At 43.9% G+C, this 72089-nt stretch overlaps 1 long non-coding RNA gene across 1 annotated transcript; it reads right to left on the bottom strand.

Annotated features, from left to right (window-relative positions):
- Window positions 1-1590: 1590 nt before the first annotated feature.
- LOC115088824 lies at window positions 1591-26557 on the bottom strand. The gene is made up of 7 exons (XR_003855914.1): window positions 26414-26557; window positions 9981-10156; window positions 9720-9823; window positions 8442-9513; window positions 3449-3592; window positions 2492-2623; window positions 1591-1653 (listed from the first exon to the last, which is right to left on the bottom strand). It is a non-coding gene; the product is annotated as an uncharacterized LOC115088824 (long non-coding RNA).
- Window positions 26558-72089: the final 45532 nt, after the last annotated feature.

Raw genomic sequence — 72089 nt, forward strand, 5'->3', positions numbered from 1 at the left:
CCATGCTTTGTTCACAGAATTAGAATGTGTATTTTAATAATTTGCAAGCATAATCAAAGTTAGTCTTTTTGAACTACTTTAATAGATGGTTATATAAAACATGTCTTGACTGATAATATTACAGTGATTTTAGCATTTTATATTTAACAATTATTTTACATGAGCACATTTAAAGTTTTCCCATGAATAGCATCAAAAGAATCCACTGAATAAACATTTGGTGCAGTGCTGTATAAATTATAATTACTCCTCAAATAAAGTTCTGTCCTGTGGTATTATGAAGTCGCAAAAGTAGCATATACTGCTGTATTATCATGTGAATTTGGGGGTTACAAGACTTTTACAGAATTTAGTAGTAAAGTAAAGCATGATGCTTTTTCCTCCTCTCACTTTGGAAATTGTCTTGGATCACAATGAACTGTATAAATAATGAAAGAGATAGAATAAAACACTAGAAGAATGGTTAAGCATTTTGACGCGTGTTTCAATGCACAAACATGTAAAAATGACATTTTTGTTGTTTTTGCTATATTCATGTACTTCGTTTGCAGTTACTTTTGTATTTTATTTAGTAATCAGTTTTACAAAATAATTTAGGATATGAAATCCCACTAACCAAGTATCAGTTTGCTAAATATGAGGCAGGAAGAGACCGAGGAGTAAACTTCTCTGAAGACTTGAAGATTGCCATCCATTGTGATGATAAAGCAGAAGGGAACGTTCTGGTGAGCAAGAAGAGGTATGATCCATAGGAAAATCAAAGTAATAATGCACATCTACAACACACTGGTGAGACTTCACCTCATGTATGCTATTTACCTCTGGAGGCCACATCTTTGCTGTCCTGGATGGAAGTTGACCAGAGACATTTTACAAGAGTTCTGCACCAGATAAGCTTAAGAATACATAATTAATTTAACTTTCTCCTAATTCATTTCTCCTAATTGCTTTTCTCATTGTAAGGTTGGGACTGTTCTTGTTGGTGGCAAGTTTGGTGTTTTTCAGTAAGAGGTTTTAGTTTTCTACTGTGCTGTAAGCTGTATGGCTGGTTGAATTAAACTAAACAAGCAAACAAAAACAAAAAAAGCTTTTATTTAGATACTATTTTTCCTGCTGCCTTTTCTCTGGGTTACTGCTTGAATTGTTGTGCTTGGAGGTGGACCCTTGTCCTGGAGCAGTGGAGAACGGCTCCCTGGTAGGGACCAGGAAGCACCTGCCCCCAGGGGGCAGAGCACAGAAGGATGAGCTTCACCACTGGAAGCCTGCGGTCCCCCCGGGTGGAACCCGTAGGGACCCGGGCCGCTTGGACAGGTGGGCCTCGCAGGGTCTCCCAGAGAAGTAGTAGAGAGGCGTGCCCATGAACAGCAAGGGAGCGCAGTCGGACACTAGGTTGTAGGTCTGGAGGAGAAAGGAAGGCCAGAACAGCATAGGCGATGACAAGGCAAGGGACAGAGCCAGAATCAGGAGACGAGGTCAATGGCAGCCGGGGTCAGAATCTGAGGATCAGTCCGAGGAGTAGTCAACGAAGCAGGGGTCAGGTTCCAGAGGTCAGACGAGGTCACAAGGCAGGCAGAGGTTAGGATCCAGGCAGCGAACAGAATGGTCAAGGAGCAGGCCAAGGTCAGTCCCAGAGAGACAGTCCAAGGGTACTACCTGGGGAAACAGGACAGACAGACGCTGGAACAGTAGGACGCTAGAACAGTAGGATGCTGGAACAAGGCTGGAACAAGACTGGAAAAGGCTGTGAACGTGGAGGCAAACTAGTACACTTACAGTACCGACCCGATTACCAAGACAAGGAAGTGCAGGCAGGGACTTCCTTATATCCTACGTTCAATCAGGGCGTGCCGCGGAGCTAGGACCTGCCCCTGGCCGCAGGACGCCGAGGCCTGGAGGAGCTTGCGGCTGCCACTGGGGAGGCTGACCCGTGACTTGCAGAGGAGCTAGCAAGGTGAGCAGGCCCGTGCTCGGGCCGGGCGTGGACGGGGCGCGCCACATGAATTTAGTGTTTGCTGGCTAGGTGAAAATATATTTGCCATTTAATATTTTAAAATCCAAATCTGTGATTCACTGGGTACCCAGAAAACTGGTTTCAACTAGATATTGGGGGAGGTCTGAGTTAGAGCTACTTGGTCGGGGACAGAATTCCTATGCACATGTTGTCCTGGATGGAAGGTTGACCAGAGGCATTTTACAAGAGTTCTGCATCAGATAAGTTTAAGAATACATAATCTAACTGTTTACTAATCGCAACTGTTTAATCCCCTCCCTCTCTACCCACCCACCCCTAAGTTTACTTTTCTTAGTCTTCCTTCTACTCCTAGTTGATTAGCTTCAATTACTCCTTCTACCATTACATAATAGTTCCTTACAACTCAGATAATAAAACTTAAACTGTATTCCTATTATTCTTTACTAGCTAACATAAATACTTTGTTTTCACTTCAAATTCCTAATAAAAATCCATGCTAGAGCCTAAATCTTAACTTACCTTATTTAGTTGATTTAAGGAATTAGTGATAAATTAATAAAATGTCTTTCATTCAGTGCAACAATTGTGGACCTTATGTCCCAAGACCCATCATCTGGAGAATCAAAGGTTGTCCCTTTTGCCTTCAGCTGTCTGCAATTAAAATAGAGCTCATTTATCTATGGGAAGAATTGTCTAGGTTTCAATTAAACTCCTCTTCCTTGAACCATTCAGTATTTCACACCCATCTCCCACAGAGATTGCAGAAATCCAAGAAAAAATGGCTTACAGTGGGCTCTGGTAGAACAAGATACCCTCCTTCCCCAACTTTACTGAATCCTGTGCATCATCCTCTATTCCCACAGAGATGTCAGACATCCAGGATTCAAAAACCAGGAACAACTGGATAACAGTGGGTTCTGGCATAATAAGGCCTGTGATGAAAAGACACCCACACGCCCCACTGTTACCCCTACATAATGCTTTTTCTGCACAGAGACTTCAGCCATAGATATAGAAGTGATTTCTAAAAGTGAAGTCATCCAGTGCACCCAGAAGCCCTGCAACAGAATCAGATGTCATAAAAGAAAGCTACTTCTGCTGGGAGACTCAATCATTAGAGGAACCAATTTGGGAGCACATTTTGATGATGACACAAGAGTTAAATGCATTGCAGGATCCTCAGCTAGTAGAAATGCAAACCAGATAGTCCAAGTCATTGAAGAAGAAAGTAGGAATTTTGATATCAGTGTTATCCATCTGGGGACCAATGACCTCAATAGAAATGGTATCCATGAAGTATAAAAAGATTTCCAAAATCTAGGCACGATGAAAAGACACACTGCAAAGACTATTGCCTTTTCAAAGTATTACCAGTTCATGGAAAGGGAAATGAGAAACTATGCCATATAAATAATTTCAATTCCTGGCTCAAAACCTGGTGTACAGAAAATGGTTTTGGATACTGTGATGGCTCACCGTCCGTGAGGCCTCGAGCGCCGCTCTTCCGTCTCCAGTCCTGAGTCGCCACCAGTCGCCCCGGTCCCTGGAGTTCGATGGGTTCACGTAACTCCCTGAGTCCGTGCCTCTGCTGGCCCTGGTTTTGCTGGGCTTCTGAGTTCCCTTCAGGCAGGGTTGGGGGTAAGCAGTCCCCCCAATCCCCAGAGACAACACAGAGAGAGGGATAGTTCCTTCAAAGCAGTTTAATAAGTAACAACTGGCTGCATTACATGGGGTTTGTCCCCTCCCCCTCCAGCCCTCTGGTTCCCTTACAAGCAGTGCTAGTTCAGAGCAATCATTTACCCCCTCTGCTCAGCACTATTACAAGCCCCACCACCACAGGCCCCTTTAGAGTAAAGATTATACTTCACCCCTCCACCTGGATTACTCAGTATCCATGCATGAACTGGAGGACTCCTCTATCCCTGAACCTACCTCCATCTCCTCCCCCTCTGACTCCGAAGAGCTGGCTTTTTGTGGCCAGTTCCACCAAGGGGGCACGCCCTCTTCCTCCACCTCCATGGACTCATCGGTGTCTGCCTCATTAACATCTATGCCTGCCACCTGTTCGCCTTCAGGCTTTCCTCCCCTGTCTGGTGGTGTTTCAGGGAAGCTGGGATTCGTAGTTCTTCTCCTCTTCCCCTGCGCCCCCTGCTGTCTGGCACAGTTGTTTGTCTCTATCTTGCATTGGGAGAGTGGGTTGGTGCCTCTCTCCCGGGCACTTTCGTACGGTCTGAAATAGGCCCCCTGCTGTCTGGCACAGTTGTTTGTCTCTATCTTTCATTGGGAGAGTGGGTTGGTGCCTCTCTCCCGGGCACTTTCGTACGGTCTGAAATAGGCCCCCTGCTGTCTGGCACAGTTGTTTGTCTCTATCTTTCATTGGGAGAGTGGGTTGGTGCCCCTCTCCCGGGCAACTTTCGTACGGTCTGAAATAGGCCCCCTGCTGTCTGGCACAGTTGTTTGTCTCTATCTTTCATTGGGAGAGTGGGTTGGTGCCCCTCTCCCGGGCAACTTTCGTACGGTCTGAAATAGGCCCCCTGCTGTCTGGCACAGTTGTTTGTCTCTATCTTTCATTGGGAGAGTGGGTTGGTGCCCCTCTCCCGGGCAACTTTCGTACGGTCTGAAATAGGCCCCCTGCTGTCTGGCACAGTTGTTTGTCTCTATCTTTCATTGGGAGAGTGGGTTGGTGCCCCTCTCCCGGGCAACTTTCGTACGGTCTGAAATAGGCCCCCTGCTGTCTGGCACAGTTGTTTGTCTCTATCTTTCATTGGGAGAGTGGGTTGGTGCCCCTCTCCCGGGCAACTTTCGTACGGTCTGAAATAGGCCCCCTGCTGTCTGGCTCTGGTACTCTTGTTGCTTTTATGGTAGCTTGTCAGCTCCTGCCTGCGGCCGGGCTGCGCTACATCACAATACATTGGAGGCTAGTGTCGTGTATGGAGTAGTAAAACACTATATGGTAAGTGTTACAGCTATGGCTGCTGTGCAACCGCCTCACCAACAGGGGTCCTTCAAGAGCAGGCTCTCCTGGCTGGCCCAATCCATCTGCTCTATGTCTTGGATGTGCCATTATAACCCTGCCTACCCAAGACTCCAGTGCTTTGGCATCGAGCTTGTTGGGCTCCCTGCTCTAGCCTTGCCTTGCTGTGTGTGGCCTTCGGGCCTTCTGCCTTGTCTTGCCTTGCTGCATGTGTGTGGCCTTCGGGCCTTCTGCCTTGCCTTGCCTTGCTGTGTGTGTGTGGCCTTCGGGTCTCCTGCCTTGCTGTGTATGTGTGGCCTTCGGGGCCTCTGCCCTGCCTAGCCTTGCTGTGTGTGTGTGGCCTTTGGGCTTTCTGCCTTGCCTTGCCTTACTGTGTGTGTGTGGCCTTAGGGTCTCCTGCCTTGCTGTGTATGTGTGGCCTTCGGGCCCTCTGCCCTGCCTAGCCTTGCTGTGTGTGTGAGACCTTCGGGCCTTCTGCCTTGCCTTGCTGTGTGTGTGTGGCCTTCGGGTCTTCTGCCTTGCCTTGCCTTGCTGTGTGTGTGTGTGGCCTTTGGGTCTTCTGCCTTGCTGTGTGTGTGTGGCCTTCGGGTCTCTTGCCTTGCTGTGTGTGCGTGGCCTTCGGGCCCTCTGCTTTGCCATGTGTGTATGGTCTTCGGGCCCTCTGCCTTGTCGTGTGTGTGTGTGTGTGTGTGTGTGTGTGTGTGTGTGTGGCCTTTGGGCTCTCTGTCTTGCTATAAGGTTCTTGTGACCCTGCCTGGACTTTGACTCTGTTGCCTGCCGCCTGCATTGACCCTGCCTGAACTTTGACTCTGCCTGCCGCCTGTCTTGACCTGCCTGGACTTTGACTTTGTTTGCCAGCCAGTACTCTGCTCCACTTATCACCGCCATCACCCAGTTCCATACTCTCCTGCCTGCATTGCATTCCTTCCCAGCCATCATCAGAGACTTTCCAGCAATCCCTGTCTCTCTCCACCTGGAGTCACTCCTGAAGGTGGTGTTCACTACACCGGATCACTGCCCTAACGTAACAGTATGCTGAAGCCATCCTCCAGAGAGAGAGATAGAACCCCGTGTCAACCCGGTGAGTCAACTTTTTTTTCCCACAGACCACAGCATGCCTCAATCTCAAAGATTTTATACCTGCAATTCCTGTCAGACCTTGAATTACCCAAGCTACTAGAACTGTCTAGCCTGTCAGCTTGCAGATCAGGAACATTGGGTCTGCAGTAACTGCTACAAGAGAAATGTTTCTGTCTACCAGGAATGTTTGAACTGTTCTACTCCTAAGCCTGGATGGTGGAAGTGTGTGTGTATCCCAAGCCTATTACCTCCAGGCAAACCTTGCCCCTGTTGCTTAGCTATAGGACCAGCTGTTTCATTAGGAAAAACAGTCAGCTCGACTACCCTGCATACTGCTTCTGGTCCAACTAAGAAGGTTAGGACTATTGACAGCTCAATATTTCATGAAACCCTACAGGAAACTGCTCCTAAAAGCACAAGCTATCTTCTAGAAAGCCCACAAACTCACCTGGACAAGAAGGCTCCCGTGACTGCCATACGGGGCTTTTAGAAACAAGTTCTCCTAAAGCAGAGAAAGCTAGAGCTCTGCTTCCCTCAGCTGCAGCCTGGTCATAACTAACGAACTGTGCCTCAAGACGTTCCAGAGCTGCCTGTTCTTTTAACAAGCTGCCTGTCCACCCTTCAGAACCAGGGGATCATGATCTAGGCTCCAAGGATCCATCTCTGCTTACCAAGTCCTTAGCCATCCAGTCTTTATCCTCCCTTTGTTCCATCACAAGTACTCCCACTATTGGTGAACCATCCATAACAGATTCCATTACCCTGCTGTCTGAAGAGGGGTCCGAACCGGCCCAGCTGCCGCCCCTGGAGGGATCCAAACCGGCCCTGCTGCCGCCCCAGGAGGGTTCGGAGACTGCTTGGTCGCCCCAGGAGGGGTCTGAGACCGTTTCACCGCCCCAGGAAGGGGTAGAATTCATCACATCACCCTGGAGGGGTTAGAGACTGCCTGGTTGCCCCCGGAGGGGTTTGAGGTTGTTTTGCCACCCCAGGACGGGGTAGAATTCTTCACTTCTCCCCAGGAGGGGAGTGAAGTCGCTACATCAGCTCTGGAAGAGATTGAGCCCACCTCGCTACCTCAGGAGGGGAATAAACCTGCCACTGCAACTCAGGAGGGGTTGAAAATTACCATGCCAACCCAGGAGGGGTCTAACTTTATTATTACTCAGTACCCCCTGCAGAGTTGGGACCCAGGAGGAGGGGGAGGCCTTAGAGGGGGGGAGGGGGGTACTGTTACGGCTATGGCTGCTGTGCAACCACCTCACCACAAGAGGTCCTTCAAGAGCAGGCTCTCCTGGCTGGCCCAATCCATCTGTTCTATGTCTTGGATGTGCCATTATAACCCTGCCTACCCAAGACTCCAGTGCTTCGGCATCGAGCTTGTTGGGCTCCCTGCTCTAGCCTTGCTTTGCTGTGTGTGGCCTTCGGGCCTTCTGCCTTGCCTTGCTGTGTGTGGCCTTTGGACCTTCTGCCTTGTCATGCCTTGCTGCATGTGTGTGGCCTTCGGGCCTTCTGCCTTGCCTTGCCTTGCTATGTGTGTGTGGCCTTCGGGTTTCCTGCCTTGCTGTGTGTGTGTGACCTTTGGGTCTCCTGCCTTGCTGTGTGTGTGTGGCCTTCGGGCCCTCTGCCCTGCCTAGCCTTGCTGTGTGTGTGTGTGGCCTTCGGGCCTTCTGCCTTGCCTTGCCTTGCTGTGTGTGTGTGTGGCCTTCGGGTCTTCTGCCTTGCCTTGCCTTGCTGTGTGTGTGTGTGGCCTTCGGGTCTTCTGCCTTGCCTTGCCTTGCTGTGTTTGTGTGTGGCCTTTGGGTCTCCTGCCTTGCTGTGTGTGTGTGGCCTTCGGGTCTCTTGCCTTGCTGTGTGTGCGTGGCCTTCGGGCCCTCTGCTTTGCCATGTGTGTATGGTCTTCGGGCCCTCTGCCTTGTCGTGTGTGTGTGTATGGCCTTCAGGTTCTCAGTCTTGCTATAAGGTTCTTGTGACCCTGCCTGGACTTTGGCTCTGTTACCTGCCACCTGCCTTGACCCTGCCTGGACTTTGACTCTGTTGCCTGCCACCTGTCTTGACCCTGCCTGGACTTTGACTTTGTTTGCCAGCCAGTACTCTGCTCCACTTATCACAGCCATCACCCAGTTCCATACTCTCCTGCCTGCATCGCATTCCTTCCCAGCCATCATCAGAGACTTTCCAGCAATCCCTGTCTCTCTCCACCTGGAGTCACTCCTGAAGGTGGTGTTCACTACACCGGATCACTGCCCAAAGGGGCAAAATTATCTACCTTTCCTTTCATTTTAATCAGGCACACACACTTAAAAATCACCTAGCTTTCCTTTTAATTAAGCACACAAACCAAAGATTAAATTACCCACAATTTTACCTCTCCCCCAAACTTTAAGTCCCAAAATTACCCAGCAAAGCAATACTCACAGATCCTCTTCAGCCACCAGCAAAATCTTCTTCAGCTCTCTTCCATATGGACACTGAAGAACATAAATCACTGAAGAACATAAATCACATTATTTGAATTGCAATTAGATAAATGCTTTAAAAAATATTGCCTACTTGTGACAGGATGTCAAAAACAATTTGTTTTCATAGCCTGGGGGTATAAGCAGCAATTGCCACATGCATAATATCCTTCAGTGTTATAAAACACGCTTTCTGTTCTTCTAAATTGGATGGTACTAATCTATCTCTCAGAATTTGTTCCCTGGTGAAAGCCACAATGAGGTTTTTATCCTCAAAACACCTCAAATCTTGGATAACGTACCAGCACTTTTTAAAAATCTTTTTAATATCTGTCCCTAAATGAAAAAACTGCAAAGGGCAGACACATTTTTATTTCCTTTCTTTTCTGAGTCTTTTAGTACTTGGTTTTTGTCTGGTTTTTGTACTCTTAGATACACCTGTGCTATATATATATATATATAGCAAGCAAAAAAATTTTTGGCAATATTGTCTCTACCAGGGCTAGAGCTAATATACAAAAACCCCCGACGTGAAACCGTGGGAGACCATAAGCACTATTATTGTATTTAATAAATCAATTCAAATATATGACATCTCTTAAAGGTATTAATCTTTTATTGAAAACTTAACAATGAACTAATAATTTAAGTGAAAAGATTTTTTTACAAAACATTAAATATTTCATATGTACTAAAATCAACTTTTAGTCCAATTAGTTATGACCCTCAGTCCTCTCCTGTTTCTATCCTCAATCTTACCCTAATCGAACTAAGTATACCCTAACCACATTGATGTTATGATAGGTCTATTTTAAGGAATACACCACTTATTTCTTTAACAATCTTATCTATGTAACTTAAATTACATTCCTTTATCCATTCAGTTAACATGTATTCGTGGTATATATCATTTAGCTGGTTCTTTCTTCCATCCCGACAAGGTCCTCGTTTCGCCAATGTTGGCTTCTTCAGGGGAATACTCTTATTAAGACCAAACATCAACAGAAATCAATGACTTCCATCACTTGTATCTGAAAGCATAAAGCTCATATTATATCAAACTAATCACCTCATCTACTACTTCAATACATACTAATCTAACAAGTATATCCAAATATACAACCAAAAATGTCCTCTGAGTCATTATATTTATATTGAAATATTCATTAATGATTGAGAAATGGTAATAAATAAATTATGAATTTATAAAGACTTTTATCCTGATACCCACTCCTACCTGTACTTTTAAAGGAGTGGATTCAGAAAAGACACATTCAATTCACTCCGGCTCAATGGCTCCTAATATTTAATGTATGAGGTCTCCCGAATGTGAATGTGAACCTATAAAATAATTCAAAAAAGAAATTTATCCCCATTTTAATATTCTATTTCAAAATCAATTTAAATGTTAATATTTCAAAATATAAGTCAACCCAATGTTCTTTATAGTCTGGTACAGTCTTAAGATGTTCCCACAGAGAAACGAATGTGATATTACCTCTCTACCTCGTCAAACTTCCGTCTCCACAAACTTTTATATATAACCTCTGGCAAGGAGCTTTTCCTTCATTTCAACTGCTTGTTTCTCATATTCATTAGTTATTGCATATAATCTTCCAATCTTAAAAACTGGCTGACTGGGGGATTTTCTGAAAGGCTCCTAGTGTGTTGACTCTGAAAGTGTAATAATTCACAACAGTATGTGAGTTTTGGTATAATATAGTAGTAAAAATCAATTTTTATCTTTTTTTTTAATCAGAATGTCTAGGACTGAAATCTCATTTAAACTACAGTTGCTTTGAAATTTCAAGTTACTGTCTTTCAAATTCAGCAGTTATGGAATGTTGCCAAACGATCAGAGTTCCCATTCCATAAAATGAGGATATCATCAATGTATCTTTTCCAAAAGAAAATCTGATCTTGAAATGGATGGTTGGTTAAAAAAATTCCTCAAAGTCTGAAATATAAAGATAAGCTATATCCAGGGCCACAGAGGCACCCATGGCCATGCCCTTTACATAAGAACATAAGAATTGTCAAACGGCATCAGACCAAGGGTCCATCAAGGCCAGTATCCTGTTTCCAACAACATTAGTTAATATAGGTCACAAATACCTGGCAAGATCCCAAGCAGTATATATAGATCCCATGCTGTTAATGGTCAGGGATAAGTAGTGGCTTTTCCCAAGTCTATCTGGTTAATAAGTCTGTGGACTTCTCCAAGTACTTGTCCAAACCTTTTCAAACCCAGCAACACTAACTTCTTTTATCACATTCTTCAGCAATAATTTCCAGAGCTTAATTGTGTGTTGAGTAAAAAATAATTTTCTCTGATTTGTTTTAAATGTGCTATTTACTAACTTCATGGAGTGTCCCCTAGTTTTTGTATTATTTAAAAGAGTAAATAACCAATTCACATTTGCCCATTGTATTCCACTCATGAGTCTTTTATAGATCTCTATCAGATCCTCCCTCAGCTTTCTCTTCTCCAAGCTGAACAGCCCTGACCTCTTTAGCCTTTCCTCAAAGGGAAGCTATTCCAACCCTTGTATATTTTGGTCATCCTTTATTTGCTGATATAATGTATTTAAAAATGTGAAATAATTTTTGTGAGTACAATCTCTGCTAGAGCATATATGAATTCCATTCAACCTTTTAAATCTATCTTTTGTTTAACATTTTCTTAGAAACTGCAATTCCTTCTTTTTGTGGGTTGTTTGTATATAGGGGATTCTATATCTATCATGGCTAGTATTAATTTTGATGTATCATACTTAATGGATTCCAAAATAATAAAAATTTGGAATGAGTTCCTAACATACAGGGTCATTTTTCAAATCATGTTACGGCCTCAATGCATGATAATAGGCTCTAATGCAATTTATATTGCGTATATTGCACGATATACACAATATTTTGCATGTCTCCACCCAGATACCCTCCCCTATTACTATGACCTTCTTTGCTTGCAATTTGCATGCATGAATAATGCAAATGCATGCAAAGGAGGTCATTACTAGGCAATTCTATACTAATATTTTATCATGGCCAACCAAGAAGGTGGTCAGCTGTGCTAAAATAACTACACTTCCTTGGCATGCTTTAGATATGTGGCAAGAGGCCCGGGACCCTAACATAGGTCCCGATGTTCCCACCGCACATTTAAAGCGGCAAGGGAAAAAAAAACATGGCCAAACGGGGAGTTTGAGCGGGGGTCATTGCTGACCCCCATTTCAACCTGGGGCCAGAAGTTGAGGTGGCCCCGACTCCCTCAAAATAAAAATAAAATGTACAGTAAGCATGTGGCAGCAGTTCCCCCTTCCCCCGATTCACAATAACAGTCCCTCCTCTCCCTCCCCCGACTGCATCATCCAACATCCCCCCTCCCTCCTGCCCCCTGATTGCATCACCCAAGATCCCTCCTCCCCTCTGACCACCTCGATTGCATCACAAAACATCCCCCTCCCTTCTGACCCTGATTGCATCACTCAAGATCCCCCCCTCCTCTGATGGTGAGGTTGGAGAGGGGAATGGGCAAAGAGGCCAAAGAGAATGAGGAAGTGTAGGGATAAGAGGGAGGCAGTGGGAAGGGAGAATAAGGGCAACAAATGTAAAAACGTTTAATAAATCAAAGCATGAAAAAATAAAAAGTTGGCACCTAAGGTTTTTGAAAAATTTCCCAGCCCTTACTATTGTGGTGTGTGGCCTGTGTGTTTGGGTGTGGTGTGCAATTTGGTTTGCTTTGGTCTGTGTGTGTCATCTCTGCCATTGTGTGTGTGATGTGATCTGTCTGCTTGTCTGTGTCTCTCTCTGTGTCTGGGTGCGGTATGTCTGCTTGTTTGTCTGTCTGGGTGTGTTGTGCTATGCCTCTCTGTGCTTTGTCTGTGTGTCTTTCTGGGGTTTTTTTCTCTAGATGTGGTATGTCGGTGTCTCTGTCCGGGTGTTAGGTTTCTGTCTTTCTATGGGGTGTCTGTATCTGAGTATAACCCTTAGTGAGGTGTTTAGCCCCAAGGGTACACAAACTAATTTATTTATCTTCAGGGGCTGCTCAGGCTAGCAAATTTCTCCCACACTTGACTCTTAGTCCCCGGGGCGGGTTTCTTTTTATGGGGGAAAGCTTTTGCTTAGGGCCTAGATGATGATGTGCTGCTCGCAGTGTGTGCATAGATTGTAGATGCTTCCCATGAGGTGAGAGGTTGTAATAAATAGACAGGACCAGGCTCTGGGTGTTAAATAAAAGTTTACTAATTGGTAATCATTAAATTAAGACCATTAAGTCCCAGCGGCTATCCAAGAATCCTTTTGGAGGGGTCCCCAACTTCACAGCAAATAGTCCTACCTTGCTCCATCTCCGTTCTGGACACTCAGCCCGTCCTGGTCACTTGGGTGGAGATCTGGATGGGGTCTCCTGATCTTGTTCTTCCTTCCTTAGTTGCTATTTCATGGAGACTTCTTGTGGGGAAAAGTCAGGTGCGATCAGGATAGATCTCAGCACTGCAATCCCATTGGGGAAAGGGGATGCAAAAGCCTCTCTGCTCTGTTCAAGTCCAAAAAATACTTCAAAACTTAAACTTAAAAAATACTTGAGGCGAGATCCATCACTGGTGCTTGCTCACCTAAGGTTTAGAGTGAGCTCACAAGCCTTTGGTCTCCTGGTAAGAGCTCTTTCACCCCAAAAGGATATCAGGCTCAAAAATCTCTCTGTAAATTAGTAGGAGAAGGAGTGCATGATGAGGTATCACTTCTAAAAGAAACTCCTTTTGGGTGAAGCTGGGAGGCCTCACCAGTGTGTGAAACTGAAACATCCTTACTGTTCAAAGGCTTCCTCAAAGTGATCCCAATGTGTTCTATAATGGCTGGGCTAAATAGTGTTGAGGGATCCAATCCAGACACTCCAGGTAGGAGGGACTGAGGGATATGGATGGCTCCTAGATATTGTGCTCTAAACAGTGACAGTGACATCTGGTGGCCAAACTGGAGGCTTTGCCACTGAATGTGGGGTGTCTTGTTTCCCTGTGTCTGTCTGGGTATGGGGTAACTGTGTCTGTCTGTAGGTATGATCTTTGTGTCAGTTTGTGTACAGGGTCTCTATGTCTGATTCACTCTCTGTCAGACTAGGTGTGGAGTATCTCTGTTTATCTGGGTATGAGATACCTGTTTCTCTCTGTTTTTGTGCGGGTACAGGTGTGTCTTCATCTCTGTACCTATATGTGAGTGTATGTGTGAGCTTACTCCTTTCAGCAACTTGAAGAGAAACAAAATTAGTTCTTTGAGCTACTGGTTGGCAATGTGGTTTCCTGGTGAATACTCTTCACACACACACACACACACACACACATACACATACACATATTTATTTATTTATGTATATCTTTTTACTATACCGACATTCAAGACAAAGATTCTTATCACACCGGTTTACATCGAACCAAACCTTGGAAAAGTTACAAATAAATATATATATATATATATATTACACACACACACGTGTATGTGTATATGTGTATATGTGTGTGTGAAGAGAATTGGGGCACCAACCAATTGCATGACTGGAAGGGGGGGACCGCAGCCTGCCTCCATTCCCTCCGAGGCCGCTCCGAAATCGGAGCGGCCTCGGAGGGAACTTTCTTTCGCCCTCCCCTCACCTTCCCCTCCCTTCCCCTACCTAACCCACCCCCCCGGCCCTATCTAACCCCCCCCCCCACCTTTATCCATGGATTTACGCCTACCGGAGGCAGACGTAAATCCGCGCGCACCAGCGGGCTGCTGGCGCGCCAAGACCCGACCCGGGGGCTGTTCCAGAGGGCGTGGCCATGCCCCCGGAACACCCCTGGGCCGGCGCCACGCCCCCGGGCCCGCCCCCAAATGCCACGTCACGCCCCCGAAACGCCGCGTCATTTGGCGATGCCCCCGACACGCCCCTTTTTAAAAGCCCAGGGACTTACGCGCGTCCCGGGGCTCTGCGCGCGCCGGCGGCCTATACAAAATAGGCGTGCCGGCGCGCGAGGGCCCTGCTCGCGTAAATCCGGCCGGATTTACAAGGGCAGGGCATTTAAAATCCGCCCGTAATTGTTCGCATAGGGCTGCAAAAAAAGTTAGCACTGGCCTTGCGCCCTGTGGTGAATCACTTGCGGGGTTCCTACCTCTTCCCAGTGAAAAGAGACCTCATGCGGTGGTGCCATGTGGTAATGCACTGGCGGGTAAGGGGCTTAAAGGAGACAACACAAATGCATTGGTCCCTGGGTACAAGAAACTCTCACTACACCTCTGTCTGTATTTTATAAGACTGCAGTTTCCAAAATAGAGCAGAGATGGTAGGTAAGACATGGACCATTTTAATGAAACATAAATATTGAGCAAAAGAATATGAACACGCTGAACCCCTGCTATATTTACAGGTCATGCTTAACTGAATTTTATGGATTGTGCTAAATTAAAAAGAATGAAGAAAAGAGGAAAAGGGGGACACAAATATTAGTTTTTGCAGACCTGGGAATAGCATTAGCAGCGTCCAGGCTATAATCATACAAGCTGGGAATACTCTGCTCCCTCGCTTCTAAAAAATTATAATGCGTCAGTACTGCGCAAAATAAAAAGAGCAGATTATTATATTACTATAAAAAGCTATCTAGCTTGGAAATCTTTTATTAGGCGGATGTGCCAAACTTTGCTAACTTTCTAAGCTCTGCCTCACAGTGTGGTGGCTTACTCACTTTGCAAAACAAACATACCAGCAGCATTCAAAAAATAAAGAGCTGATTATCTCTTTCTATAATTAGCAGTCCAACTCCATGGTCTCTCATTAAATGCATGTGCTATGCTTTTGAGCCCAGATTCACATTACAGTGTCTTTATCTCGTTTCACAAAAATGAACAAGAAAGAAGTTGGGGCTGCTTTATCATCATCTAATGCACAATATGGATGAAAGCCCTAGTTATGCTATAGCTCAAACTGAACTTAAAGTCATAAAGAAGAGTCAGGAGCCTGTTTGATCTGTTCCCTTGAAGCAATCAGATGATGCTTTGCTGCCTGTTGAGAGTCCTAATCTTGATAGCCCAGTAACTAAGGGAGACTTTGTCGCCTTAATACATGAACTGCAATTCCTGTGCACTGAAATCTCAGGGTCTATTACATGGCTGCAAAAGGATGTCCCAGAAAGGATAGCGATTTCGCAAATCCATATAGGAGAGCAAATAGATTTTTCAGTTCATTCCAACATGCATATTAAAACAGTGGAAAATAAACTGAAAAGGCTGGAGGATCAACATGAAGATCTTTAAAATAGACAGAGGAGATCTAATGTGCACATTTATGGAGTTCCAGAAAAGGAAGGAGTGGAGAACTTACAGGAAACAGTAAAAATACATTTTTGCACTGGTCATTGGTCCCTTAATCTTGTCCAAACATAAGAATAGACAGAGTGCATCAGGTCATAGTTAAGAGAACCTTAGGAAATGCTAGCCTTAGGTCTATTGTTGTGTGTTTACACAATTTCTGTGACAAACAGAATCTAATGGGCAAAGCAAGATTTAAAGATACTTTCAAGTCCTTGATACCATCCTGGCTAGTAAGAAGAAGAGATCTAAAGTTTATAATCCCACTGTATAGGCTGTGGGGAGGGGAGGGATTTGGGGATGGGAAGTATGGGGGGGGGGGGCAGGTGGTATATTATTTTGCTCTGTTAACAGCTGAATGTTCTGTTCATTTGTGAAAAATTTTCTAAATAAAGGATTAAAAAAAATACTTTCAAGTTTAAGGGAGCTCATATAAAAATGTTTGCAGATTTGGCACCCTCTGTTCTATTGAAAAGGAAGCAAGTGAAGACCCTCACCACCTGGTTGAGATCTAAATCTTTACATTTTACTTTCTGTTACAGGAGCGCTAGGGATCAATCCCGATTCCGGGGAGAGTCGTGTGCCCTTGGACCACGACATGACTGCAGAGAGGAGCTCCGTGGAAGCGCCGAGGCAGGTGAGACATGTCCAAGCACAGGCGGACTGGCTGAAGACCAGGGACCCGGATCTCTGCCGAACCTGACGCATCAGTAGAGACCCAACAACACAACGCAGGTCTCTGGGGTAGCCCTCCAGCCACTCGATAGCCCTTTCGGACCTGCCATACAGGAACGGCAAATGTGCCAGGATAGACAGAGGTCGAGGGCAGATGATGGAACTGGAACAAGAATTGAAGACTAAAGACACAATCAGATGAGGACTCTTGAAGACATGATCAGACGATACTCGAAGACAAGGTCAGATGAAGATACTCGATAAGGCTGAGGCAAAGCTGAAGAGAAGAACATCAGGGACACTGATGAAGATACTTGATGAGTGGATAGAAGACAGAAGAATTAAAACTCAGTATGAAGGAATCCGGCCAAGATTCGTATCAGCAACCGTCCTGGACTGAGCTTCGGGAACCTGGCGTGATCAGCACAGGCAAACCTGAAGAAGCGATGGCTTCAGACCCAGCGTGGAAGATGCATCTGAAGGTCATCCCGAGGTTGGACAGAGGACAGCAGCTGACTAGGAGGTAAGATCCGTAACCAAGACATCCGAGAAGAAGGCTACCCTGACGAGGGAGCCAAAGCGTCTGAAGGCTTCTTGACGAAGGAGCCAAAAAAGGGTCTGCTTAGCAGCAAAAGAACTGAAGACAAAGACGTCAAAAGGATCTGAAGATGAAGACAACTTGACACGAAGACTTCTGGAATGTCAGGACATCTGGACTTCATCCCCCAGGGCACTCAGTCAAGAGCATCATGGAGGTGTCGAGAGAACTGGTGAACGAGACATCAAAGACATCTGGACATCTGGACCTTGGACCCCCAGGTCACTCAACCAAGAGCATTGAGGAGGCTTCGAGAGGCAGAATGACTGGATAACAGACTTCAGGAAAGATAGGACATTAGAAGGCGAGGACTTCAGGAAAATCTGAAGGTGAAGACATCAGGAGGGTCGGACGATGAAGACATATGAAGACAAAGACTTAGGATCCGGCAAGAGACTAAACATGGAACGAAGATGCAGATGAAGGATCAGGAACCACAAAGGAAGACAAGGGAATTCCCATGAAGAATAGTGTGCCTTGAAGAAGCGGAGGAGGACAACATCGGAAACTACTTGACCAAAGAGCTGGAACAGAGGATCCAGGAGCAGTCCAACTCCATGACTGATTCCTTGTGAAGGCAACGAGGAACTGAAGACTGGGCCCTTTTGTAGGGCTGCAGAGGAACACCCAGGATGACATCACGAGGAGGAGCCAGGAGGACTGGCCCTTTAAATCCAGGGATGAGGCGCGGCCCTGTGCCTAAGGAGCAGGACCCAGGGACAGCAGCCATACTATGAAGCAGGAGAAGCAGGCCCGAGGCATCTGAGGCAGCTCCTGCCGCAGAAGAAAAGCTGGGGAAAGCTCCAGCCGCTGAAGAAAGCAGAGAATGTCGGCGGCTTCCGAGTCACATAGAAGACAGAGAACAGTGGCCTCCTGGCTGCAAGGTGGAGAGGTGATGGTGGCTGGCCTGCCGCGGAACACAGCAGTGACTCCTGCCTCATGAAGACAGAGACAACAGCCTCCAGGCCGCATAGAAGCACGGCGGCACAGCCCGCCGTGTGGAGGGATGGCTAGGGCGATCTCCGGACTGTGGGGAACACCAGCGGCGGCTTCCTGGCCGTGAAGACAGAAGGACAGCGGCTCTGAGTGCTGCGGAGAGACAGGCCGGGGAGGAGGACCTACAGCCCTTTAAAGCAGCACACGCTACTGCAGCTTACCCTTTAATGCTCCGACCCGAGGCCTTCCACACTGTACCGAGGCCTCCAACGACCCGGGACCCGACCGTCTCCCCTGAATCGAGGCCTCCCCCATACGCCATCTGCTGCCGTCCCGAGAGAGAGAAAGAGAGAGGCGGACTGACCGAGAGTGAGACGGAGGGATCCTAGCTGTAGTGAGACACGCCGGGAGAGAGTGAATATAAAAAGACTGCATTGAGAAAAATAAAGAAAAAACAGAGAAAACTTGAAAGAGGTGCCGCTCTTCACCACCGCTGAATACAAGAAATATTGAGAAGTAAGCTTCGCGCTGATGATCCATGCCGCCCACCTACCCTCCCCGGGCTCTCCAGCCTCCAATCAGGAGTCGGGAGCCGCGCCGACGTAGGCACCGTGGAGGAGGCCCTACAACCCTTTAAAGCAGCACACGCTACTGCGGCGTCGTGCACCGGGCGTTGCGTGCACGAAGGAGTGCGACCTAAGGGGCCTGCCCCTTAGTGCGCCCCTTCATGTGTCCTCTTCTTGCCCTCTTTAATTTACCTCTGGCAGTGGCTACTCACCTGATCTACCTGCCTTAAGACACCGGACTCAAATAAATGATGTAATCTTCAGATCAAAGAGTACTAGTCAATCTCAGCATTTGGACCATAAGGAACAACTGAATTTACTGAGAAAATCCAAAATTGTTCTCTAAAATTAAGTTTAAACTCCAGATTTAAAAAATGACCAGTAGATGTTACTTGTTCAATAATCCACCATTGTAAATCCAAAAAAGCGTGTGATTTTTCAATGCAATGAGCAACTATTGGAGCCTGCAGTTTGTTTTGTAGAGAGACAACTTTTATGTTCCAAAAGGTGAGTTTTTATCATCCATTTTGTGCATCCAATATATAAAAGATTACAAGGATAACAAATAGCATACACAACATTTTTAGATGTACAGTTAGTTTGTCCCTTTAACTGAAAGACACGGCCTGAAGCAAGATCATGCCATGAAGATAATGAAATTGTAGAAGGACACATCAAGCAATTATCACAAGGAGCATGTCCAGAAGATTATGAAGTTGTCATGTTTTTTGGCATAGTGTACATCGATTTCACCAACACATCCTTTAAGATTCTTCCCCTCAAGTATGCAATCAAAGGTTGTTCATGAAAGATGGAATATAATTGTAACACATGCCAATGTCTCTATAATACTGATATTAATTGGTGAGATTTACTAGAGTAATGGATAACAAAAACCAAGTGATCTGAAGATTGTTTTTATCTTGTTTCAGCAAAAGCCATTGTCTATGGGCATTTAAAGCTCTCTTATATGCTGGTTTTGTGACCCACATAGGATAACCTCATGGTAAGGGTCTTCAGCACAGATCTTTTGTCTGTATGATATAGTCTTCTTTGCTTGAGCAAATTCTGCATAAATGCAAATATCAAATCGTAAAAGGTTATTACAGTCAGTTAGTTTCCTAAATATATTAGTTGCAACTTGCCATCTTAAAAAATGGCATGGGCCATCCATTGCTCCTACCATGTGACAGAGGCCAGGCAATGGCACTAATAGCCCCTGTCACACGGTAAGGGCTAAAGGGCCATTGGTGCCATTTTGATTAGTGGCAGCCAACGGCCCAAGAGGGGGAGATTGCTCCTGGGACCCTGCTGGACCACCAGGGACCTTTGGTAAGTCTTGGGGGAGGGGTCGAACAAGTCTTGGGGGGTCGGGAGGATGGGGGTTGCAATTAATTAAATTTGAAGGGTTGGGATGGGTTTGGTTTTTTTTCTTTTTTTTTTTTACAAACCCCCCCCCCCTCCCCCGTTGTAATTCATTATATTTGAAGGGTTGGGGCGGGTTTCAGGCTTCATTTCGGGGGCAGATGAAATAAAATTGGCCCGAACCGCGGGAAAACGAAATTTCCCACGGTGGGTTGATAACGAAGGCCGAACCGAATGTTTCAGCTGAATCACATCGCTAGTAAACACTATGGAGCAGATTTTAAAAGGGTTATGAGCGTATATTACTCGCGTAACCACGAAAACCCGCTCCTGAGCTCGCCGAGCCTATTTTGCATAGGCCCGGTGATGTGCGCAAGCCCTGGGATGTGCGTATGTCCCGGGGCTTGAAAAAAGGGGCAGGGAGTGGGCAGGGTGGGGTGGTCTGGGGGTAGGGCAGGGCGGGACCGAGGCCTCCAGCACAGCGGCCGTGCCTGGGGATCGCGCCACGTGCGCAACCTACACCTTCCCAGAGGCAGGCACAACTTATTCAACAAAGGTCGGGGGGAGGTTTAGATAGGGCTGGGGGGGTGGGTTAGGTAAGGGAAGGGAAGGTGGGGGGGGACGGGGACGGAAGGAAAGTTTCCTCTGAGGCCGCTCTGATTTCATTTCGAAGCGGCCTCGGAGGGAACGGGGAAAGCCATTGGGGCTCCCCTAGGGCTCTGCGCGTGCAAGGTGCAAAAGTGTGCACCCCCTTGTGCATGCCGACCCCAGATTTTATAACATGCGTGTGGCTGCCCTCGCATGTTATAAAATCAGGCATAGATTTGTGCGTGCCGGGTTCCGTGCACAAATCTATGCCCGCGCGTAGCTACTAAAATCTGGCCCTATGTTTGATATGACATAGTAAAATGTAGATGAGGATCAAGAGAGTTAAATCAATGTAAAAACAACTTTAAATCCTCCACAGTAGCTTGCCACAGAAAAAAGATATCGTCTGTGTATCTTGTCGAGCCTTTGATGTTTTATTTAAAAAAAGAAGATGGATACAAAAATAATTCTTCAAAATTCGAAACAGCAGATTGCACAACTTCATGTAAAAAGGAATCAACAAAAATAGATAAAGGTTCCAAAAGAGACTGAACAGACAAAAACAATTTGATATCCAGGTGGATTCATTAGATTCTTATGTATTTTAGGTATTGTATAGAAAATGGGAATTTTATGATGGTTTTGTAAAAGAAAAATCCTTTCATGACTAGTCAAGAAATCAAGTTATTTTCCTTCATTCAAGGTAGAAACAATCAATTGCATTATCTCATGTGAAGGGTCTGCTTCTAATTTTCATAAAACATTTGGTCTGATAATTGTCGATTAGCCTCAGTTTCATATTGAAGACTGCTTTGTATGACTATGCCACTGCCTTTGTCTGTGGGTTTTATTACCAGGGTATCATCTTTAGACAATTGCTGAACAGCTTCCCATTCGATTTTAGGATTGCTCTGCCTAAAAATTATTTTCTTTTCAATGAAACCTTTTATTTGCAAAAACATGGTATAGATATGGAGGCAACAATAGTCCCCAGTGTTGCTAATCTTTATGTTTCGAAGTTTGTATCCATCTTTTTTTAAACAAAACATTGTAGGTTGGTCAAGGTACATAGATGATATCTTTTTTCTGTGGCTAAAAGCAATTTGTGCCTCTAGTCTTATCTTCCAGTGAAGACCAACTCCAAGCCCGAAGATTTAGCTCCTTCACCTAATGATGCCATATGGAAATGACATCAGGCCTCCTCCAGGGATTTCCTCTGACTTCTCCCTGCCTAGCTTCTCAATTGGAGTTTCATGTTTGGTGCCCTTTACACTTCATTTAGAGCTTTAGGGTATTCTTGTCACTCTGGGTGGCTGCTTTGCACCTCTTATGATGATTTGAGGTCTTCATGCCACTCTTTCAGTTCCTTTGATCCTCTATCACTGCCTTGGGTTGTTTTCTGCCTCTTTTGGTGCTTGCTTAGTTCCCTCTTTATGGTGCCTTGTTTGGTGCTTTGTTCCCCCTTCATGGTGCCACACTTGGTACTGCTTTGCTCCTCTCATATTGCCTTGGGGGGTTCATGCTACTGATGTTGCTGTCCTTTGTCCTACTTTTGCAGCCTTGAGGTGTTTTGATTCTTGATGCTGCTTTGCTCATCTGACAGTGCATTGAAGAACTCCTGCCACTGTGAGGACTGATTTGTCCTATTGCGGGTCCTTGGTCTCTTCATAGTCTTGATGGGTTGGCATGCTTTCACCCTTTCTAATGATGTTACCTCACCAGTTTCATTAGAAATGATTATTCCTTTCCCCCTTGTATATATATATACTTGTATATAGCCCTGTAAATAGCCCGTTACAGTTTTAATGCTTTAATTTCAATGTCTCCTGCTCTATGTATAATCCTCCTTGTTTCCCCTCCCTGTTGAATGTAATTTCAGCCTTAAGTTACAATGTGAACCGGCATGATGTATGCTTACTAATACCGGTATATAAAAAGTTTCAAATAAATAAATAAATAAATAAATTATTGTATTACTTCCTTCATTGACTATAATGGTAAACAAATAAATGAATAAAATCAAACAACATTTGCTTTTGTATGAGCCAAAGCAAATGAATGATAGCAAAACAAATGAACCAAAACATTTATTTTGATTTTGCACATATCTACTCTACTATTTTTAAGTACTTATTTCTTTTTTTTACATACTGACATTTCACATCAGTTTATATTCAGGTACTGTAGGTATTTCCCTATCCCCAGAAGGCTTACAATCTAAGTTTGTATTTGAGGTAATGGAAAGAAAAGTGACTTGCCCAAGGTGCAACAGCAGGACTCAAACCCTGGTCTCCCCCAGCTCATAAGCCCACTGCTCTAACCACTAGACTATTCCTTCTCCTTATAATTTATTGGGTTGTGCAACAGATTCAACCTCAGCATAAGACAGTAAACCTATGAGGGAATATTCCTGGCCAATTTTCTTGCAGCAAAGAGGCACAATTCCCAACTGAAAATGAAGTTTCACATTTGCTCTGCAACTTAATATTCTGACAATGAAAGTTGAAGTGTAGAGCATAATCTGCCACTAACTTTGAATGCTGGAGCGTGGTAGTCTATGCCAGTGCTTCCCAACTCTCTCCAGGAGCATACCTAACTGGTCTGGTTTTCAGGATATCTGTAATGATTATGCATGAGAAAGATTTGCATACACTGGATCTGCAATGCAAATCTATTTCTTGGTCATTCATTTTGGCAATACTGTGCTTCCAAGAAAGGATTGAAAGACACTATTCTATGCAAGTATAACCCTACTCTTAACTCTAGGATCCTAAATCTCTTAGTGTTAGATATCCAACTCTGGATTCCAGACCTGATTTAGGGGGTTATTTTCTAAGGACTTATCGCACGCGAAAAGGCCCTAATTGCATGTGAAAAGGGCCTTATCGCGGTGGTAACATTAAAATTAGGGGAAAGGAACATTATCGCCAGCAGTAGCGCGGGGATAGCACCTCCTTTTACGGTGGTGCTATGCCCGCGATAGCCTGCAGCCGGCCGTACCGCGGCAGGCAAAATCGCCTCGCCATGGTGCGATTGGCTAGGGGCTATCACTCGCCCGCCCCCTCCTTCGCCCCCCTGCCCCCTTAGCGCAGGCTTCATCATTCCGCACGGAATGATGAATCCTGGCCTTAGTTATGTAACAAACAAAGGCTTCCTTGGACATATTGTAAATGTCATTAATTTAGGAGGTTTTTAAAAAAATATCGTATATAGATCATGTTTTTCAGTAGTAGCTCAACGTGAGTTACATTCAGGTAAAGTAGATATTTTCTCATCCCCAGAGGGCTTACAGTCTAGAACAGAGATTCTCAACCTAGTCCTTGGGACATACCTAGCCAGTCAGATTTTCAGGATATCTGCTGTTACGATCCCCCTTGTTGCTGCGCTACAGGTGGTCTCTCACCTTCCACCGGAGGCCGCTCCGAAGCCAGGGCCTCGCCTGTGTTCCATCCGGGACTTGCTCCAGGGCCTGAGAGGCCTAGCTGTTCCTGTGGCTTGCTTGGCTGTTTGGACTTCCTGGTTTCCAGCCACGCCCGTTTCCCTAGGGGCTGGCCCGCAGCTCTCCACCTTACTTATAGGACCAGTGAGGGGCGGTCCTGGCAAACTCCTCCCAGGGAGTTGCCTACAACCTCCAGTATATAAGGACTTTCTTGTCACTTGCAACTTGCCTTTGGATTGAGTGCTACAGTTGCCTGTATCTCCTTCTCGATCCAGGTCCTCCGTGGTCTGCCTTGTATTGATGGCTCCTTGTCCTGATGTCGGCCTTCGGATCGGGCTCTACAGTTGCCTGTACCTCCTTCTCGATCCAGGTCCTCCGTGGTCTGCGTTGTATTGATGGCTCCTTGTCCTGTCTCTGTCCTGATGTCGGCCTTCGGATCGGGCTCTACAGTTGCCTGTAACCTTCTCCTCGATCCAGGTCATCCGTGGTCTTGCCTGTATTGATGGTGCCTTGTCCTGTCTCTGTCCGGATGTCTGCTTCCTGATGTTACTGACGTCTGCCTTGATGTGTTCCTGATGTCCTGATCCAGTTCCGCTTGTTCTGCCCTACGTCTTGTCTGGCTCCTGAGCCTTCTGGCCTGTTGGGCCCTGGAGTGGCCAACAGGTGGGATTCTTCCCTGCGCTCTGGAGCTTCCCTGCCTGCCAGTCGAAGGGGCTTCGGATGTCAGTATCCCAGCATCGGAGTTCCTGCTCGCCTGGATCTTCCCTGCGCTCTCCTGTTCTCAACGTGGTCCGCAACCAGCCTTCCTGGGCTGTGTAGGGTGCGTATGGGACGGGGTGGTCCGCGACTCAGTCCCGTGGGTGGGCTGAGTAGGGCGCCCTCAGGGACAGTGCCCGTGTCTCCTTCCAGCCCTCATCTTCGATGTCTGCACTAGCCTTTGTCTACGATGTCTGCACCTGCCTTGTCTACGATGTCTTCAGTGTAAAGGACTCTGTCTGCCCTCGCCTCTGTCCGGCCTGCTGCCCATTGCCGTTCCCAGCAGCAGGTCCGAAAGGGCCGGGAACAGTCGGAGGACCGTTCATCAGTCAACTTCCCAGTGTTGGCTACCATGGGCGTGCAGGTCCGGCTGAGGGTCGGACTCCCTGCTTTTGTACCCGCCTGGCTCCCCATGCCTGCTCAGCTCACCTCCCACGGTGTGGCTTTGGGCTCCTCCTTGAGTCCTGCCGTGGCCCAAGGGCTCACCACCCGCTGGAGAGGACCGCGCCCGCGTGCGCTCGTAACATCTGCAATGAATATGTATGAGAAAGATTTATATACAATGAAGGCAGTGCATGCAAATCTATTTCATGCATACTATAATCATTGTGGATATCCTAAAAACCAGACTGCTTAAGTGTGTCTTGAATACTGGGTTGAGAGCCACTGATCTAGAAATATAACTGTAGAAAAATATCATGTGGCCTATCTAGTCTACATCTGCCCATCCACACTAACTATATGTCTACCTGAAGCAATGGACAGAGAAGTGACTTGCCCAAGGCCACAAGGAGTGTCCGTGGGATTTGAACCCTGGCTTCCCTGGTTCTTAACCTGCTACTGTGAGGGCTTTGGATGTGATTTAGATAAAATGTATAAACTCTGGCATACCTCTAGAAGATGCCTATCATGTCCCTTTTTTTATATGTATAACCCCTGTGCAGGATGGATCCTTTCAATGATACCCAGGGGCACACAGGAAGAGAGAGATGGACCCTTTCTGTGCACAACTTTTCAATCACTCAGTCTCTCCATGGAAAGCATTGAAAATCTGAGTTCCAGGGCTCCCTGTGGGGGAGAGGAGGTGGGGGGGAACAATAGTTCCTAGGCCTTTTTGCAATAAACCTGCACAAGCATCCTTTCCATCCTCTGTATGCAGCGCTGATAATTTCCCACATCTCTAGCAGCAAAAATCACACTGACAGTAAAGTGGTTTCCAACTTCTTTTACTGATATTTGATCTTGATTACTGAAGAATATTTACAGCTTCATTTCCACAGTTAAATAAAGTCAATAAATAATAGAACAGCAGAAAGACTAATAAACTTGTCACTTCACTCTTGTAGCAAAGTTTCTTAATTGCTTTGGAAGCACACTTCTTAACACTTGATATCTTTCTTTTTCCCTCTTACTCCAATTTCTCTGTTCACTCAGATTTATCAGATTGAAAATAGTTCAATCCTCTTCCAACTCCCAATTAAATCCCAGTTCCTTCCTATTGTAGAGTGGTTAACAATATAGTCCCAATACTTTATCAAAATATAGTCCTAAATCTCATACTTTTCCTGAGTCTTCTTAATTCCTTTAGATCTCCTTATGAAGTACCAAATGGGCACCTCCCTTCTAAAGTACCTCTCACTTGAGTCAGCAGCATACACAGTCCTTAGAAATACCTTCACTCCTGTTGTTGTTTGCAATAGATAGGACTCCTTCGTTGAATGATTTCTCCAATCTTCAGGTTCCTCCAGACTGAAAGACACCTCTTTCCATTTGTAATGGATACTGATTCCCTGGTACCAAGGGCACTCATCTCCAAAAACAGTCTCTAATCCCAATAAAAAAGGAAAAAAACTCAAAACAAGAGACAGGAAGGGTGGAAAAATTTCCTAGCTTCTCAAATGAGGATATAACCCTAAAAACAGTAAAGTTAAAATTGAAACTCCTCTGCATTGGGTCACTGTCAGGTCCACACCCTGGAGGAGTAGTAGCAGTTTGCAGGTCTTCCCTGCCTCTTGATAATGCCTCACAAAGGTCGCCATAATCCTCTTTGAAAAGGGTACGGCTCTCACAAGGAGAACTCTAAAAATTGATTTAAAAGAGTAAAACAAGTAGAAACAGGTCAGACGGGAGGCTCATTATACAGGGGAAATTCCCAACTCCTTTCCAATAAATAAGGAAAAATTATACAGCAGGAGACAGAGAGCTCCTGCCTGCATGAAAATCTAACATAAAATCCATGAGGATTGATGGTGCTTGAGGATGATAAAGAGCTAGCATACACCATCTGCAACTCCCACATGAGGGAGTAAAACCCAAGCCTCTCTTTCCTACTGTTGCGCTGGACCTCCTCAGCAATTTAGAACATTCTTTTTAGTAGGGGGAAACTATGTCCCTATGTCACTATATATAGTCCTGGAAGAAAGTATGGGTTGGGGGAGTCCCTTGATTTCTTTTCCGGGGTTTTGCAAATGATTGATGATGTTTCTGAAAGTCTAGTTGAAACATTGAACTTCATGGGAAAGGATTGATGCAGACAGTTACATCTGAAGAGCCACCAGGTGGCAGTATATGACAGAAGAACATGGTGCATGATAACTAACAAGAAGTTTATGAATGGAATTTCTGTTTGGTGTTCTATTGGTGTCTTCGTTAAGTATCTATGGGAGGAGGTTACACTATAGGGAGCATATAAACTTGAATTCAAAGTTTGACAGGAGATTGACGGGAACCTTGAGAAGGCTGGGTTGCCTGGACTGCCTTAAGGAGAGGATTTTTCAGGGGCTTTCCCCATCAAGGGGAGCGACCCGAGAGTGAAGGAGTATTTCTCCCCAAGGGGAAACAACTAAGGGATCAGGAGTTGGTCCAAAAGACTGAGGAATAATCTGATATCCCACTGTCTAGGGAAGACCAAAGAGTGCAGTGGTTCTCTATTGGTATAAAATTGGTATACTGGGGAATCTTTTGCAAATGACTTGAGAAGGAATCTGACTGGGAAGGATACTGGGTTGCAGTATGTGTTAATATAATTGATATATCTTTTGAGTGGGCCCATATGTGAAAGGAGTATTGAGAGAAATGTGAGTAAACTCTTCTGCTGAAGGGGGAGAGTTCGTGAGTACTTATTTTCCTATAGAGGATAAGAGGTAATATAGTTGATAAGATACAATTTGTTCATGTTTACAAATTTATTTATTTATTACTAAACACCATAAGAAGCTAAGGCAATGTTCCAAAAAATAAAGTCACAATACAAAATGGAACAGTAATGTGATACTCTGATCACCCCAGAGTATCACATATGCTGGCATCATAAAAAAGCGTATTTCTCATTAGTTTGGCATATTAGCCACAGATTGTAATCATCTACCAGCTAACATAAGAACATAAGATATGCCATACTGGGTCAGACCAAAGGTCCATCAAGCCCAGTATCCTGTTTCCAACAGTGACCATTCTCAGTCACAAGTACCTGGCAAGTTGTTGCAAAGGAAGTGGACCCTTGGGCCGAGGTGGGGTTGACGCTACCCACAGGGCAAGCCCTATGGGTCCCCATCATTGGCAGGCGGAGTTGGCTGACTGATGGAGGCCGGCTGGAGCTTCGCCAATACCAGCCCTCGTTCCCCGCAGGTTGAACCCTTGGGTACTGGGGCCGGCTGGAACGTGGGCCGCCATCCGCGGTCTTCACGGCCGCAGATGGAGGCCGTGGGGCCAGCAGCGGTGGTAGAAACTGATAGTCTGATCTGGATGAGGCATAGTCCCGGAGACCCGGGCGCCAAGGAGTACTGAAGGAAGGCAGGGGGCACCCGAGCAAGAACAGGCCAAAGCCTGAAGAGCCAAGTCCAAGATAGAGACAAGTGGAGCGTTGAAGAACAAACTGAAGTCAGGGCAGGCGGCAGGCAAGGAGAGTGATAGACAAGCATGGGTCAATACCAGAAGACAGCCGAGGGATGATCAGGCAAGGCTAAGGTCAAGGCAGGAGATGGGCAGCAAAGTAGTCAAACAATGCAGAGGTCAGTACCAGGAGACAAGCGGAAGCGTGGTCAGGTGTAGCGAAGGTCAGTACCAGGAGACAAGTGGAAGCGTGGTTAGGTGTAGTGAAGGTCAGTACCAGGAGACAAGCGGAAGCGTGGTCAGGCTTAGCGAAGGTCAGTTCCAGGAGACAAGCAGAAGCGTGGTGAGGCATAGCAGTAGTCAAAGCCGGGAGGTCAATCAAAGGAACAAGCGAGGTGAAGACAAAAACAGGAATAGGAACGGGTACCGAGGTCAGGATCAGGAACAGACGAGTCAGGGACCAGGAACACGGAGAGTACGCAGGAACCAGCAACTTAGGACACAACCAGCGTGGAGACCTGTTGCCAAGGCAAGAAAACGTTGACTGGGCCTAGCCTTATATACCGGGACCCAGTGATGTCATCATCTGGAGCCGCGGGTGAAGTTCCTGCTGCGGCCCCTTTAAAATGAAAACAGATGCGTGTGCGCTTAGGGAGGGGTGTGGCGCGAGACAGCGGCATCCCCCCGCGGAGCAGGATCGTCTGCTGTGGAATTGGGAGCACGAGGAGCAACCTGGGGTCTGAGGCAGCGGCCATCGGCCATGAGAGCAGCAAAGCCAGGCGCTGGAGTAGGCGAATGGGGATAAGAGGGCCTGGCCGTGGGCCTGCTGTGGCCGGCACATGCAACACAAGTACCCAAACATTAGATAAATCACAAGCTACTATTGCTTATTAATTACCGTAATAGCAGTTTATGGATTTTTCCTCTAGAAACTTATCCAAACCTTTTTTAAACCCAGTTACATTAACTGCTGTAACCACATCCTCTGGCAATGAATTAAAGAGCTTAACTATGCGCTGAGTGAAAAAGAATTTTCTTCGATTTGTTTTAAGTGAGCTACTAGCTAACTTCATGTAGTGCCCCCTGGTACTTCTATTATCGGAGAGAGTAAATAACCGATTTACATTAACTTGTTCAAGTCCTTTCATGATTTTGAAGATTTCTATCATATCCCCCATCATTCGTCTCTTCTCCAAACTGAACAGCCCTAACTTCTTTAGCCTTTCCTCACAGGGCAGCCGTTCCATGCCCCATATCATTTTGGTCGCCTTTCTCTGCACTTTCTCCAGTGCAGCTATATCCTTTTGGAGATGCGGTGACCGGTATTCAAGGTGCGGTCTCATCATGAAGCGATACAGAGGCATTATGACATCCTCAATTTTATTTGCCATTTCCTTCTTAATAATTCCTATCATTCTGTTTGCTTTTTTGATCGCCACAGCACACTGGGCTGACGATTTCAATGTATTATCCACTATGACACCTAGATCTCTTTCCTAGGTGGTAACTCCTAACATTGTGTAACTACAGCAAGAGTATATGCATCACTTTGCACTTGTCCACAATTAAATTTTATCTGCAATTTGGAAGCCCAATCTTCCAGTCTCACATGGTCCTCCTGCAATTCATCACAATCTGCTTGTGATTTAACTACTCTGAATAATTTTGTATAATCCACAAATTTGATCACCTCACTATTAGAACTGGCAACAGCTCAAATCATGTGAGTTTTCATACTATTTTCGTTTAGTATTTTTTGTGCAATTAAAATTCCTTAAATTTATATAGGTCAGCAAACACTTACTTATCTTACTTTCTTCATAGTGTAAAAACCCATTCAATCAATCAAACTGCCTTTTGTCCTTTTGTTGTAAAACATTACAGTGTTTGGGCACAGTAATTACCTATGTCGGGGGCTTCTTAACAGTTTGATTTGGATATGATCTTACATCTTATTTATTAACAGGTATTTCTATACCATCATTTCATGTGTATTTTGTTTTGGAAGAACTACCGGTACTTCAGCCTTGCTGTAAAACCCGGTGATCAAATCAGTATCTTTTAAATGTTTTGTAATCTCTGCTAGAAATCTCAGAAAGAAAAGTTTGCTTTATTAAAGAGACCTTTGTGTGTGAGACTCTCCTTTATCCCAAGTTGTAGATTTGGCAGAGGCTGGTAACAAGGCTGAAGGAAGGTGAGGGACAATCAGAGGGGTTCACAGAGAGAAATCAAGTGCCATTGAGTTTTCCTTTCCAGCTTGGTGAATATTACCCTTGCCTTTGTACCAGGTCCAATACATCATGTTATCGACCAATTTTTTTAGTGGGAACTCATGGAGAGGCTGGTGCTCAGCTCACAAACAGTCACCAAACACCTCTCTTATTTTATGTGCCCTGTCAGGGGAGCTACATGAACCTGTTCAAGTTATTGCTTTCTCCCTCCAGAGTTAATTTTGCTAAGCCAATGGTAAGTATAGTGCCTGTAAACAATTATCACATTTCACCAGTAACCACAAGTGGATTTGGCGTTTAAAACCCAATGATCTTGCTTTCTGTGCATCGCTTCTCGGGGGGCTTTAACCAGGCAGGACACAGGCCTGGTGCAACTGGGTATGCATACCATGCATTTGCGCAGAGTGGCACACCAGGGGATGCGGTGCAGCAGGAGAGGCTGCAGTGCCGCCGGTGGAGCCCAACCCGCTGATTGCTGAAGAAGGGAGAGGCTGTGCGGCTGCAAACAGAGCCCAACCTGTCAGTGGCTGAAGTAGGGAAAAGACCAAATGGCCATCGGTAGAGCCCAACCTGCCGGTGTCCAGAAAGGAGGATAGGCAGAGGTGCCAGGGAAACAGCTTGCCTGTGAGTATTTGTATGTGTAAAAGAGCAAGCCTGCCAGGGTGTGTGTGTGTGTGTGTGAATAGGAGAATGTTTGGGTTGCGTGTGTGTGTGTGTGTGTGTGTGTGTGAGAGAGAGAGAGCCTTCTCTGCCTCTCCCCCATTAATCCATTACAATCTCAGGGAATCTGTAAATAAAAAGTTCCGAGTTATGGAGAGAGTTTAATTATTGCTTAGTTTTTGATGTGTATGCTATTTTGAAATATTTTATTGCTGTTTGGGAAAGTTTGGATATTATATTCGTTAACTGGTTTGAAATATTTATTCTTTTTATGAATATGGTTTTACTGTTAGGATTGATTTTTTATGCTACTTGATTTTATTGATAATGTTTTATGAAGGATGGTACTATTTCGGTTTTTCCATTGTTACTCTGCATATAGAGGCTGGCTTCTTGTGGGTTCCAGTTCAGTTCTTCTCTGCAATTTTCTATTTATATTTTGCAGTCTCTTTATTCTGTATTTGCTCAGAGTCTGTCTGTGTTCTGCATGTGTGACCGAGGTGAGTTATTTTGCTGGCATGTAGTTTCTGTCTAGGGATCTATAGCAGTCTGATTTGTTCTGTTTTACTAATAGAAGGTGTATTGGTGTTCTAGGGCCTGGTGTACTATATACAATGTTGCCTTTTCATAGGTAAAACTGTTACTATTTGAGTTCTGGCAGTTAGGGTCGCTTTGGTATGGGAGGTTTACTATTGTAACGGTAATTCCATTTATTCATGGCTTTCTGCGGACTAAGCCCACAACCAGCACAGGTTACAAAAAGCCTAATTTCATTTGAGTTCCAAGTGTCTTTTTTGCAGTGTTTTCTGGTTGGCACCCCAGCAGTGCATGTAAATATAATATGAATGTTGTAATTGATATTTATTTAAAATATTTCTATACCGTCTTTTCAAACTAGTTTGATCAAGACGGTTTACAGATTTCGATTATATAGAGCCATTAACCAAAGAAAAAAAAACAAAAATAAAAAGTAAAATAAAATAAAACATCAAATTTAAAAAAGTATAGATAAGAAATAGAAAGAATAAAAATACATTATATTGTCATAATCCCTACTCATAAAATAGATATACTAATTTTTTAACAAAAATAGTCAAAGATAGAAAGGAAATAATAAATCTAAAAATATAACTCATATAAACCATATTCCTTCAAAATGTGTAATTGAATAGTAGATTGCTACAAAAAATGTGGCTTAAAAAAGTGAATTAGTCAATTTTCAAGATGAGCATATGCAATCTTAAATAAATAAGTTTTAACTGCCTTCTTAAATTCACTATGACTAATAATTTGCCTTAAGGTGTTAGGGAGAGAATTCCACAACAGCGGTCCTGCCACTGAAAAGGCCCTCTCCCTGGTCATATTGAGTCTTGCTATTCTAACTGTGGGAACATCGAGCAAATACTGAGATGTTGATCGAAGGTGTCTCATTGGTTTATACAACCGTAAAGATGTACAGAGCCATGTGGAATCATGGTCATGAATTAGTGAATGAATTATAGAGAGAACCTTATATTTTACTCGATATTTAATTGGGAGCCAATGAAGTTTATATAAGATAGGGGAAATATGATATCTCATAGGTAGTCCTACTAAGAGACGAGCGGCTGAATTCTGTATTTGCTGCAATGGTTTTATCGCAGAATCTGGAAGACCCAGAAACAAACTGTTACAATAGTCTAAACCTGAGAACAGGAGAGACTGAAGTACAGTTTGAAAATCATTTTTGAAAAGTAAAGGTTTTAGTCGTTTCAAAGTGTGCAATTTAAAGAATGATGCCTCTGAAGACTGTACTTTGAAATATTCTTTTTCATGTAAAATCTGTTAGAAATGCATAATTTAATCGTGTGTGTATGTCTGTAGAAGGTGTGTGTGTGTGTGTGCAAGGCTGTATGATTTGCCTAGGGCACATAAGAACATAAGAACATGCCATACTTGGTCAGACCATCAAGCCCAGCATCCTGGTACCAACAGTGGCCAATCCAGGCCATAAGAACCTGGCAAGTACCCAAAAACTAAGTCTATGCCATGCTACTGATGCTAGCAATAGCAGTGGCTATTTTCTAAGACAACTTAATTAATAGCAGGTAATGGACTTCTCCAAGAACTTATCCAAACCTTTTTTAAACCCAGCTACACTAACTGCACTGACCACAACCTCTGGAAACAAATTCCAGAGTTTGAAAAAGAACTTTCTCCGATTAGTTTTAAATGTGCTACATGCTAACTTCATGGCTTGCCCCTAGTTCTTCTATTATCCGAAAGAGTAAATAACCGATTCACATCTACCCGTTCTAGACATCTCATGATTTTAAACACCTCTATCAGATCCCCCCTCAGCCGTCTCTTCTCCAAGCTGAACAGCCCTAACCTCTTCAGCCTTTCCTCATGGGGGAGCTGTTCCATCCCCTTTATCATTTTGGTTGCCCTTCTCTGTACCTGTTACCTTTCCACTGACCATAGGTTCCCTGTGGCAAGTGTCAGTTATTAAAAATATAGATTGCTGGGGCAGCTGGGCTCTTTTTGATGGGCCTGGGACAGAGACTGAATGAATCGGGGCAGGGGGAGTGGGGGGGAGCAGCACAGTAATTGTTTGTACAGGGCTACAAAAAAGCTAGCGCCGGACCTGGCAGGACCCAAGTGCTGGAGGGCCTCGCATGCCTTCTCATTAAGTGTGTGTGGGGGAGGGGATGGTGGGAGGAGGATGTCCTCCCTTGCTCAGATTATTGATTTACCCTGTTCAATGGACAACAGGGCCTTGCTATGAAATAATACATTGGAATATTAGATCAGGAGGGTTCAGCTCACCCCATGTTCTCCATCAAAGCATTTGAACTTGAACATTTTTGAGATATTTTCCACGTGATGGGTTACTTTGAAAATCTTTAGATGTCTAATCTCGCACTTAAAATCTCAATGGCTCTGGTTTGCTTAAAGTTTCATTTTTGGATCTCCTCGCCATCTGAAAAACTGGATGCACACTACTATGACCTCCAGATTTGCCTCTTTATAGTAACTTTCTATAATGGTCAATTGATCAAAAGCCATGTTGACAATTCATTTACTGTGGAACATCTTTGATGCTTGGACTTGGCTAGTAATTTAGAATTCAGACTAAGGACTTTGGTGATTTTATATATTTGATCCTACTCTCTTCAATCTTTACTTTTATTTGTTTGAGGCTTATTTACACATGTAAATTGAATAAAATTGTGCTTCCAAACCGTTAAAGGTTTGGGTAGTCTATGTAACTTATTTATTTAAAGTGTTCCTTCTCCTAAATGCCAAACTGAGTTCAATTTTCAAAGAGTTAAGGCTGCACATCTAAGTATAATGCTAGCAGTTAGCAGATGGAGTAGAGAGAAGGAAACTGCCTTTTGAGCCAATAACTCAAGAGACTTGCATTTCTGAGAGTTTGGATTACCGTTGAAGTGTTTGACTTTTTGAACCCAGTTTAGTATTTTTGCTTGAGGATGTTTTTCTTCTTTCAACTCAGTTCATGCCTGAACTGGAACTACACTCTAGCAATCCCACTCTCACTGATGAGGATATTTTCAATCAGGATGAAAGTGAAAGTGTAAGAAGGGAAGTGAACAGAATAAGGATGGACAGAGAAACCATTTGCTTTTTATTTATCATTGGATGTATGCTGATTCTTATTTTGTAATCTTATCTTGGATCCTATTCTTTAAGTTACAGTAAAAACTGAGTGAACCCTCAAATGGACGTAATAGGGGGGTGGATGGACCCTTTTGTGATTCCTGGTTTCTCCCTGGTTTGCTAAATTTGGCTTCCCTTCTCTTATTTTTCCTTAACTGGCACCTCCTGGAACTATTTCATCTGGAGTGTGACGTGGTCATGGAGACTGTGATTGACAGTTCCAGGGGCCCCAGAAGAGAAATCTTCTTCTCTGTCTGGACTTGAACCTGGAATCGTGGCACCCCTAATCTAGGCTAAAGCACCCTCACACATGCTCTCTCTCACACCCCTCCAAGCACCCTCACACATGCTTTCTTTGACACCCCTCCAAGCACCCTCACACATGCTTTCTTTGACACCCCTCCAAGCACCCTCACACATGCTCTCTCTCACACCCCTCCAAGCACCCTCACACATGCTTTCTTTGACACCCCTCCAAGCACCCTCACGCATGCTCTCTCTCACACCCCTCCAAGCACCCTCACACTTGCTCTCTCTCACACCCCTTCAAGCACCCTCACACATGCTCTCTCTCACACCCCTCCAAGCACCTTTACACATGCTCTCTCTCACTCCCCTCCAAGCACCCTCACACATGCTCTCTCTCACACCCCTCCAAGCACCCTCACACATGCTCTCTTTGATAACCCTCCAAGCACCCTCACACATGCTCTCTCTCACACCACTCCAAGCACCCTCACACATGCTCTCTTTGACATCCCTTCAAGCACCCTTACACATGCTCTCTCTCACACCACTCCAAGCACCCTCACACATGCTCTCTCTCACACCCCTCCAAGCACCCTCACAAATGCTCTCTTTGACACCCCTTCAAGCACTCTTACACATGCTTTCTCTCACACCCTTCCAAGATCCCTCACACATGCTCTCTTTCACACCCCTCCAAGTACCCTTACACATGATCTCTCTCACACCCCCAGGCTCGCAATCTCTCACACATACACATACACACACCCCTCTACACACACACATTCTCATAGGAGTCTTGATCTTCGCCACACAGCATGCCGGGGCCTTGAGCTTCACCGCGTGCCACTCCAGGAGATCTTCCATGCCACGCGGCAAGCCGGGGCCTTGATCTTCACCGTGAGTGGTGTCTCCTCTATCGTTGCCATTTTCTGCACAGAATTCTGTGCAGAAACTGGCAAAGATGGAAGAGACCCCAGCTGTGTGGGGTGTGTGTGTGTGTGTGTGTGGAGATTCTGCACCAATTCTTTGTTTTTGGTGGCAGGGTGAGGTGGCCACTAGAGGAGTTTGGGGGAGCAGTTTTTGCTGCTTCCAAAGTTTGCCACCTGAAGCGGCCGCCTCACCCTGCCTCATTATAGAACCGCCTCTGGCCACCTGTTTGGATTTAGATATGATCACCGTGGCCTGTGTGGAGTGTTGCAGAGTAGATGGTGCAGAGATGGAGCCATTATGTGGGCCATCTGAGACTACATTTTCCACAGTCCCTGTGGTGACATAGTCATTGCTGTTGTGAGTTGTTAGAGCATCAAAACAGTGCAAGGATTTGCCTTGTTAAATGGGCTGAGTAAGGGGAAGGTATTTTTCAGCACTTGAGGTGTCAGTGGTGTACCTTGATAGGCATGACAGTTGTCATTTTATGAATGAGAAAATGGAATTCATAGATGGGAAAAGGTATTTTATTTTCATATATGCTGACCTTCCAGGCTAGCAGTTCATCATACTTTTTAACTTGCTAAACCATTACAATTTTTCTTTTCACTCTAAAACAGCATTTACTATATGGGTCATGCTGCTGTTCCACCCACGCCCCACTCAATGCGCAGTAACATGCCAGTAGCCCAGTCACTGTAGAGGAGGCCTTTGATCACTTTATTTTAAATAGCATCAAAGGAAAACACTCAGTTACAAATGTGAAAAGAAACTGTGCTGTTCAAAATGCATATTATAAACAAACGCACTCAGACCTGCAACCCCTATGTGTACAGAATGATTAAGTGCAAGGTTCAATCAACTGGCAAGGCACTAGAGATGAAAGGAAATATATAAATGTGTGTTAAAAAAGCTTCATGGATTCCATTTACTGGTACTATATTATAATAAGTATATAAACATTGAGGCCAATGTTCAGTAAGCTGCTGAGAACACAAGTTATCCCACTGAATACACTTGCCAAAAGTTAATTAGCCCCATATATCCAGATAACTTTAAAACCTAACCAACTATGTATGAATATAGCTGGTTATGTGTTAAAGTTATCTTGCCTTGTGTGGCCGTATATGTTGCCATTTACCTGTTATCTTCAAAAGATATATGGCTGAGTGGCACTGTTTGGAAAAAGAAAATGTGTAGTGTGCGCTTACGGCTCGTTTCTGCTCCCCATCCCTCCACATTTCACAAATGGTCCTGCTAGGCTGAGCACTCTGGGGGTTTGCGAGATCTACAGAGGTGGCTCTGGGGGGTGGGGGAGAGCAGGAGAGTCCCAAAGAGGTGAAGGGTGGGGAGGAGGCAAGAGGGTTCAACATTAAGGTAAATAAAAACTTGGGAAGGGGGTCCCAACCTGCGGACCCTGAAATATTGTAACACTTCAGAGGTCTTTGTGGACTGGGGGGTGGATGGGTAGGGGTTGCTTAGTCCAGCAAGGCCATTTGTGAAATTTGGAGGGGGGGGGGGGAGGCGCACAGAATTGGGCCACAGGCCTGTACTAAAACTTTTTCCCCAAACAGTGCCACTTAACCAGATATCTTTTGGAGATATCTGGTTAAGTGGCAAATTATCCAGTCATACCAGGCTGGAAAACTTCAAACCTTCTCTGAGGTAGGCCTAAAGTTATCCGGCTAATTTAGTCAGATAGAACTGAAAATTGGCTAAGTTAACTGGCTAATTTAGGTCTGCCCTGAAATTCCTAATCTGGCTAGATTTTAGCTGAATAATGTCATACCTGGTTAAAATCTAGCCAGATAATTTATTTATTATTTATTTATTAGTTTCATAGCATTTATATTCCGCACATTCCAAATGATCACAGAGGATTCCATGAGTAACATTCATAAAAATTAAACAATAGAAAGAACTGAACTGAGTCCAAGTTAAAGCAATAAAAACATAATAAAAAACTAGGGATGTGCATTCGTCTAGGACGAATTAGACAATTTCAATGCAATTGTCTAATTCGTCCTGGTTCGGCCACCCCAAAAAATGAAGGGAATTTCCCAGAAATTTTGGGGAATTTCGTTTTTCTGGATTAGTGCGCGCTAACATTGAAATGTTAGCATGCACTAACAGGGAGTTCGTGTGCACTAACCCCGAAATTCTCGATGGCCGAAAAAAATAGGACTGAACTGCGGGAAACCGAAATTTCCCGGGCGGGCCAATAACGAAGGTTGAACCAAAAGGTTCAGCCGAAGCACAATTCTGTAAAAACACAGTATTGGTGAATAAAAACAACAACAATAAATATATACATAGATAATACATAACAACAAAATGCTGCTTCTGCACAATCACAACTGCCATATAAGTGGCTCAATATTAAATAAAACCTCACCATTTAATTGGAAAACTTGTGAGTTATCTGGCTAAATGCCTTTGATTAATTGACCCCAGTGTGTTTCAGGAATGTACTCCACTCCTCAGGGATAAATCTAGATTATATCAATCAGATTTAAGGATTGGGAAAAAGTAGAGCAAAATAAATACAAAACGTCGTCAAGTCCATTTCATTGCATCATTTCATACTAACACATATTTTTTCCACAGCTTTAATTTAGTGTTCACTGTTACCGATATGTCAAACCTACTGCAGTTGGGGGAGACTTTAGAAAAAGGTGTGAAATCTAAGTGTCATTTTCATATCAGATCTGAGAACTGTTCTGCCTTCTATAAGCTGAGACTTGTCAAGAGACTAAAATATCTTCTTCAGCCTTCTAATCTGACATTGGTTTGTAGAGGCCTCTTGGGACCTCCATTAGGTGACCCTAGTCTAGGACATGGATAGTGGAGTTAGGGGAGGAGTATACCACTTATTATAGCACTCCTGTGAGACTGCTGGATTGGTGAGGGAGGCAGAGTGGGGTTCAGTGTGGCATTTTGATTTATCAGTCTAAGGATAAGGAGCTGTTAATTCGGTTGGATTCTCTATTCCTTGTGGGCTAGGCCTCATGCCTTGACTCTACCAGATAGAAAGGAGGCAGGTAACTCTCTAGTCCTTAACCTGGCTAGCGAGGATGTCTCAGTTAGTTTAAGCATTTTTGGACTTTACTTTTTTGGTGTTTTTTGATCCCCTTGTCCTTGCTCGGGCAGAGAAAAATGCCCTTGTCTATGAGAAGGATTAGGATGAGAGAAGACCCTCTGATGCCATCTCACTAGGTGGATGGGCAGTAGTGACTCTATGCTGAATAAAGTTTTCTGACAGGTTTTTGTTTTTTTTTTTGGTGAAAATTTTGCCTTTTTGTTTGAGAGGAAGTTTTGCTGTCATCCTTCCTGCCCAAAATTCTAGGAAAGGAGAAGAGTTTCTTTTCCTGCTGAGGTCTTGGGGCTTTTACCTGAAAGATCCCATATTACCATCTGAAATAGAGAATTAACAGTAAGAGGGATTTTTTTTTTATCTAGATGAGGAGAAGAATGGAGAATCTGAAGTAGAGCTGGACATTAGGTATTCGTGGGATGGGAAATTTTACTACATCTAGGAGATCCTGCTCACCTGGGATGCTTATGATTCCATGCCCTGGAGGGTGAGATAAGTTTAGGACACTAATGCTGGGGGGACACTTTCACAGCTAGAGACAGAATTGAAGAATAAGTTGAGACATGGGAATAACCAGAACCAAATGTGTATAGAGCCAGTTAATTACCTTGAAAGATCTATTACAACCAAGTTGTGTCTAGACTATTTATTTGACAATTACATCCATCTACATTACACTGCTGAGACCATCACCCACTAAAAAGCTTCCCCTCTGCATTTTGGCCCTGAAGGTGTAGCGCCCCCCCCCCCCCCCTCCGCCTTGCCCCTCCGCCTTTTGAGAATCCATCCCCAGGGATGTGGGGTTGTCAGGACTTAGCCTTGGAACTAAGTGTGACTCTTGTCTTCTCAGGACAATCAAGAAGGGCTACAAGTTAAACAATTGCTGATAGTAATCGGGCTAGATTATTGCAATTCCATCTTTTTAGGGCTTCCAAATTTCCTGACCAGGGTCCTCCAGTTTGTCTAGAATACAGCTGCCTGCATCATTACAGAGCAACATTGTCATGATCATATCACCACTGCACTGAAAAGCCCTGTTTGGCTACCTAGCACTATTCACATTAAATGTACACTCTTGTGTTAATGTTTACGGCCATACATGGTGATGCCTTACAATATTTGAAGTCCATTTTAGTTTAGAAAAATACATCTTTTCTTACCAACTTCATTAATCAGGGAAAGCCTTCCTTTTTCTTCCAGGGTCAAAGATGTGGAATGCTATGCTCTTATAGGTAGATTTTAAAAGCGCTGCTCAGGTAAAAATGGTCCCCTATACGTGTATGTGGTCCGCGTGCAAGTAACATGAATTTTAAGAAGTCGCAATGTACACACATACATACCTGTGTGCAGAGCCGGCGGAAGTACTAGGGAAACTAGACCTGGGTTTAGGGTGCTGACCATTAGGGGGTGTGAGCAGTGGCGTACAGAAGGGTGGGGGGCAGAGGGGGGCAGTGCCCTCGGGCATAGGGCTATAGAGGGGTGCTGATGGCCAACATGGAGGCCCATGTGGCCGCCATGGACCTCATCCCACTGGTGGCTGAGCAGGGAACTACTGCTGTGCTGTGTACCAGAAGCACACAGAAGGACGATCATTGGGGCCATGGTGAAGAAGGTCACGTCCAAACCTGCAGGTGCTCCTCCTCTTTCCTGCCTGCGCAGCCCCGGAAGAAAAACATTGCTGGAGCCATGAGGGCAGGAAGGAGGAGGAGCATCAGCCAAATGCAGAAGAAGAGCAGCATTTATGGGCCACCGTGAATCCTATGTCATGGCGGCCTGAGAAGAGGAGGAGACCCGGTAGCAGGGCCGTCGCGGATCCCATGATGCAGGTGGCCTGAGAAGATCAGGGTCGCTGCAGAGTCATCCCGTGGCAACCTGCAAAGAGGAGGCCCAGAGGTGATAGAGAAGCTGAGGGCCTGTAGAGTGTGTGGGTGTGAGAGTGAGTTGAGAGACTGTGTGTGTGGGAGTGAGGACCTGAATGTTTGGACAGACAGCATGTGACAGCCTCTGTGTGTGTGAGAGTGACAGCATGTGCCAGTGAGAGCCTGTGCTTGAGCAAGACAGCAGGTGGGAGTGAGAGAACCTGTGTGTGTGAGAGTGAGCAGGCATGTGCAAGAGAGAGACAGTGTGTATGTATGTATGAATGAAAGAGAGCATGTGAGAGAGAGTTGTGGGTGAGTGAGTCAGCTTGTGAGTGTGAGAGCTTGTGTGTGTGTGTGTGTGAGAGAGAGAGAGAAAGCATGTGAGAATGAGATCTGCCTGTGTTTTGAGGGAAGAAGACAGATGCAGAGAAAAGAAACAGGAAAAAAAGACCCTGTAAAGGAATTGGCAAAAAAACAAGAAGGGAAGGTGGGAAAAAAAAGCCTGTAACCAACTGATTAGAAAACTAAGATCAGACAGCAAAGGTAAAATAAAAAAAGAAAAATTACTTTTTAGTGATTGGCATATGTAATCTTTGGGAATGTGCAAGAATAGCACTTTCTCTATGCCGATTTCGCAATGTACAAGATCAGCATGGAGGAAGGGAAAGCCTGCAAATGTTTAATACTGTTGGGCCTGCACAGAGGAGGCAGCAGAATGGGCTTCAGTGCCAGTAGCAGCAATCAGCGCCTCCCCAAATAGCCACGCGACAGCAGTGACAGCGGTAGCAGAGGAGTGAGAGAGGTTCAGAGGTTGCTATAAAACAAAGAGAGGGGTCTGCCTTCAGTTGTGTATGAATGGGAGTCTGCCTGGGGGTTTATGTGTGTAAATGCATGGGTGCCTGCCTGAGGGTGTGTAAGGAATGTCTAGGGAAATCCGGCCATGGGCGGACGCAGCTGGGTCCCCCTTCCTTTACCCGCGGACGCCGGCTTCCTCCACTGCCTGCTTCGCTCCATTGCAGGCCGTCCCAGGGCCTTGCCGCAGCGTTCTCCCCACAAGGGAGACGCCGCCGACCTCTTTAGGGACTCCGGCCCCTTTGGAGCGCACACGCGCTCAAGCCCGACATTTAAAGGGGCTGCGGCGGGAAACCTCGGCCCGGCCCCAAACCTAACGTCATCAGCAGAGGCCTATTTAAGGCCACGTCAGACTTCTCCTCTTCGCCTTGGCAACAGGTCAGCTCTTCTGAATAGCTAGTTGCTAGTTCCTGGTGTTCCTGATTGTTCCAGTGTCCGTTCCTGTGTTCCTGCTTGTTCCAGTCTCCGTTCCTGTGTTCCTGCCTATTCTATTTCCGTTCCTGCTCCTGCCTTCGGTTGTCTCTTCGGTTCTGACTTTGGCCTGGTATCTGGATTCTCCTGTCTTCTGCCTGTCCTGACCTTTGGCATGTTCTCTGGCTTCTGCTTGCCTTCTGCCTGCCCCGACCTCTGGCCTGGTTCTTCGTGCTGCACCTCTGCTGCCTGCCTCGACTCCTGGACCGTCTTAATCTCTCTGGATTTCTGTCAGCCTCGACTTGGATCGCCCACTGGACTTCCTCTGCCAGGAGACCTCCGCTTAAGTCCTGCCGGCCCTGGCACCCAAGGGCTCAACCTGTGGGGGATGAGGGCTGGAATAGGTGAAGTTCCTGTCAGGTTTCCTGGTCTTGTTCTGCCTCCCTGCTACGAGTGCCACTGAAGGCCTTCCTTCAGTGGATCCTCCAACTCTCGAGCTGGCTCAAGGATCCATGTTTCCAACAGAATGGGTAAGGGGTCCTGAAATAGTAGAATGTAGGATATATGTCCTGCTGGCCATGGATATGCTGGTCAGTAGAACATGTGTATATGTCTTAGAGGAGACCAAGGACTTAAATGAAAATACAATTGTAAACATTTTTTGTTTTTACAAATAATCATAATGCCCTCATTATAAGCTTCCAGCAAGTGTATTTTTTTTTTTTTTTTATAAACTGTGATCAAGTATTAAGTTTGGTCGAAAAGAATGAATTTACAAATTTATAAAGTAAAATAATGAATTTAATTACAATCACTATTTATCTAAAATTATGCAGAGGAAAATGTTATATAGAATGTGTATCATCTCTATAAATTACTGTAGATTATAATGGAAACAAATAAATCAAAATTTTCTTAAAAATAATAGCAGAAAAAAAACTTTGCGGAACAGAATGAAAGTTTAATTAGGTCTGTATCTTTAGCACAGCCAAAGAAAATTAATGCAGCACACTTTTACCAAACATCTGCCAATTTATTTTACATTAAAAAACATTACATTAACACTATAGAATGCTTTTTTATGGCCAAAAATCAAGTTATTTCCTTATGAAGCTAAAATTACCCAATGCAAGAGGAAAGCCTTTTTGGGAATGCATTCACATGTGATTTCCATTGGGGCTAACTTCTTTAAGTTTCCCTCTAGGTGCGCTATTAACTTAAGCATCAAGGCAACAAATTTTTTTTTTTTTTTAAATCCTGCTCATGTTTTAAATCATCTTTTAAATCCTGCTTCTTCTTCAGGATAAGCCAGTGTGGGATCCTTTTATTCCTAAACAGAGATTGTATCCTTGTGTCAGTCCATTTGTTAAGATAGTTATTGCTAGGTGATAGGTCAAAACATAATGACTTTTTCTTTTTACTTTTTTTCTCTCCTCTTTTTTTCCTTTAAACTAAATTCGTCTTTTGTTAAAGTTAAGTTTATATTTCTCAATGAGTGGTAGCATAAGACAGGTACAGCAAATACATGTTTAGAAAATATTTTCAATCAGTACTATTTAGATATACTAGTGATAAGAGGAAGTGCAAAAGAGGCATTGTGAGACTTAGAAGTGAAGGGGAGGAATATGTAGAGGTTGACGAGTAAAAGCTAAATTGCTTAACAAATATTTCTGTTCTATGGAAGGGCCAGGAGCAGAACCGCTTAAAATGAATCACTAGTTGGTCAGACCAAGGAACTTGAGTACGTTTTCAAAAGGATTTCTCAAAATGCTATAGATCTCCCAAGAAGACTATGTCCAAAGTGTGACCCAACTTATGAGCTGGTCTGTCAATAAATTGTCACATTCAAAATTCTTCACATTAGGAAGTGAATGGCCAATCATCAACCCACAATAGAAGAGGACCAGAAGGCTCATCTGCATACTGCTCCCAGCATCCCCTTGGAGAGGACTTCAGAGGTCACAGTGAGCGATCCAGGCTTCAAGCTCTACAGCCCCAGCTTCCAAAGGCCCTGCAACCTTTGCAGTAGAAGAGGACTGAAAGGCTTTTCTGCATACTACTCCCAGCATCCCCTGGGATGGAATTTCAGAGGTCACAGCGAGCAATCCAGGCTTTGAGCTGGTCACTGAGCTCCGAAGAAGAGTGCAGGGGGAGACGAGGCACTGAAAGACGTGCCGAGAACAAGAGGACCCAAAGGACTGGATCCAGGGAGCTCCCCATGGCCTTTGAAGTGAGGTGGATCACTGTGGACTGCCATTCGGTCTGCCGCTCGGTACCTGTTGCAGCTCCAGCTGATCTCCAGAGCACTCCAGCTGACCTTTGGACCACTCAGACCATCTGACACACGCCATACTTGCTACACATGTGGCCCCAGCTGACCCCCTGGCCTTCCGGAATTTACTACTCTTGTGACCCCAGCCACGGTCACTGCACATGCGGCTTTGGATGTTCCCCCTGGCCTTCCTGGCCTATGCCCATCCTCTGATTGCAGCTCTGAGCACTGCGAGCGGATGAGCATTGTGACTGAGGAAACACTTGAGCGGCTGTGAATGAGTGCTGCCACTGCTGCGGCTGGGCCAATCACCTCCCTGCCACAATCGATATGCCACCCACCTGCCTCTGAGCTCAGCTGCCTAAGAGAGAGCAAGGAGCCTAATTAGCTGCATCTGCCCTCCACTAAGTACAGCTTTCTCAGTGGGGCTAGGTGACCTGATCTCCACACCACCTGCCCACCACTGTGTGTTGCTGTCTAGGAGTGAGCTGGGAGCTGAGCTCACGCTCTCCTCACCTGCAGACCCATGGGCTTACAGACCTTACCAGAAGACTTTGGAGAACCCCAGAGGACTCCAGATGACCCTGAAGATGCCCAAGATCCCCAGAGGACTCCAGAGGGCCCCCAAAGATTTCAGAGGACCCCTAAAGACCCCAGAGAACCCCCAAGTGGACCTCAGTGGACCCCAGAGCACCCCAATGGACTCCAGAGGACCCCAGAGTTCACTGGCACACTCCCTGTGAGGAGAGACACACTGGGGAACCCACATGAGGATACCACTACCTGACACCACAAGTGAACTCTGTAGCACCTGTGAGAAGTGACTATCTGACCTTGTCAATGCTGTATACTGCCTAAAGTCTTCACTACTACAACAGTTGTTAACTGACAGACATAACCACCAAACTGACCTACTGTACTTTACCCTTTGATCCAAGTATCACAATCAGAGTTGGAATTAAAATTAAGAATACAACCAATAACAGGACAGGGGAAAAATGACAACCTTATAAACAACAAATACAAAAAATCCAAATACAACTAAAAAAACTATAATACACTACAAACAACAAAAACATAAACATCAAAACATGCCTACTGTTCACCCTGCTTCTACTAAATTTGCAATCAATTTCAAGGAAAATCCCACTCATAATGATATTAATGACCAACAACCAACAATATTCTGCATAACTAAAACCTGGCTAAATGTTAAAGACAATGTACTGCTATACCAATTATTGAATCCTAATTACAATCTGTTCCATATACCACAACAAAAAAGAAAAGGTGGTGGCTTACTAATAATCTGCAGATAGGAACTCAAATTAACACTAAAGAAAATTGAAATCTGCCCATCCTATGAATCAAAACAAATTAATATTGGACTGGTCTACTGCCCTCCAGGAGTACTCCAAAAGGACTGCTCACCCTTAATCAAACTTTTCACAAAAGAACTCCCTTCACCATAGACAACAATAAGCTTAGGAGACTTGAATCTACATGTTAATGATTCTCCATGAATCATCTATTGTGACATGTTCCTAGAAGCAATGGAAGCCTTAGGATGGACTCAACATGTCTCTGAGGCCACCCATAAAGCAGGCAATACTCTTGACCTCATATTTGCTAATTCCAATAATTACAGTATATATACTAAGCACAAAATAATTCCTTGATCTAATCACCACTCAATTAAAGCAGAGTTAATATACAAAAATCATTCAGCGATGAACTCCAAAAACAAAAACCCTCAAACATTCAGAAGGAAAATCAAAACTGAAACACTAAAAAATGCACTAGAGACCAAAATCAACAATCTAAATCTAAGCAACTATGATGAGACATTTGATTCATGGGAAAAAATGATCATAGAAATAGCAGATAAACACAGCCCAACTCAACCAAAACTGCAGACAAAATTTATGATAATCTCAGAAAAATGAACCCTTGGTATAATGAAGAAATGAAAGAAACAAAAAACCCCCCCAACAAAAACACCTCAGAAAACTTGAAAAATTTTGGCAAAAAAAACCCATTAGACAAATCTCTAAGAAAATACAAATCATACCTATCAAACTAGAGAACTCTAACGAATAAAACTAAAAAAGCCTATTATGCAAAACAAATACACAGAGTAGTTTTCAACTCAAAACTACTATTCAAAACAGTTAAGGTTCTAATAAAAGACCCTTCTGCACTCCAATCTACAAACAATAACCTCACAAGAACTTCATGTAACAACTAGGGATGTGAATTGTATTTCTGACGATTGAAAATATCGTACGATATTTTCAAAGTCGTCAGAAATCGGGGGCTCCCCAAAACCGATAGGAAAACCCCATGAAATTGTTTGTGGGGTTCTCTTATCATTTTGGGAGAGGGCGGGAAAACTGGCACACAAAAACAATCCCTAAACCCACCCCGACCCTTTAAAACATCTCCCTTAGCTTCCCTGACCCCCCCCGAAAAAATGTTTTAAATTAACTGATGGTCCAGTGGTGGTCCCGGGAGCGATCTCCCGCTCTCGGGCCGTCGGCTGCCATTAATAAAAATGGCACCGATGGCCCTTTGCCCTTACCATGTGACAGGGTATCCGTGCCATTGGCCGGCCCCTGTCACATGGTAGGAGCACTGGATGGCCCGCACCATTTTTAAAGATGGCGCCGGGCCCGACATTTTGGGGGGGTCGGGAGGGTGGGAGAAGCTAAGGGAGCTGTTTTGAAGGGTCGGGGTGGGTTTTTTGTTTATCGGCTCGGGCGCATCTGATTAAAAAAAAAACCCGATCGGGCCACACGAAAAAAAATTCACGATGTGAATCGGAACCGATTCCAGTTCCAGTTCACATCTCTAGTAACAACTACACTATAGCATTAACTGAAAAAAATCTAGAGCAAATCACATATTCTTGCCCTAATAATACATCAGATCATGTTAGTGCACATGATAATTGGTCAACATTTGACACAGTCTCAAAGATGGAGATTAGCAAAATCATAGCTAAACTAAAACTAGCTTCTCATCCACTTGACTTGATTCCTGCCTGTTCGCTGAAACAAGTAAACCAAACCATAGCCCCTACAATTACAACGATAGTCAACCTTGCACTTGCAGAATGACTTATGACCCATGGTCTAAAACAAGCAGTAATTAAACCAATCTTAAAGAATAAAGCAGGAAGATCTGATGATTGGGACAACTACCGACCAATTTCCAGCTTAACCTTTATCACAAAATTTTTCAAAAAAGCAGTTCTTAACCAGTTACAATCTCATCTAGAAGACAATAAAACCTTGATCCTAACCAATTCAGATTAAAAAAAAAATCGCTCTACAGAAACTCTTCTACAATCCCTAACTGACCCTATATTACAGGGCTTGGACTCTAATGAATCTTACTGCCTGGTACTGATTGATCTCACAGCAGCCTTTGATACTGTTGACCATAACCTACTTTGCTGACAACTGAGAAACATACTTAAATGGTTCAACGCATTCCTTACAAGCAGATCCTTCCAAGTTAAACTCAACAGTCACTTATCTGACACATTCCAATGCTCTACAGGCATTCCGAAAGGATCTGTACTATCTGCAACTCTATTTAATGTATATGTGCTGCTCTTGTGTAAATTACTAACAGAACTAGGAATACATTTCTTTCTATATGCTGACGATCTGCAATTCTACATCCCACTAACAAAATCTTTTGATAAAACAGCACTGCTTATCTCTGGATATATGGTCACAATAAAAAAAAGCTTGCATAAATGAAACTATTGATGAACCCCCTAGAAAACAGAATTAATTGGTTGAGCCAAAACCCACCTAAATCTATACCACCAGGGACTGATCTCAGAAATTGCCAATTAACCCCATCATCAACGCAAGTGAGAGATCTAGGAGTTCAAATTGATGAAAACTTTAAGATGAAAACCCATATTAGCAAATTGATCAAATCTGGTTTCTACACGCTAAGAATCCTGAGCAGATTGAAACCAGTTCTAAACACAGCAGATTTCAGAACGATCTTACAATTTCTAATATTCTTTAACCTTGATTGTTGTAATTCCCTACTTCTATGAATCTCATCTAATCACCTAAAACCTCTTCAACTACTGAAAAATGCTGCAGCTAGATTACTGTCTAGAAAACGGAAATACAACCACATCACCCCAACGCTGATCAGTCTATATTGCTCCCTGTTCAATATAATCTACAAAGTACTCACCATAATTTTTAAGAACATTAATCTGAATAACGATCTGTTGGGAATAACATTTAAACCACATATTCCACCATGAACGCTCAGATCACAAAACAAAGGCCTCATAGAAATCCAGGCCATAAAAAACTCTCACCTAATGCAAACTAGAAAAAGAGCAATTTTAGTCACTGGACCAAAATTATGGAACCCTATGCCAGAGGACCTGCAAACTATAAAAGACAATAAAAGTGAAGTTGAAGACCTAGCTATTAAAAAATGCCTACTGTCTGGCAGATGCCTCCAATTCGCCATGAGTCAGAAAACCTAAAATGTACTGATCTTTACCCCCACCCTTAACCCCTCTTAACTTGAATGCACACATTGGAGTAGATTTTCAAAAAGTATGCACAATTTTATAACATTCAGGCATTGGTCTGTATTTCCATTACTCTGGGTCTATTATGCAGGGTGACTGGAAATTTTCTGTAATTTTATTTTTATTTAATAATGATTGATATTTTAAATCCAAATTGTGATTTGACCTAAGCTAATAGTATTACGCTGACCAGCTTACCAGTTGTTAGGGAAGCCGTAACTATGTATTCCCTGGATACGACTTTGGAATTTCCCTGGTTGCAATAGCAATCATTGTTTTTCATGGTATGTTTCGGTCAATCCACTGGTTTAAGGGGAGACCAGACACTACAACTAGTCTCAAAATATTAATTTTATTTTTATTATGGACATTCAAAAATATTTTTACTATTAATAAATAAATTCTCTTGTTCCAATAAAATGTATAGAGGTCATTTCCATTCGTAAAAGTCATTTTTCAGCTGATAGTAGTCATTTGTTTTTATTATTTAAAATTTATCCATTCCATATTTCCAGATCTCACCTGGATTGGGGTCTTCAGGATCTCTCTAGAATTTCCTGTTTTCTAGGGGATTTTAGTGAGTTTAGCCCATAATTAGCGAGTTCCTCCAAATGGGATTGGCAACGTTTTTAAAATTTCCCTTATTTTTAATAAAATCCAGGCTCCCCCCCCCCCCCCCCAGGCAATGGATGTCCTGCTGACATCATTTCTGGCCATCACTGTTGCATCATTGGAGCTTCCCCAAGGCTCCGGCGCTGATCTCTCCGTTTTTTTAAATTTAAAACTCATGGCAGTTGAGTCATGGAGAGATTGCAGAGACAGCATCTTGGCTGGTCAGCTCTCAATGGTGGTAGTTCAATAGGGCCGGAGGTGCAGGCAGTGGCAGGGATCAAGCAGTTTCAACATGAGAGGAGGACACCGCCAGCAGCAATGGGGAATTCTGTTACCCCCATTCGCTGCCCGCCAGCTGATTTCTTCCATCCTCTTTTCAGTCTTCTTTTCCGGGTCCTGCCGGGCAACTCCTGTATATCTTTATTTCCTCGATGGTCCATTCATGGCAGTGGCAGCGGCAATCAGGGCCTAGAGTCAGCAACTATAGCAGCAACTTCTTTCTCTCCTCTCCAGTCCCTTAACCTATGACAATGAGCAGTGGGTGACAAAATTGGGTGACAGAAAAGCGGTCCCAGTGGAGCACAAGCAGGAAAGCAGGCCTGGTCACTGGCAACGTCGCAACGTCTTCAATATCCTCCAGGCCCCTCCAGTACTTACAACTTGATTTTTTTTTTTCTATGTGATTCTTTCTCTCCATGACTCAACTCCGACCACCGGAGCCTCCATTTCACCACAGCCCCAATCACAAACGTATCAGGCTCTCTTTATTTTATTTTTTTTCTTCGGCGCCTCTCTTTTCTCTTGGGTTCTCCCTCTGCATTTCCTTCTTAATCTTGTGGGGGCTAGCACTCAACACGGGGTCTTTCTCTTTCTCAGGCCTGCCATTTTTTAACAAAGCCTCCAGCCCCCTCAGAAGTCCAGGCAAGTTATTTATTTATTTATTTATTTATTTATTTGTTTATTTATTTAGGGGTTCCTATTCCCCTATCACATTTCCCCCCACTAAGACTCAATGTTGTTTCCACCACAGTCACACTCACACCCTAGCCAGTTAAGAGAAGGCACTAAGTAAACAGTCAATGTCAAACTTGTTTAAATGTAGCTAATCACAGTACATTTTTTATAACCAGTGTTCTCCCTTAATTAAGAACACATATTGGTAGAGACAGCAGTTTTCTTAACACAATAATTAATTAAGAAAACCTCACAAATTTTCTCTCACACCTACCAGCTTAGCTTTCCTTCTTTGCTGTATTGGGGATACAAAATAACCAACTTCTATAATTCTAATTTCCTTTACTTCTCTAATACAATCATAATAACATGGTAACTTTCCTCTCTTCATACAAATGGCTCTTTTTATAGTTTCATCCGTGATTCCATCTTCATTACTTTTCTCTGCATTTCCCAGGCCCATAGTGCCTATTGATAAATCCAGGCCTGGCATTACTGTGTAACAAGGGGTAGTTGTTTCATTTCAACACATTCAAATCATGAACAGTCAATGCATCATGAGATGATAAAATTAATTCCAGTGCTATACACCAACCAATTCAGGCTTTCAGAGCTCATTAATTGTGATTCACCAGCAATGGGCTACTGCAAACCATGGTAATCATTGCAGAAATGGCTTGATACAGATTCCCATTTAAGGAAAAATCCAGTTAGATAAGATGGTATAATCTTCCTTGGAGCTAGACATATTAGGGCTACATGCTGAACACAACACCAGCTGGTCTGCATGCTCTCACCAGAGAATCTTTAAAATATGATCATGCTCAGAACAAAAACAGATTAAATCATCAGCAGCTCTCACATGGGGGTGCTGGAATGATCTGTTTGAATAAGTAGCCTTGGGTTACATTTGTACTCATGAGGAATCCAATATAAAGCTACTTCTGCATGTTTTTGATACTGTTCACTAACTGGTGAATTTTCAAAAGGTTGCGTGCATAAAATCAGCATATATGCGTCAAAATAGCATATACTTTCTTATATGCTATTTTATAAACCTCAAAATGCATGCAGAAATAAGGGTCTGCGAGTAGATTTGCATGTCTGAAAAGGGAGCAGGCCAGGGGCATTCCAGGGTGGGGCCAAAATTTACACAAGTTGCTATTTTACAAGCAATTTACGCCTGTAGATTTGGCAGCTTACTCGTGTATATTTACACCTGCTCTATATCTGGAGTAAGTGATCATAAGTGAAATGGGGGGAAATGAGTGAGGCTGAAGAGCCAGGGGAGTCTCAATGACCAGCAGATGGACTAGGTGACCTGGTAGACTAATTGGCAAAACTGGCTATTTCATTGCCATGCTCATGATAGAAAATCTTCCGGCTTACCTGCGCAAAACCATATTTACGGGGGCTCAATGCATGTGAATCATGCCGGTAAAATCTCCATGAGCACATTTTAGCTGGCTAAGTAGGGGCTTTGCTGTTACCTAGCTGAATAAGAGGTGAATTTTAAAAGCCTGGCACGCACTAATTAGGGGATGTGTGAATAGGTTGGGCTTTGCGTGCACTGAGCGAATTTTAAAAGTTGACCAGAAACGTGCGTTTCTCCCGCAGCACGTACATCTCCAAAGATTTCAAATAGGGGCGGGGCATGGGCGTGAACCAGAAATGTGCACATAAATACATAAGCGTCCTGGCACGCGCTGAGATTCCCTGCCGAGTAACTTTACTTCTGCTGTGGATGATATGTAAGTTAAAAATTAAGAAAACTCGCAGATCTGCAGGGTTTTAAGGGTTGGGGTTAACTGAGGGGAGTGAAGGCTATTAAACTATAGGGGTTTGGAGGACCTCTCTCTTAAATGGATGAACTGGAGATGAACTGATAAAACTGGGAATGGCAATAGTGCACACACCTTTTAAAATCTCTCAATTTATATGGAAGAAGCGGTTTTTGAACACACAAAATTCGGTGCACATGTGCGCATGACAAGACTATTTTATTCCATGTGCACATATGTGTGCGTATGTTAAAAAATAGCTGCACGTGGGCTGACGTATGCATGAAAATTTTGCATGCGCCAGTTTGAAAGTTACCATCCCTATCTTAAAAGCAGAATTTAACCAGATAAGTTTCGATTATCCAGCTAAGTAGTGGTACTTATTTGGACAAGTTCTGAGTTATACGTCTAAGTAGTAGCAAAGCTGCTACATAGCTCAATAAATTTTAAAAATGCTACTTATCCAACTAAGGCCTAGATTCATCATTTTCCGATAAATATAGCAAAAAATAGTGCCCGTGATAAAAAAAAGGGCATGGTTAGGGTAATTTTCTTGGTACCGGATTGCATAGCTAGTTTACTGCAATGTGTGTTAAATTTATCACACCCATGATATTTTCACATTGCAAGCTGAGAAGTCCCCAGACAGGCTTTTATTGTATTTTGAACTGCTGAGGAGAGAGGAAGGGGAAGAGGGAGAGGGAGAGGGGGAGAGAGAGAGAGAGAGAGATTGAGAGAGAGGACTCTGTAGAGGCCCACAAAAAAGTTAACTATTTATACCACTGTAAGAGGGGGCACTAGTAGCTTAGGGTGAGGTTTGTGAGGTGTGGGGTGGGTTCTGGGGGACAATGTTACATGCACAGTCATACATACAAACAGCATAGTTACCATCACTGAAGACTTAATGCGATTTAGAGGGATAAAAGTTGAAAGAAGAGTAGATTTGTATCATGGTCTCTCTATCTAGCTTGATGCATTATCTTCATAATGCCCCCTCTTACAGTGGTATAAAAAGTTAAAAAATCAGTGGGCCTCCACAGAGTCTCTGTCTCTCTCTCTTTCCTCTTCCCTTCCAAAACGGGATTTGTGATAAATCCCATTTCAGCCAAAATGCACAACTATCGCAGGCATAATGCCCAGAAAAAATGTGTAGCTATTTCTGGCGTTAAATCCCGCGATAGTACGTGTTCCATTATCATACGCAACATTAACCAACCCTCATTTCCATTTACTCTACCCAAACTCCTACTACTTGAACAAAATTTTCAAATTTGCATACACATTTCGTGAATCGTTAGGGTGTTATCGCAGGCGTTAGGGCCCTAATGCCCATGATAACGCCCTGATGCATTTTGCTAAATGACCCCTTAATTTAGATAGCCAGATACTATAAATCTGAAAAGTACTACTTATCTGGATAAGTCCCTTCTTATCCGGCACTTGTTCCCTAGAAAAATCTCTCTACTGTATATATCCTATACGTATATCAAATTTGGTTCCACAATCAAACTTTTCTGTAATCCTTGTTACGTGTACGTCAATGATATTTATTTTAAAAAATGGTTCTAGTTTCTAATTGACTGTAAAGCCTGTTGCATATATTGCGCTGTTTAATATTTTATTGTAAAGCCTGTTACTGCATTATTTACTGTAAACCGAGGTGATGTTCTGAACGTGCCGCGGTATATAAAAACCTCGAAATAAATAAATAAAATAAAGATAGACGGATAAGTCTCAAATACAGTAATTTATCCTTTTTAGTAGTAGACTTATCTATCTATCATACTTATCTGGATAAGCAGCACTATTTGAGATGTATCATTCTATCTTACTTATCAGGATAAGTAACTCTTTTCAGACTTGTCCTATCTGACTTAGCTGAATAAATAGTGCTTTTAAGACTTAACACAACTTATCTAGCTAAGTGTAATATGTATGTGCAAATTTCTTTACATGAGCTTCCATGTTGCAGGGTACATTTATGTGCATTGTATATCCTGTATACATTATATATGTGCAGGTTATAAAATACATGTGTAGATTTTCATGTACCCATATACACGCTTATATGGCTACACACAGCTGTTTGAAAGTTATCATCTAAGGATTGAATAACTTACTCCTATGAAGAGTTGACTAAGGTGTTGCTTATAGCTATAATCATGTTTCGTTTCTTATGGCAAATTGGGCTACAGACTGTGGGGTAGGGAAAGATGCACATTGTTTTCCCATCCATGAGTTGGCAAGCAGTTTTGGAGTTGAGACTGTTACGCCCATCGGTCGCAGACAACTGCGACCTCTCATGCTCACCTCTTTTTTCCCTGCATCGTCAATCCTAGGAAGAATGGCGGCCTCCGCCAACCAACGCCGACCTCCCCGGGATGGCGTGGGCGCTGCCAACCGCCATCTTGGTTCCGGAATCACCTAAGGTGTGCGCGCGAGCACAAGGGCCTCCTTTGTACACGTCATGGCAGGAACCTCGGGGGCGTCCCCTCCAGATGGTCAACTCTCCGCTGTACTTAAGCTGACCGGCCCTCTACTGCTACGAGTTGGCAAGGAGTTCCCTCGTTGCTGGATCTGCTCCATTCTTGGACTTCCAGTTCCTGATTCCACTCTTGGCGTGTGGATGCTCTGGGTATCCACTCCTCAGGGGCTCTTCTGCATTCCTGGCTATCTGCTCCTCAGAGGGCCTTCCTGCCTTGGATATCTACCTGACCCACTTCTTGGGACAGTCTCCTGGAACTACCACTTGTGAGTACTTGACTACAGACTTCAGCGATACCAGCTTTACTGAAGCTTCTCTGCGGTGTACCCCGTGTCACGAGCCACTACCGTTTTCTCTTCAGTAGACATTTTTCCAGTATATCCTGAGCTGCATCTCAAATAGGGCTCACAGGGCTCCTCCCTGTGGGCAGAGACACCTCTCATCTTGGCCCAGGGTTCACATCCTTACAAAAACATAACAGAGACGTTGGAGGCATTTACATTCTTTCATATTTTTGTCATCTGTTACGTAATGTCTTAGTCTCTCAGTTATAAGAAGAAGAATGCATGAGATGTATAGAATGTTTTCCTAAATGTAACATCTGTGTACTCTGAACTAGCAAGGATTCCTATTGATGCGGGCTAGCCATATGAAGTGATTGAATACTTTGTGCCACTGCTTTATGTCTGAACAAGTGGGTGCACCATTGTCAACAAAGAAAGATGAAAGTTGGGAAAGAGGGGATCATGGATGGAGAGGATTTGTCCTACGTCAGACGTTTTGCTTCAACATACAAAGAGACCATTTGCTGCTGGTCATATACGAGGACAAGCTCTGAACACATATCATGAATTGCCTTGCCTTGTCCTAGTGACTGGGGCTTTGTACTTTCAATCGATATGCAATAAAAGCCACTGTGGATGACGCAATTAGAGAAATCTCTGTTGTGCACAGAGCTCACCTGATGTGTTTGCAAGACAGCATAGAGAATCTCAAACACACAGGGTAAGTATGTTCATTGAGAACAGCCTTGTACTGGATTGTACATATGTGATGAAGACAGAGCATACTAACATGCACTGTTTTAATGTTACTATTTTTACAAATTTAAATTCATTAATTTTAAATATTATACTTAAGACAAAGCATCTTAAAGAGAATACAGTATAATGAATACTGAAAAATGTGGGGTCAGCCCAGTGGCTCAGCTGCATATGGAGGGATCTGGGTTCCCAGCTCTGGTCTTCTGCTGCCTGGGTCTGCCAGGGAGATGCTGTGGGGGCAGCATTCACCGCCCAGGTGGGAAGGGATTCATAGTCACTGCGAGACAATGCCTAATGGTCTGATCGGATTCAAACCAATGATTTCAGAGTTCTGGAAGGAGTCCTGTTGCATGACTGCAGTAGAAGACTTACTGCAATGACTGGACTAAATAAGCTGAGAGGGGATATTATTTTATTTATTTATTTATTTGTTATTTTTATTATACCGAGTTTCATGATAGGAATCACATCAACCCGGTTTACAATTAACAATGTGAGTAAAGGCAGAGAGTAACAAAGTAAAGAACATTTCCCAATACAAGAACAAATATAGTATGAAACTTAACAAATATTATAACAATATTTTGGATGTGAGAAAGTTACAAAAAACATGGAAAAATAACTTGGATATGAAAGGGGAAGAATTGTAGAACGACTGTAAGCATTTTAACCAGCTGTATCAATTAATAAATATGTATAATATTATAAAATGTAGATGTAAATGTAGATATAAATTATAAATGTAGATGTAAATGTAGATATAAATTAGGGGAAATACTTATGGCTCCAGATCCCAGCCCTGGTTCCAAAAGACCCCAAAGGAGAAAGGAGAAAGTGTTCTTCTCCCCTCCTCAAAATTATAATGCAAGAACAAAGTCATAAGAAAATCATCTCTTAAACTGTATTTTCTGCATATGAGACAAGAGGTTCTTCACTCAGATGGGTGGTCAATTTGTGTTAAGGTTCCCATATAAATTTTATATAAAATTTCCTGATAGAACCTATCTGTTTTTGATCTTGAACATCTTGCTTCTTTTTTGAAAAAAAAAAAAAGGCCAAACTTTCCCCATCTGACTCCCTGGAACGTAATTTTCAATGCTTTTCAAAAGCCCTTCTGAAAATTGCACTCCTATTTGTGGGGAAAAGAATCTACTCTGTTTCACTCTGCTTGTACTTATATCAGTGGAAAAAAGGGACCTGTTTGTGGGCAGGGGAGGGTGGAGCTGGTGGACTATGCACAAGGTTTTCATTTATAAATCCCCATGGTGATTTTAACCGTTTGACTTTATCCCTTCTGCAAATCAAGTACAAATTCCATGTGTACAAAAGTACATGTAATGCAGCTGGCCCCTGCATTTTCAAAGAGAAATTCCCCAAGGACTTTCCCTTTGAAAATGTGAGTGCAGGGCCTGAGGGACAAGGTATCCACAGGCTTAGATGCACCATGTGGGGGAATGAACATTGCTCCCATTTTGATGTTTTTGTTTTCTTTTCTCTGTCTAATTTGGATCCTCCAATGTTATTTTTATATTAACCTTGGTTCAATATGAACTATAATTAACTTGAATAACATACTGAATATATGCTACACAATTGTTGCTGAAAACAAAATTAGAAAATACCAGTAGAAAGTGGAACATTCTAGATAGCTTCAAGGTTTAACCCCTTCCATCATTGCATTTCTTATGAGAAAAGCGCCAACTTTGCCCTCCTCCCCCAAATGACTCAGCAGCTTTGAAGAGTAGAAAAGTCTTATATCCCCCCCCAAAAAAAAACAACTACCTCCACAAAACATTTGGTGGAACTAGGTCTAGCCATTGCAAAATTATAAAGGAAGGGGGAATGGACAAACACACAAAAGCACAGATTACAATGCACACAAACCTTCAGTACCATCTGGTAAACGTCTGTTCTGTTGTATGCACTAATGCATTCATATCTATTTATATCTGTTTAGCTATGATTCATACACGAGCTAGGTGTCTTTTTTGCCAGGAGCAGCGGCTGTCAGCGAGTTTGACAGCCTACGCTCAATTTTGCGGGCGTCGGTTCTCAAATCCGCTGATAGCCATGGGTTCGGAAACCAGACGCCGGCAAAATTGAGCGTCCGGTTTTCAACCCGCGAGCCGCGGGCCAATTAAATTTTTTTTTTTTAAATTTTTAATTATTTTTAACTTTTGGGACCTCTGACTTAATATCGCCATGATATTAAGTCGGAGGGAGTACAGAAAAGCAGCTTTTACTGCTTTTCTGTGCACTTTCCCGGTGCGCTATTAGTTTCAGGGGGGTTGGATGCACGTTTTCGACGCACTATTACCCCTTACTGAATAAGGGGTAAAGCTAGCGTGTTGAAAACGCGCGTCCAAACGCGGGTTAACAGTGCACTCTGCCGGAGCGCACTGTTCTGTATCGGCCTGCTAACATCTGCTGTTGCTTTGGACCACTGCTTTCTGTTTCACCGTGTAGTTGCCACCTCCTGACATCATCATCATCATAGGCAGAGGCTTTAAATTGCACCAAAGGACGCCAGCAGGCAGCTCGCTGAAGGAGGATCACGCCTTAGCTTCCTCTTTTGCTCAGCCCTGAGTAACGGTGCTTTCAAAAACTGCTATCTGGACCACCTTTACCTGAAGTTTGTATTATTGGGCTGTTCAGGGGAAGGTTTAGGATTGGGAAGAAAACTGGAATATAATAATGCTTGTAGAACTGGACAGGGCTATGAATAATTTATTCTATATTGTTCTTCATTATTATTACATATTTTTGCCGTGTATTGGATGACAAAGGTACAATAGCTAGTATGATCTCGGCTATCCCAGTTGGTCAGGGGAGATATATGTTAGGAAGATGGCTGAGAGAGGTAGAGGGTTAGCATTCCTGGATGTCACTGATGTATCTAGAACAACAGAAAGACATGGCATATTTAAGGTTCACTGACCTAAAGGTCAGATTGTGGAATATGTATTCTGTTAAGGTTAAAATATGATTTTGGAATGTGAATTTGATATATGATATGCGACTGAAACCTGGCTGTCAGAAGCAGATGGCATGATTTTAAATGAATTATGTCCAGTAGGTTATACATTTAGCTATCGGCCAAGGATTGATAAACGAGATGGTGGCATAGTTATATTTTTTAAAAATTGCATGAGTCATACAGAAGGGCAATTGTCAAGCAAAGGATATGAGGTACTGATAGTTTCTTTTAAACAAATGGACTTCTATTTGATTTATCGTTCTCCCGTTCCCGAGGCAATTGATCTACTGCAGTTGGCTGAAGTAATTATTTCTTTATCAAGTTACAGTCAAGAACTTAGTAGTGCTAGGAGACTTTAATTTCCATTTAGATGAGCCTTTGGCCAAATCAGAGAAGGACTTTCTATCAAATACTTTTATTCCACACTCATACAGTAAAACATACACCACATATATTTATTAGGGATGTGCATTCGTTTGTGACAAAATAGGAAATAGAGACGATATTTCCTATTTCATCGTGTTTGGGGAGGGCGATGAAACGATAAGAAAACCCACGAAATTTCGTGTGGTTTTCTTATTGTTTTTGGAGGGGGGGGGGGGGGGTGAGAAAGGGCACATTAAAAAAAAACAAAAAAACCCCAAATCCACCCCAACCTTTCAAATTTAATTAATTGCAATCCCCCACCCTTCCGACCCACCAAGACTTGCCCGACTCCCCCCAAGACTTACCAAAAGTCCCTGGTGGTCCAGTGGAGTCCCGGGAGCGATCTCCCCCTCTCGTGCCGTCGGCTGCCACTAAGCAAAATGGCACCGATGGCCCTTTGCCTTTACCTTTACCATGTGACAGGGGCCATCGGTGCCATTGGTCAGCCCCTGTCACATGGTAGGAGCAATGGATGGCCCGTACCATTTTTTAAGATGGCTCCGGCCATCCATTGCTCCTACCATGTGACAGAGAGCTCTCTACCTGGGTAACATCAAGCTAGGTTGAGAGAACATTGCACAAATTTCATCTTTGAGTGAGTTTCCTCACTCCGAAGGACATCACCAATCTTCATGGCATAGTGCTGCTACTGGGATGTCCTCTTCTGCAGCCTGGAGGCCGCTGCCACCACTGTTTGCTTCCTTTCCCACGTGGCAGAGACTTTATGAAGGAAGGAAAAGACAGAGCCCGCAGAGCAGGGGATGCAAATAAGTACAGTTCTGAGCAGTGGGGTATACCCAGGGTGATACCACTGATGTGAAGACCCAGAGAGCACTGTTCTGTTCATATGTCTCCCTTTGAATGTCAAAGTGGCCCCTAACCCCTACACTAATACCTAAACCTCACCTCGAATTACTAAGTGGGCCTCCCATAGAGATATAAATATCTATCTAACATGAAGGCATTATGGCTAGTCTTTCTCTCTCTCTCTCTCTCTCCTTAAACCTACTAAACATGGTCCCCCCAGTGGTTGTATGTAGGAAATATATCAATTCTGGCACTTTTCACAAAGTGCAAAAAAGCTATCACAATTTGCACTAAGATAGCACTTCACATAGGTATTAGCGCAAATTGTGATAAACTGCCTATTACCATAAAACACACCCCTTTTCCTATCGCATGCGATATTTAGTGCATTTTGATAAATCCAGGCCTAAGTCTGAAAGAGCCTCTCCTCTGTTTGAAGAACTCCACTGGCTACCCATTACTGAAATAACTAAATTTAAGCTGTTGACCATCGTGTTTCGATTGATGAGGGGTAATGTTCCTAAATACCTATGGGATACACTTATATGGTATAGGCCAGGTCAGGAATTAAGGTCATCACAGTGATGTTCTTTGATGGCAGCATTGACCTCAAAGTTATGACTGATGCAGTGTATAGTGCAAGCCTTCTCACAGGTAGCTCTGCAGATTTGGAATGCAATGCAATGCCAGGATCTGTTAGAGCCGATATACACATGTAAATCAGGACTTATTCGAGTAAGTCTCAATTTACTTTCATGCGTAAAATACTCGCACATATATATTTAAAATTGATGGATATAGTACGCACATTCAATCCATTGATATAGGTGGTTTCAATGCATTATATTTATTCACATGTAAGCCTATTTACAAACGTATGTTGTGTGGCAAAATTATGTGTATTTTATGAAACGTGCACATATCATATGCATGTATTATAAAATATTATAACAAGTATGTGCCTGGGCACATATACAGTATGCGTATATGTCACCACTTGCAGTTGTTTGAAAGTTATCCTCCTTGAATTAGAGTGGGATGTAGCTCCCCCTATGTGGGAACCTGAGATGGTGAGCTCCCAGTTTATATAAAACTCTGCCACCATTTTAGTTTGTGGAATTTTTAGTTCATCCTCCCAGAGGCAGCATGTCCCCTTTGCTATTCTATTTTGGTTGGTTTTTCTAGGAAAGGACCTGTGTGGTCTTGCGAATTGAGACCTGGGTAAACTAAAGAACACTGGGTACTTCTACCTAATTTTGCTATTTTGTTTGGAGGAGGAAATATGTTTTCCACTCTTCCTTCCTCATGGTTTAGTTTCCCCTTTTTAAGAACTTTCTTTTGTTCCTTACCTGAGTATCCTTGGGCAAGGGACTCAGTTTGGTTAACATCTAGAATATTAGTATCTCTCACTGAGAGAGAACCTACAGACCATCAGTGTCCTCTTGGAGGAATGGATAATCTTTTATTCATAGGGAGAAGGAGTAAGTGAAGTTGGAAAAAAACCAGTGCCACCATTCAGATGTATCCATGATCATCTCCATGAGATCATCAAGAGAAGAGGAAGCAGTGAGGTACAACTCAGGTACAAAACAAGGGAGAAAGGAGAATAAGGAAAAACTGCAGTAAAGGTATGCAAACTGGGACTTCATACTAATTAAATTGGGTTACCATCCTATGGACAATCTATTGGGAGGAAGCTTAAAATCTATCCTAATGTTTAGAGAAAGGAAAAGGAACAAATTAATTAAATGAAATTGGTTTTAAACAAATGATACATTGACTATAGGAATAAAGTCACAAATATTTGAAGATATATCATGTAAAAATAACTTTGTAAATACCAAAGAGCTATAAGGAATTTATTCATTTAATTTTCCATTTTTAACCAGTAACAGTTTGAGTTGGAGACCACCTCAGCATCCAGTGTGATCATTAGTGGTGTTTACCATTGATGTTAAAGCTTTATTAAAAATTTAAACAACACACAGAGCCTAGAAGAGTAATCTTCCCACCAATCAGGAGATTCTGGACACTCAGAGGGGAATAATATCAGGAGAGGACTATAGCAGCTTAAATTCTGTTTGAGGTGTGATCCTTAGGGGTCCTGCAAGGGGACACCAGCCCAGGGGTTACAAAAGCAGTTCTTTTTGGAAGCTATTCCAGTTCCAAAGAATTATTTTCCATGGTAATAGACTGAAGATGGGAATGGCTAATAATATACCTAGCATGATACCCTCAGACAGCAATTGTTATGCTTTACACTTGGAAAATATTGGTAAACTCTGTCGAGAACTTGAAGTAAAAAACTTAGCTAAGTGCCTATTTGAGGTAGTAGAAAGGAAGAACAATGATATGGGACAAGAACAAGTTAAAGAGCTCATGAAATTTGATAAATTGGGATAGCTAGAGTTTAAACAGATTCTAGCACAGATGAGGGGAATGTTTTGCTTGCTAGATATCTATCTATCTAGGATTTGTTGTGATTCCAGCCGCTGTGCACCCTCCTCTCCACCAGAGGACCCTGGTGGGCTCGGCTCTGAACTACTAGCATATCCTTGGTCCTTCATCTCTGCCTGCTGTACTACATCTGCTCCACCAGGGGATCACCATGACCAAATCCTTCAGGCTGACCAAGCCTTTCTTTCTGCCTTGCACCACACCCACACTGCAGCCCTATCTGGTCCTGTCTTTCCCATGCCTCCTTCCTTCAGCATCGAGTCCTTTTTGGCTCCCTGCTTTAGCCACTCTTGCTCTGCGGCCTTCTATGGCCTTTAATTGTATCTTTGCATGGTCCCCAGGCCTACTTACTCTAGTTTCCTTGAGCCTTCCTCCTTGGCCCTTGGCCTTCTGTTTCCTGGTTCCCTTGCCTGTCCTGTGGCCATCCGGCCTTCTGTTTCAAGTCTTGCTCTGTGGCCTGTGGGCCCTCTGACCCTTCCCTGTCTTGTGGCCTACCTTAGGCCTCTCTGTTCCCTGACTTGGCCTTGCCTGCATGGCCAATGCAAGGATATTAGGCACCCTAGGCAAAACTTCTGCCTTACGTGCCCTCTCCCCCGGTCGCGCCTCCCCCCCCCCCATCGCGCCACTGTATCTGGACTCTTTATTCATGGGGACCAACCTGTCCGCTCCCCAGGCTCCTCTTTGTACATCCAAGCCAGCCCCATGCTTTGCTCCTCTTTGCCGCGAGCAGGATAGGCTTCGCTCATGGCCCCACATGGTTGCTTTTCGGCGCTCCCTAATGATCAGTGCCTGATGCGACCATCTAGTTCGCCTAATGGAATGTGCCAGCTCTGCTTGCCTGAGGCTCCCTTAACCTCTTCCTGTTTCTAGGCTCTGCCTGCCTTGCCCCTCAGGGCTCTCTTTGTCTTTTTGTCTATGCTGCCTTCGGGCATTCTGTGTTCCAAGTTCTGAGTAGTCCTTGTCCTGGTTTGTCCTGCCTTGTCCTAGTCTGTTTTCTCCAGTCCCAGCTCCAGTGTTCCAGTTCCATGCTTACCTTCACTTTGTTCCTGTGTTCCAGTTCCACTCTTACTAGCATTCTGCTCCAGTGTTCCAGCTCCATGCTTACCTTCACTCTGTTCCTGTGTTCTGGTACCTTGTTCCAGAGCTCCATCCTGGCCTGCACCTTGTTCCAGTGCTCCATCCTGGTCTGCACCTTGTTCCAGAGCTCCATCCTGGCCTGCACCTTGTTCCAGTGCTCCATCCTGGTCTGCACCTTGTTCCAGTGCTCCAGCCTCACCGGACCATGCACACTCCTTTCTAGTCCTGTACCACTTCAGGAGGTGGTGTCTAAAAAACCACCCCCTCTCCAGCTGCCCTTCATTCATAACAGAATTATTAAGGCATTGCCTGATTCTGTGTTGGAATTCATTCTGCAGACAATCAATAGTTTTTTAGATTACGGCTCTTTTCCACCAAAGCTGTGTAGTTCTATTAATAATACAATTGCTAAAGAAACCCTCCCTGGATCCTACAAGTTGTCTCAGTTATCCTCCAGTGACAACTGTTCCATTTTCAGCTAAGATCATGGAAAAAGTAATTACTGTGCAATTGAGAGCTTATTTAGAACAAAAGGAGAAACAATCCATTTCAGGGAGTGTTTCAGGCAGATCACAGTAAGTGATGACATTCTCTGTTCCGTTGATAGAAAGGATGATGTTTTGTTGATTTTTACTGGACCTGTCATCAGCATTTGATTTGGTGGATCATTCTTTTTTCTTAAATCATTGTAGCTCGTTGAGACTACATGGATTGGGTCTTGCAGGGATGAACATCATAACATAGTCCTTCAAACCTCAACAATTTAAAAACTGACTGCAATAATTAAAGGACCTTAAGAATCAAGTCCCAAAACTCTTTTCTTATTTAAAGGGAGGTCTGCATTGAATTCAAGATACACATTTTGAAAACTGATTTTTGATGGGCTACATATATATGGACTAATGATTGAAACTGAAAGCCTTTATTCAACATTGTCTCTCATATGACCACACTTTTATTCAACTGAAATGGACTGTTTAGAAAAAATCCAGCTATTGCCAAGAGAAGATGACATCAATGTGATTCTCAAACGTGAACAGCACTGAATTTTATCTTTAAACACAGTGATACCATCTGGATTAAATGAGAAGATAGAATAGTAAAAGTTATGATATTGCTTAATATTTTTGTATTTTTATTGAGGGGGATGGTGATTGATAGTTTGTAGTTCCTGCCTTTGTCCATTTAAAAATGGCGGCATGCCTTTGTCTACAATATGGCAGCAGACCAGGAAGCTCTGAACAGATAGGTTTAGACTTATACTTGAGTTACAATGGATTGATTTGTAAGCATGGATCTTTAATATTATTGTACAGTGTTTTGATATCAGTGTTTCATGAATTTTTGAAAGTTTGTTTCTCGGTATTTCAGGACTTCTACAACACACAATGGATTCTATAAAGCCCCCTTTTTCTTTTCTTTGTATTGTTAATGTGCAATGACAACAATGCTGTGTTCTGAGACCTTAATTGTTATGAAATGCTTCCATGTGCAGTTACAAAGAGTCAAAGTGTATCTTTGTTTTCAGATATTGCATTTACCATTTCATGGCTTTGAAATCACAGTTGGATCATTACATTTGTGATGAGAGCTTAGGAGATACTGAGAGGACTTTAATCATTACACTTTGAGAAAATTACCACCCTTGAAGCAGACATAATATCTTCAAAACACGGCCAGTGTCGAGTGTTTTTACAACCTCAACTCAATAAGAACGTTGGATTGAATTTGTAACATCATACCTGATACTTTCTACAGATATGTGTGTTTTTTATTTTAATATATAAAAAATTCTCTAAACATTAACTGCTCGATTTTAAAAGCCCTACAGATGCCAAAGCCGGGAGATATGTCAGCCCGATGTGCACTGCACTGATTTTAATAACCATATGAATACGCACACATCTCCTGGTATGCGCACACATATTTTTTTCACAAAAGGGGTGGGGCGTGGGTGTGGTTTGAGTGTGGCATGAGCGGGCTGGGTCTGTACCATGAAGTCTGTGCACACAAATGCATGCCGGGATCCCCTACTGCGTAACCTTACTTCTTCTATGTACAGCATGTAAGCAGGACCGGTGCTAGATTTTTTCCTGCCCTGTGCAAACAATTACTGTGCTGCCCCCCCCCCCCTCCTCCCCGATTCATTCACTGTCTGTCCCGGCCCATAAAATAAATCCCAGTTCCCTCCTGCAATCTATATTTTTAAAAAATGACATGCCCCCACCTCTTCACCTCTGTCACATATGCAGAATACAGACAGACCCTCAGCAAATACAGAATGAAGAGATCAGAAAGTATAAACAGAAACGTGCTGAGAAGAACTGAACTGGAACCCACTACAAGCCAGCCTCTGCATGCAGAGCAACAATGGAAAAACAGAAACATTACCATTCTTCAAAAAACATTAATTAATAAAATCAAGAAATATAAAACATCAATCATAATAGTAAAATCATATTCATAAAAAGAATACATATTTCAAACCAGTTAATGAATAAGAGTATCCAGAATTTCCAAAACACCAATAAAATATTTCAAAACATCTGATGAATAAAAAAATCCAATAATTAAAAAATGTTCTATTTCCCCCCCAAAATTAAATATTTCAAAAGAGCAGAAACATCAGATTATACCCAATAATTAAAACTAATAAGGATTTAAAAATTTCCTGCTTTCCATAGCTGGGATCTTTTGATTTTCGGTCACCCTAAGATCATCGTGGATTGGGAGAGGTAGGGCCTTACAAATTTTATCTTCCCTCTCACACATTCGCACAATAACACATTCATTCTCTCACACATTCTCTCTCTCACATGCTCCTTCTCCCTCACAAAAACATTAAGTGTGTGTGTGTGTGCGTGTGTGTGTGTGAGTGTGTCTGTGAGAGCCTATATGTGACATATAGGCTCTCACAGGCATACAAACATTCACAAACACACAAACACACCGGCTCTCACAGACACATTCACAGGCACATAGGCTCTTATACAGACACACACAAACACACACATAGGCTCTCTCTCTCTCACAAACACACACATATGTGCTCACAGACACATAGGCTGTCACACAGACACACACATATAGGGTCTCACACACACACATGTGCTCACACAGACACACACAAACACACACATAGGATCTCACACAGACACAAACACATAGGCTCTCAGAGACACACACAGGCTCTCACTGACACACATATTCAAGCTCACACATATACATACAGGGCCTCCTATTGTCATTGGGCCGTGGTGGGATGAGCTCCACCATGGCCCAACGGCCTTCCTGCTTGGGGGGGTGGGGGGGGGAGGGGAAATTGTGCACGGGTGCGTGCGCACACACAAAAACCCGGCTTCTACTTCATCTGGCGGCGGTCTCTCTTCTTCAGCCAGCAGCAGCATCTCTTATTCTCAGGCTGCCAGTGGGTTGAGCTCCACAGGTGGCCCTGTGCCCTCTACTGCTGCTGCTGGCCCACCGCCCTCCTTGGGTGTGCGCTCCGTGCAAATGCACAGTATGCACACCTAGTCGTGCCGTGCTTGCATGTAAGTTGTGAAATAAAAAAAAAAAAGAGTAGTCAGCGGGGTTTTAAGGGTTGGGGCTAATAGGATAAAAGGGAGGTGAGGAAGTCCTCTCCTTTACTGGGACGAACTGGGAATGAACTTGGAAAAGAGGTAATTGCATTGATGCGGGTGTCTAGTAAAATCCCCCCCCACTTATGTGAGCAAGGCGGCATTTGCCCATACATGCGCGTGTCAATATAAAATCACGTGAACATGTACATGTGAATAGCCAATTTTAAAACACATGCACACATATGTGCATATACAGGTGCATGTTTTAAAATAGCCATGTCCATGTGCACGAGTTGGCAAACACGTGCACATGTGTGCTCACGTGCGGATCTTAAATTTTACCTCTAAGAGGTGAATTTTAAAAGCCTGGTGCACGCATTAATTAGGAGATGCATGAATAATTCAGGTTCTTGTGCGCTGAACGGATTTTAAAAGCCACTGAGATATGCCTATATCTCCTGCAGTGCACATATCTCAAAATTATTTTAAAAGGGGCACGGGCATGTTATAGGTGGGGTATGGGCATTTTGGGGTGTGAATATGAGATGTGCCTATAAATACTTACGTAACCAGCGTGTGCTGAGGTCCCCTGCTGCGTAACTTTACTTCTGCTATGGATGATGTGCAAGTTAAAAATTAAAGAAAACTAGTAAGATCTGTAGTGTGTCAAGGGTTGGGGGGGGGGGGGGCGGGGTGTGAAGGCTATTATACTAGAGAAGTTTGGAGGCCCTATCTCTTAACTGGGTGAACTGGGGACGAAGAGGTAAAACTGGGAATGGCGTCAGTGTACGCTCTTTTTAAAGTCCCCCGATTTACATGGTAGTAGTAATTGAGCACACATGCACATGCCCATTTGGCGCACATGTGCACGCGGCCAGGCTATTTTATAACATGCAGGCATATGCACGCGTATGTTATAAAATGGCCACATCCCTGGATACTGGCCGATAAATATGTGCAAGCATACCGGTTTGAAACTTACCATCCCTGACAGTGCCAGTTTTACATTGACCGATGATTAAAACATTCAGATGCTTTAAAGCATTAATCACACTGATTGCCTGCTGCATGTGTCTAAAATTATCATGGTGATGTAGAATTATATTGAATATATGTTTTGCTCTTTGATTCATGAGTGAAGATTCTCTAATTTTTTTTTTTGATCCTTTAATTATTACAAGCAGATTTAATATTGTTGAAGTTTGAAGGAGTATCATACTTTACCTTTTTGGGGAGGACTTTATTGAATTCAAGATAAGTGAATTTTATTTACATACAAAAAATTAAGAAAAATTTATTTTTGATGAGCTGCATGTATATAGACTGATGATTGAAACTGCAAGTCTTTATACAAAAAATAGTTAATGGGCTTATTTCTGATGGTCCTTTAATTATTATATCCAAAAAGCAAATAGGAGCGAAAGGAGTGCACTCCAGAAAATTATCCACACATCAAGAGGAGGTGCAAGAAATAATTAATTACAGTCCATATGTAAACAGGCATATAGTGGAAGGGTTTCAAATCATTTATTTCTTAAACACTTAGGGATAGATTTTATAGCATGCGTGCACTACCCTGCACGTGCACATGTACACCTGATTTTGTAACTTGTGCGCGCCGGCGTGCACAAGTTATAAAATCAGGGGTCGGCGCGCGCAAGGGGGTGCACAATTGTGCACCTTGCGCGTGCCGAGCCACGCTGCCTTCCCCCATTCCCTCCCAGGCCACTCCGAAATCCTCTGGATTTACGTGCGTAACTTTTTTAAAAATCCGGCCCTCAGTACTGCAACTCCATTGCTCATTTTCTATAGAAAGTACTTATCAGACGGGTCCCCCGACACGGACCTCGTGTTTGGCCAAAAGGCTGCATCGGGTGGGACTGTTACAGTGTATATTTCCACAACTTATTTTGATCGCATGCAGCTTTAAAATTGTTGAGGTTTGAAGGAGTGTCATACTGTACCTGTTTGTTATACATTCATATTCCTATTTTGGACTTGTTCTTTTGAGTCCTTCATTGTAACATAGTAAATGACAGCAGAATAAGACCAAAATGGCCCAACTGTCTGTCCAGCAAGGTTTTTAGGTTTGTAACTGCTGCTGTGGGCAGGTTATCCCCATGCCTTATGTTTAGCGTTATATTTACCACTGTGCAGATTATCCCCATGCTTTTTGTTTAGAGTTGTAACTGCCACTCTGTACAGTTTACCCGCATGCCTTTCTTGCAAGCATTATATAATAGTTTTTGAAGAATAGATCCATGCAGGTACTGCGAGGAAGATATTAAATCCAGTATCTTTAAAAGGATTGCAGGGTTCCGCAGATACCCCTCTTTTGCTGTTGCTTTTTAATATCTTAATGCAACCATTGGGACCTTTAATTCACTTGTTTGGTTTAAGAGGTTATTTGTATTGTAATGACATCCAGCTTATTGTACCGCTGGAAAAGTGTCATACTGAGTGGTAGTGAGCTTTGGGCTGCTGTTAAATTGTCACTGCCTATTTTGTGTAAGTACAAGATAGGCCTTAACAGACAGCAGCTGACTCACCAAGAGACGATCTTCCGTCTGACCAACCACCTCTCCCTTGGGTTGAGCCCTTGGGCTCTGGAGGTGGGCAGGACTTACAGGCTGAAGCAGAAGCGGAATCAAAGTCTAGTCCAAGGTCAGGGCAGGCAGAAGACAAAGCAGTGTCGAGGTCCAGACTGAGGTCAGGCACGAGGAGGCAGGCCAAGAAAACCATGAAACAGGGGACCAGACACTGATGAAAACAGAAGGGCAGAATAAACTCAGGAGGCATACACTGAGGAAGGCAGGATCCATGAAAGGAGGAGAACCACAAAACAAGCAGGAAACAGGACCACAGGAACACCAAAGATGTTGAGTAACTAGCACTGCTAAATTAGGAGACCTGTTTGAAGGCCCTAGGTAGTGTTATGACCATTGGCTGCGGGGGGCTGCAGCCGACCCAACTCACATCTTGCCATGCCTAGTCCTCCACTCCAGGGGAACTCGCGGCTCTGGTCAGCTATTGTCGCCATTCTGTTCCTGGTCCTCTTGGCTACGTAGGGTGGCTGGGATGCCGCCAGCCCATTCTCCGACTCTGGGCCTTCCTAGACACACGCGCGTGCCATCTTTGCTCTATTTATAGGACCATTGGCGGGAATCTCTGGGCAATCCCCTACTGATGACATCATCACCTTGGAATATATAAGCACCTCCCTTGGCCTATGCAATCTGACTTGACAATGAGTTCCTTTGCCTCTCTGGTGTTTGTTCCTGTCTCTCTGGACCCGGGGTTCCTACCTTGGATCTCTACCTGCTGATCTGAACTCTAGTTCAGGTACCTGCTCCTCTGGGGCCAGCTTGCACTTTCTTCGGGAGACCTGGTCTCCAGGTTTCTCCACTCCTCAGATTAGCCCCTGCGCTCCTCACCAGAGATCCTGCCTACTCGCTCCTCCGCTCCTCGGGGTTGCTGTTGCGACCGTCGTTGCCCGACGTCTCCACTCTGCCCACCTTACCTCTTTTGCGACTCCCTCTTTGGTTGATGGAAGTTTGGCTGCCGCGGCGTCATCTTGCCGACCTCCTCCGGCAGAGCTTTCCCTGGAACCAGGTACTCGCTCCTCGAGGGCCTACTTCATTCCAGCCTCTGGGCTGCTTCAAGAGACTATTGTGTGAGTGTTACCATCAAGGTTCTTGTTCCTGAACTCTGCATACCCTGCCTACTCACTATATTCAGTTCTCTACAGCTCAGCCATCCTGGGATCGCTGTTCCAGTACCTGAGGGACTACAGCCCAGCCCAGCTCACTACTGCCACCTCTGGTGGTTCACTATACGGTCTAATAAAAGATTTAGTGTGTGTCTCTCTCCCTACTCTGAGCCTGACCAGTGGCCCCTCTCGGGATCTTCCCCCGGGGGCGTGGTCATCTGCCACCGGCCCAAGGATCCACTCACAATTATCACAAATAATAACAGTTGCCTCAGCATTGCCTCTAGAGATTCCACCTCTATGCTTCCGCGCTCCTCGGGGCAGCCTTCACCTTGCTACACCGGAGACTTTGACTATATGCTTTCCCGCTCCTCGGGGCAGCCTCCGTGTCATTTCATCTGATACTTTGACTCTACACTTCCCTGCTCCTCGGGGCAGTCTCCTCATCATTACACCAGTGACTTTAGTCTACGCTCCCGGCTCCTCAGGGCAGTCTACATCACTACACCAGAGACCTACTCTGTGCTTCCCCGCTCCTCGGGACAGTCCCTACGTCATCACCATAGACTGTTGCTGTGTTGTCTCGCCCATCGGGACAGTTTCCGCCTTACTCCTTTAGAGATCCTGCCTCCACCCTCCCTGCTCCTCGGGGCCTGCCCAGTGCACCTCAGCCTTGGAGCATCCTTCTCCGGTACATCGTACCTTCAGTCCTGCTTATAATACTGTGACTCCTTCGGACTGTGCCTCTCTGTCCCACTCCTCAGGGCGCCTCACAGCATCTCTCAGCACAGGTACCTGTGAAGACATGGCAGTGATGC

The sequence above is a fragment of the Rhinatrema bivittatum genome, chromosome 3 (genome assembly GCF_901001135.1).
Source record: "Rhinatrema bivittatum chromosome 3, aRhiBiv1.1, whole genome shotgun sequence".
Lineage (NCBI taxonomy): Eukaryota > Metazoa > Chordata > Amphibia > Gymnophiona > Rhinatrematidae > Rhinatrema > Rhinatrema bivittatum.